General features: G+C 45.1%; 1 protein-coding gene across 3 annotated transcripts; it reads right to left on the bottom strand.

The window, feature by feature from the left end:
- Positions 1–31,866: 31,866 nt before the first annotated feature.
- On the bottom strand, positions 31,867–71,693 carry tgfb2 (transforming growth factor, beta 2). Of its 3 annotated transcripts, XM_084702148.1 has the most exons (9): positions 70,493–71,693; positions 49,369–49,532; positions 41,582–41,714; positions 39,600–39,710; positions 38,473–38,641; positions 38,003–38,156; positions 35,904–36,005; positions 32,403–32,471; positions 31,867–32,342 (listed from the first exon to the last, which is right to left on the bottom strand). In XM_084702148.1, the coding sequence occupies exons 1-8, from the start codon at positions 70,836–70,838 to the stop codon at positions 32,418–32,420; spliced, it is 1,233 nt and encodes a 410-aa protein (XP_084558274.1). In that variant the 5' UTR covers positions 70,839–71,693; the 3' UTR covers positions 31,867–32,342; positions 32,403–32,417. The 3 variants fall into 3 exon arrangements, with proteins under 3 accessions (XP_084558274.1, XP_084558273.1, XP_084558272.1); XM_084702147.1 differs by having other exon boundaries at positions 31,867–32,471; positions 70,493–71,691; XM_084702146.1 differs by having other exon boundaries at positions 31,867–36,005.
- Positions 71,694–72,089: the final 396 nt, after the last annotated feature.

Here is a 72,089-nt window from a genome sequence, read left to right as displayed (position 1 = left end):
TCCCTCTAACTCTAACCTCCCTCTAACCCTAACCTCCCTCTAACCATAACCTCCCTCTAACTCTAACCTCCATCTAACTCTAACCTCCCTCTAACCCTAACCTCCCTCTAACTCTAACCTCCCTCTAACTCTAACGTCCCTCTAACTCTAACCTCCCTCTAACTCTAACCTATCTCTAACCCTAACCTCCCTCTAACCCTAACGTCCCTCTAACTCTAACCTCCCTCTAACCCTAACGTCCCTCTAACTCTAACCTCCCTCTAACTCTAACCTCCCTCTAACCCTAACCTCCCTCTAACCCTAACGTCCCTCTAACTCTAACCTCCCTCTAACTCTAACCTCCCTCTAACCATAACCTCCCTCTAACCCTAACCTCCCTCTAACCCTAACGTCCCTCTAACTCTAACCTCCCTCTAACTCTAACCTCCCTCTAACCCTAACCTCCCTCTAACCCTAACGTCCCTCTAACTCTAACCTCCATCTAACTCTAACCTCCCTCTAACCATAACCTCCCTCTAACCCTAACCTCCCTCTAACCCTAACGTCCCTCTAACTCTAACCTCCCTCTAACTCTAACCTCCCTCTAACTCTAACGTCATTCCTTGGGGGACCTGCTGTGGTCCAGGCCTTCCCTTCCTCTCACCTCACTTTGAAATCAGAGATGGGAAGAAAATATTAAGCTATTTGTTATTCCTTCCCCCTCCTTTCCTTTCCTTCTCTCACTAACCCCAGAATGTGGATTGTCTGGGTGTTTCACATGCAATCCTTTATTAACAAGGTAGTGTCTCTGCTTTCCTTTATGCTTTCAATGACCTGACACTGGCTGAAATCATTATTTAATACAAGGCAATTTGTCAGCTCTGGGGTAGGGGTGAGTGGAGGTGAGGGGTGGGAGGGGAGGAGTGAAGGGAGGGGTGAGGGGTAAGTGGAGAGGGGTAGGGGTGAGGGGTAATTGGAGAGGAAGGAGAGGGTTAGGGACGGCAGGAAGTAGGCCTACAGAACACAGGGAGTAGGCCAACAGAACACAGGAACTAGGTCTAAGGTGAAATCTCACAAGTTCAGTCAGGACACTCAAGTATTTAATAATTTACTGCAAAAGAATGAGTCCTCCCCTCTCTCCCTATCTCCCCCTCAAAGATGGGTGAGAGGTGTAGTCAATGCTGTGCTAGGACAGTCAGGGTCAGGACTCAGGATTGCTCTGTTGCTTGCAGCACCTTCTGCTTTGTAACTAAATGAGAGCGTTCCTCTCCAAGTGTTACATTTTTCAAAAACATTTAGAAGCTGGAATTGGTGTTAAGTGAAACACGTTTCTGTGCATACATATCCCCAGGTTATTTAATGATTTCTGTGTAAAAGAGTGAAGTAATAATTTGCAACTTGCGAGTTACAAAGCTGCTAAATATTCCACAAGCAAGTAAAGTTCAGTTTGGTGCCATGGCAACCCTCTGTGCCATGGCAATCAAGAATAACCCTACTAACTTCATCTGGGCCTGGTTTCTGAGTAGAATCATATAGGTGACAGGTGATGGACAGGTCAGGGCTTTACCATGATAACATCAGCAGCAGGCCAGGGTGTTACCATGGGTACATCACAACAGGTCAGGGTGTTACCATGGTAAAATCAGCGGCAGGTCAGGGTGTTGCCATGGAAACGTCAGTGGCATGTTCGAGTGTTATCATGGTAATGTATACAGTGTTCCAGGGTGTTACCATGCACTGTAAAAAAAAAAAAATGTATTTCTGAATTACAGGAAATAGAGATAGATAGACAATGGCAAATTGTAAATGTATAATTTTACATAAGAATTACAGACAAATGTTGTTCATTAAATTATCACTAAAATGTGTATATTTTATATTAATAATATTTTCTCGAAAATGTTCTGTTAAAACACACAAGTTCACTTTATCAAAACTAGCTATTTTAACAGTTATTTTGCAGATATTTACTTATTTTTTTTATTTTTTAATTTGACCTTTATTTAACCAGGAAGTCCCATTGAGATTAAATCTATTTTTTGAGGGAGACCTGGCCAAGACAGGCAGCAGCATAAAAAACACAGAGTTACAGACAGAAAAACACAGAACAAGACAAGTTAAAAGAAACTAAAAGCTAAGAGCTAAGAAACAGTGATGTAGAGTTAATTTAAGAAACATTTACATATTAGGGAACTTGCCTCTATTTCTTTCATTCAAGATTTAAAAGTAGTCAGTGATATTAGTTCCCTGAGCTTTAAAACATTCTGCAACATATTCCATGATGAGGGGGCAGAGTACCCAAAAGTCCTTTTTCCCATTTCCGTTCTGGCATTTGGAACAGTGAGCATAAAAAAGTCCAGAGATCGCAAAGAATATTGTCCAACACTTCTCTGGTTGATGCAAACACACAGGGAGCAGACCAAGGATTGCCTTATAAATAAGGGTGTACCAATGAGAGAGCCTACGGGTGGCCAAAGCAGGCCATCCTCGTCTCGTCTCGTCATCTTCCGCTTGTCCGGGGATCGGGTCGCGGGGGCAACGACTTAAGCAGGGAGGCCCAGGCTTCCCTCTCCCCGGCCACTTCCACCACCTCTTCCTGGGGGACCCCGAGGCGTTCCCAGGCCAGCCGAGTGACATAGTCCCTCCAGCGTGTCCTGGGTCTTCCCCGGGGCCTCTTCCCAGTGGGACGTGCCCGGAACACCTCACCAGGGAGGCGTCCAGGAGGCATCCTAATCAGATGCCCGAGCCACCTCAGCTGGCTCCTCTCGACGCGGAGGAGCAGCGGTTCTACTCTGAGCCCCTCCCGGATGACCGAGCTTCTCACCCTATCTCTAAGGGAGAGCCCGGACACCCTGCGGAGAAAGCTCATTTCGGCCGCTTGTATTCGCGATCTCGTTCTTTCGGTCACTACCCATAGTTCGTGACCATAGGTGAGGGTAGGAACGTAGATCGACTGGTAAATAGAGAGCTTCGCCTTTCGACTCAGCTCCTTCTTCACCACAACGGACCGATGCAGAGCCCGCATCACTGCGGACGCCGCACCGATCCGCCTGTCGACCTCGCGCTCCATTCTTCCCTCACTCGTGAACAAGACCCCGAGATACTTGAACTCCTCCACTTGGTTCAGGATCTCCTCCCCGACCCGGAGATGGCACTCCACCCTTTTCCGGTCGAGCAGGCCATCCTACCCGAGAGTATAACTCACAATGGTGAGTCAGAGCCTTACAGTTTGTAATGAACCGCAGAGAAGCATGGTAAGCTGCGTCCACCCTACAAAGACAGTTAGCAGTTTCTTCCCACGGACAAATAACTTAATAACATAATTTTTGGTTTAGACATAGGAACCTTGAATTGTGAACTGAGCTTGGGTAGTTGACGTCATGCAATCCCAGCATGCACCAGTCAATAAGACTACCAATGCCTGCAAAATACTTTTTGGGGCTATCTCGTTGTTTATGATGATTGACCATTGCACTTTTAGTAAAGCTCTCTCTTGGAAGTCGCTTTTAATAAACGCGTCTGCTAAATAAGTAAATGTAAAGACGCCAGAGTAGGATGGAGGAAAGTTGATCAGATAGTTGTGTAGCGGCCTGTTACCCAGAATGCCTCGCGGCAAGCTGAAAAGCTACAAAGTTAAAGGTTTAATGGGGTGATTGACTTGGTTTTTGGGGTATTTCATACTGTTCCTTAAGGTCTCCGAATAGGGTATGTAACATTGGTTGGGCTGAAAATGGCCCGAGTGCTGTTCTATACCCCCTGATAGATCCTCTGAAATGTTCCCGGGAAAAAATACTAGTTTTTCAACTTCTATGGTATGCTCATTAATGTTTAGATGAGCTGCACGCTAATTGGTTGGTTTTCAAACGAGTAAAGCTGCGGAGCAAAAACACAACAGGCCAACAGCACTCAATGAAACACTGAAGGTGGAGAATTGAAATAAAAAAGTGCAAATAAATCTTTTGTGTCTACACAACACTGGTTTCAACAGATTGACTAGATATAATTTGAAATGATAACGTTAGTTGTTTCCACTTCTGTTGTCGAAGCAAACTGGATTGACTTAGGTGGGTAGAACGTTAGAGCTTAGCAACGAAACTATTGTGATTCAACTGAGCTTCAGTTAGCTAGCTCTAAAAACATTTTTTTACCGTAATTTAATGGGTGTAATCTGGCGTCCTAGGTGCCAGATTGTTACTGTTTTTAATACAGTTTTTTTTTACAGTGTGGGAACACTGTAATGATTCATCACAACAAAATAAATAAATAGCTTTATTTGACAATATACCAGTAAATCGGCATTAATATTAAGTCGTTAATTTTTTTTCCACTAAAATGGTGACCAAATCATTTGGGTTATAATATTCTAGATATTATAATGATTGATGATGTTGCTCTCTGACAGACGAACAACCCATGCTGTAAGGGTTAGTGTAAGGGTTAGGTGTGGTGTTAGTGTAAGGGTTTGGGTTAGTGTAAGGGTTTTTGGGATAGTGTAAGGGTTTGGGTTAGTGTAAGGGTTTTTGGGATAGTGTAAGGGTTTGGGTTACTGTAAGGGTTTTTGGGATAGTGTAAGGGTTTGGGTTACTGTAAGGGTTTTTGGGATAGTGTAAGGGTTTGGGTTACTGTAAGGGTTTTTGGGATAGTGTAAGGGTTTGGGTTACTGTAAGGTTTTTTGGGATAGTGTAAGGGTTTGGGTTACTGTAAGGGTTTTTGGGATAGTGTCAGGGTTTGGGTTACTGTAAGGGTTTTTGGGATAGTGTAAGGGTTTGGGTTACTGTAAGGGTTTTTGGGATAGTGTAAGGGTTTGGGTTAGTGCTCATAGAGAAGCATGCTTTGGCAGAGAGAGACAGAAACATGGTGGTTATGAATAATTTTCTGTGAACACAGGGCTGACTGGAACTTGCTCCACTCTTTTCCATGTGGGACAGCATGGAACAGACATTCCAGAGGTGGAACATGTGCTACGTGAAGCAGCAGACACACAGTCGTACCAGTCGTATAGAACATGATCCTGTGGCGGGGGAAGGGGGGCTGTAGGGGAGGTGGAGGGGGGGCCTGGAATGGGGGCCTGGAAGGAGGGCTGTAGGGGAGGTGGAGGGGGGGCCTGGAAGGAGTCTGTGTTCCCACCCCTGGGCCTCATGTGTCTGTGTTCCCACCCCTGGGCCTCATGTGTCTGTGTTCCCACCCCTGGGCCTCATGTGTCTGTGTTCCCATCCCTGGGCCCCATGTGTCTGTGTTCCCACCCCTGAGCCCCATGTGTTCCCGCCCCTGGGCCTCATGTGTCTGTGTTCCCGCCCCTGGGCCTCATGTGTCTGTGTTCCCGCCCCTGGGCCCCATGTGTCTGTGTTACTGCCCATGAGCCTCATGTGTCTGTGTTCCCGCCCCTGGGCCTCATGTGTCTGTGTTACTGCCCATGAGCCCCATGTGTCTGTGTTCCCACCCCTGGGCCTCATGTGTCTGTGTTCCCGCCCATGAGGCCCATGTGTTCCCACCCCTGGGCCGCATGTGTCTGTGTTCCCGCCCCTGGGCCTCATGTGTCTGTGTTCCCGCCCATGAGCCCTGCCCCTGGGCCTCATGTGTCTGTGTTCCCGCCCCTGGGCCTCATGTGTCTGTGTTCCCGCCCATGAGCCCTGCCCCTGGGCCTCATGTGTCTGTGTTCCCACCCCCCTGACTGGACCATTGAAGCTCTTTCCAGCTGATTGAACATTCAAGCGTTAAGTGTGTGAGTTTTAGTGTGTGTTTCTGTCTGTGTGTGTATGTATGGTGTGTGTGTAGCTTTTGTGTGTGTGTATGTATGGTGTGTGTGTGTGTATCTTGTTTGTGTGCTCCATGTATTTGCGCAGCAGGAATCCGGTGTGGAAGCAGATCTTTCCACAGACATGCCATATCATTATGAGGCTATTATACGTTGCCTTAGTGACCCTGGGTCCAGGTCAGGCCAGGCTCCTGGGTCCTAGTCAGGTCAGGTTCCATGTTCCCCTTTTTAGGTTAAAGGTTCTGTTCCATGGTCCACACATTTCAAGTTGAATGTTTTAGTTTCTGGAACTGCTAAAGCAGCTGGTGATGGCAGTGCTTCATGGTTCTGCAACAACGTAGAACTCAGAACACAGACTCAGAACTATGACACACTAACAGCTGACACTAACACTTCAGAACTTAGAGCAAGGCTTCCAAACTTAGAGCAAGGCTTTAGAACTTATAGGTGGGGGGGGTCACCCCTCTGATTCTCAGTGGTTGTCATACACATACACACACAGATACACCCTGGGAAGAGTAGAGGAGAGGTATTTGTGTGTAAGGTTTAGAGTTCCTGCTATGGATCGTTGAGGCTGGTTGTTGTTACAGTGGAGAGACTGATTCACACATACACACAGTATTGTGTTGTTCTTACGTTTGTATGCAATCCTTAACTCCATCTGGGAGTTGGTTGTGAAATCTCTCTGGCACCTCACACTCTCCCAAGCCCTCTGTACCCCCGAGAGCCCGTAAGCACACACTCTCTCACACACTCTCTCTCACACACACAAACAGATTCACACACATGTACACACCCACACTCACTATTCTGCAAAAACCCCTTACTCTGGCACACAATAACAGGAACATTAACTTCCTCAGAGGAGAGAAAGAGAGAACCTGATGAGTCTGCAGTTTCAGAACAAAAAACACACTAACCCTAACACAACACCAACTGCAGTTTTATACAGAAACATCTTTATGGCTTCAGAGTTGAAGTTGACTTCTGTTCAATATACATTATTATAGGTGGGTAGTAAGTATAGGTGGGTAGTTAGTGTAGATGACAGATACAAAGGAAGCTTTGTTGTGACATACTGTGTTGTGTTTTAGACAGGTCAGCTTCTGTCCAGTATATTAATGACGTGTTGATTCTCCTAGTAACCCTTCGTGTAGACTACTCTTCTGTGAGTAGCTGTAGTTACACTGTACATGAGAACACCCTGGGATTATTATCCATGTCAAAATGTATGTCTGTTTCCCACATCAGGTTTAGACAGCTTTATTCAACATTTGTAAAACTTTAATGAACGTGTTTTGGAGAGAATTAGACTCCAAGAACATTTAAACCTAATGTCTTATGTTCAGAGACTGGACGCTGTTTAATCAAAGTCTTGTTAACAACCTGGAAAATGAAGGTAAAGTTACATTTCTGTGATCTGACGTCAATGTCACTTACAGCAGAACTTCTGGTTCTGAACCTTCAGACTCATTTCTCTGTGAGCCCAACAAGAATCTCCTAACTGAGGCTACCAACAATAATAAACATGTTATTTTCAAATACATTTAATTTGCAGTTATTGAAAAGTTCCTTTCACACTAATGATTAATTTAATGATTTCTAGCTAACCAGAGCTGAGGCAGCAGGCTGGGACGAATTCCTAAATGATTTCTTACTTTTTTAACTCTTAGGTAGTTTTCTTTTCTCAGTGATCACCTTAAGCGTTCTCAAGTCTGATCTAGACAGAGAGGAACTCGGGTGAGTGTGTGGAAGTGTGTGTGTGTACTGTAAAGTGTGCAGAATAAACATGCTTGACTGTAGACATCAATGGAAGCCACTGTGGCACCTCAGTGCTGTTTGAGGTATTTTTAAAATGTATGTATGTTTGTGTGGGTGTGTGAGTGGGGCCTGTTCTTGTACAGAGAAACAGACATGTGTTTGAGTGTGTGTGTGTGTGTGTGTGTGTGTACTGTATGTGTGTGTACTTGCATGGCAAATATTTAGATACAGAAACGTTTGTGCAGTATGGGGGGGGGGGCAGACCTTCCATCAGACTACCATGTTTTACTAATGAGGGTTGAGACCCCTTAGAGACCCCCCCCCCTTCCCCTCTCCCCCTTGGTCCCCCTCCTCCCCCCTGTTCAACCCCCTCCCCCCAGAAGCCCCCCACCCCCAGAGTGTGTATGAATGTGTGTGTTAGGGTTATCCTAACCCTATGAATGTGTGTTTGTATCTGAGAGTGAACAGTCCGGCTCTGTGGCCCAGCTCTGAGGTGATGTCATGTGAGTGTGTTGGGGGATGGAATGGTGAGGGGTAGATATCAAGGTAGATATCAGGGGAAGATATAAAATCAAATACAAATGTATTTGTAGAGCCTTTTTTACAAGCAATGTCACAGAGGGATTTACATACGCCCATAGAACTGCCCCTCAGCCAACTTAAACCCTCAAGGAAGACAAGGAAAAACTCCCAGAAAAACTCACTGGAGGAGAAAAAATGGAAGAAACCTTGGGAGGAGCAATTCAGTGAGGGATCCCCTCCTCCAGAGACGGCTGGTGAAAGAGAGGAGCAGAACACAGGCTTAACATAGTCATACAGCAGGAAAGTGTCAATGGGTGTTGAAACACCAAAATCCAGTGTTCAACTTGGATCAGAGTTGGTAAATGTCAGTTTAAGCAAAAGTGGCCACAGGGCTGGGAACTGTGATCGGCGCAGCATCACAGGCAGTGCAGCATCACAGGCAGTGCAGCATCACAGGCAGTGCAGCATCACAGGCAGTGCAGCATCACAGGCAGTGCAGCATCACAGGCAGTGCAGCATCACAGGCAGTGCAGCATCACAGGCAGTGCAGCATCACAGGCAGTGCAGCATCACAGGCAGTGCAGCATCACAGGCAGGGGGATGAGGAAAGGGACCGGGAACTTGCTGTTGTCTGTCAGGGAGACTTGTGTCCACTTGGCGACTAGATCCAGCGTTGGCAGACCGACAACCAGGCAGGTGCTGACAGCTCAAACCCCCCACACCACAGGGGATGTGTGGAGGGGGGACAGAGAGAGGAGAGCAGGGTGTAGAGAATGCCAGGAGCAACTAACAGTTACATAGTAATATTAGGACAAGGTCCCCACTGGTCAAGTGTGGATTGGTACAGCAATTTAGCAGAGCAAAAAGGGCTATTTGATGCAGCCCTAGACACTAAGATAGCGCCAGCCCCCCTCGGTTGGAACATGAAATCTGTTCCAGGGAAGAGAAACTAAAATAGGAATGAAAAGCCCCCGTCATCTCCAACCATCAACAGAAACAAGAACAGGAACAGTAACAATATACAGGAACTCTATACAGTAACAATATACAGTAACAACATACAGTATCAATATACAGTATCAATATACAGTAACAACATACAGTAACAATATACAGTGACAATATACAGTAACTATACGGTAACAATATACAGTAACAATATACAGTAACAATATACAAGAACTCTATACAGTAACAATATACAGGAACTCTATACAGTAACAATATACAGTCACAGGTTTATTTACTTTATTTGTAAAATCAAATCGGGCCTCCAGGGACATAGAGAAGCTTTATTTGTAATTTAGTGATATATGATCCCTATACAGATGTAACAGGCGTGGCCACGCTCTGTCAGAGGCATACGGGCCAATGTTTGCCACTCGCGCCAACACGCCACCGCTGACCTGCCCAGTGCGACCAATAGTAGTAGTAGTAGCAGTAGTAGGGGTAGTAGTCATCTTTATTGTCATTCACTTTCACTTTACAGTAAAAAAAGAACAGCATTTCCTTTTCAATAAGCATTTCGTTTCAACTCAGGATAGTGCAGTGATGCACTTACATAAATAAGTGGGTATATACACTATCTATAAAACGTATGTCTAAAATATATATTACATATATTACAGCCAGTTTATATATATTGAGCTATGTATAAAAAAGCTATTAAAATATTTGTATAAAAATGCTAACTAATTAGACATTTCAGTGAAGCAGTCCTGTAAAGGTGTGAGGGGGGATGGGGAATTATTATTTTAAGTTCAGCAGTCGCATGGCTTGTGGAATAAAGCTACAGCAGAACCTGGATGTTCTGCATCAAAAGCTGCGGAACCTCTTTCCAGAGTTCAGCAGTGACAACAGCCCATGGTGCGGGTGGTAGGTGCCCTTATTGATGTTGTGAGCCCTGGTCAGACAGCGCTCCTTTGCCGTATCCTGTATGGGAGGAAGTGAGGACCCGGTGATTTTCTCCACTGTCCTCACCACCCTCTGCAGGGACTTCCAGTCAGAGGCACAGCAAGCTCCATACCAAACAGAGATGCAGTTGGTTAATATGCTCTCTATAGTGCTTCTATAGAAGATGGTTAGAATTGGAGGGGAGGAGTGCTCTCTTCATCCGTTGCAGAGCGCTGCTGAGCTCGCTTTACAAGAGCTCTGATGTGATTGGACCAGGTCAGATGTCTGTTATTTGCTACCAGCAACGCCAACAAAAAGTGGAGTAGATATCAGGGAAGACATCAAGGGTATATGTTACGACCCCTGTTATTGTATACTGTTCTGTGTTCTGTTCGTTGTTTCTTTTAGTCCCCTCCCCGCTACCTCCTCCTCACAGGCGCGTTCTGATTGGCCAGTCCCGTACCCCGCTCCTGACCAATCAGCCTCCACGCAGCCAATCGGGAGACCGCTTAAGAAGCCGCGCAGTTTGACTGGGATGGAGAGAGCTGCCAGACCCTATGTCAGTGTTCTGTTTGATGTCTTCACTATGTGCTGTTTTTGACTTTGGTTTGTTTGTTTGTGTTTGTTCTCCCTTGTTTTGTTTGTACAATAGCATTAGTTTAGTTTCAGTCTACACTCAGTGTAGCTTTTCTTTTGGCCCCCTGGCAGGGAACAAGGGGACAGGCAAGCTACCCATGGGTTCACATCTCCCCTCACGTAGGTAGTTACCTGTTGGAGAAACATTAGGTAAGGAGCGGGTGCCACCCCTTGTACTTTTGTTTAGTTAGCTTGTGGATAGGCAGACAGGGTGGTTTTACTTTGTTCTTTTATTTGGCAACGCTCTCCATCCCCTTGTACCCTTGTCCCAGCCACTTTTGAATATCTATTTATCCCTGTGTCCCGGTCTCACCTCGCCACCAGGCTCCTGTCTGGTCATTGACATAGTCACTGATCTGCAATTTTGCACTAATACTGTACACCACTTAGGTTTGAATAGGTTATAGGGTTGGAATAGGTTTTATGTGCATTTGGGGTTAGTATGGTGTATTATTTATTGTTATCTGTAATTTAGGAAGTTTTAGTATTAGGGTTAGTATAGTCGATTATTTATTGCTATCTGTATATTTATGAAGTTTCACTTATTTACGCTCAGCACAGATGTAAATTATGTTTTGTGTACTTATATTTTATGTCAGGTGCTTCCATTGTCTTAAGAATTTCAGTGCCCAGTCTGTCCTTGTGTTGTTCTGTGTACATGACAATAAAAAACTTGAACTTCCCAGATACTTATTGGGGTTGCAGCGTTGCATCCTCTCCCCGCCCTAGGCAGCTTACATCTGGGGAGGGTTTGTAACAGTATATATCAGGGTAGATGTCAGGGGTAGATATCAGGGTAGGTATCAGGGTAGGTATGAGGGGTAGATATCAGGGGTACATATCGTGTAGATAACAGGGTAGATAGGGTTAGATCCTTGCCAGCGTGTGACGTTTAATTCACTTAGCAGATGCTTTTAAAGGTACGAACTCCCTCCCTCCCATCACAGTCAGACCCCCCACCCCTCTCCTTACCATCCCTCCCTCTCATCACAGTCAGACCCCCCACCCCTCTCCTTACCATCCCTCCCTCCCATCAGTCAGACCCCCCACCCCTCTCCTTACCATCCCTCCCTCCCATCACAGTCAGACCCCCCACCCCTCTCCTTACCATCCCTCCCTCCCATCAGTCAGACCCCCCACCCCTCTCCTTACCATCCCTCCCTCCCATCACAGTCAGACCCCCCACCCCTCTCCTTACCATCCCTCCCTCCCATCACAGTCAGACCCCCCACCCCTCTCCTTACCATCCCTCCCTCCCATCACAGTCAGACCCCCCACCCCTCTCCTTACCATCCCTCCCTCCCATCACAGTCAGACCCCCCACCCCTCTCCTTACCATCCCTCCCTCCCATCACAGTCAGACCCCCCACCCCTCTCCTTACCATCCCTCCCTCCCATCACAGTCAGACCCCCCACCCCTCTCCTTACCATCCCTCCCTCCCATCACAGTCAGACCCCCCACCCCTCTCCTTACCATCCCTCCCTCCCATCACAGTCAGACCCCCCACCCCTCTCCTTACCATCCCTCCCTCCCATCACAGTCAGACCCCCCACCCCTCTCCTTACCATCCCTCCCTCCCATCACAGTCAGACCCCCCACCCCTCTCCTTACCATCCCTCCCTCCCATCACAGTCAGACCCCCCACCCCTCTCCTTACCATCCCTCCCTCCCATCACAGTCAGACCCCCCACCCCTCTCCTTACCATCCCTCCCTCCCTCTCTCCCATCACTGTCAGACACCCCTCCAGCCCTCTCTCTCAAAGACTACCTCCCCTTCCCTCCCTGCCTCCCTCCACTGTTAGTCAGATGCAGTTTCTCGTGTGATGTCTTGCTGCTCCATCAGATAAGTCCTCTATCATGTCCCAGCATGTTTAGCTCCTACCTGCCCTCCCTCCACTGCTCTCTTACCCCACCCAGCGCTGTCTTACCTAGTGCTCTCTTACCCCACCTAGCGCTGTCTTACCCCACCCAGCACTCTCTTCAGGGCTTGAAAATGCGACAGTTTTGGTTGCACATGCTCACAAAATTTGATCTGTGCAACCTCAAAATATATTTGAGAAAATTAGTGCAAGTGCAAATAATCGTTAAGGTGCAACCTGTTTCAATTTCTTTACAAAACGCTCCCTAATTAGCCTCCTGCACAGTACCGTACATTACACAGTGCTGTGAGCCGATACAGTGACCGGTCTACCATTCTATCCAACATTACAGTTAAATTAGAATCTTTAATGCAGATTTTAGATCAAATGAGCCTTCAATCACTTAACGTCACTGCGCTCCATTGTCACATGACATGGAGCTGAAAAGACAATATGAACATTATCAGTGGGAGCTACAACACGTTTGCTGGTGCTCCTAACGTTTAAAGTTGGGAGCACCAGTGCTACTAAGTAAAAAAGTTAAATTCAAGCCCTGCTCTTACCCTACCCAGCGCTACCACCCCCCCATCCATCTCTCCATGCCTGCTAGTGATGTGTTGTTCGTGAACGATTCGTTCATTTTAGAACGAATCCTACAAGGACTCGGGAGTAACGAGTCCTCTCAAAGAGTGATTTGTTCATTTTCTCATGGCCGCGCATCAGGACTGTTGCATAGGCTCGTCCAAGTAAACAGAAATGATTTGTTCATTTCCCGACTCAGTCTTTCTACGAGTCTTTGGATCATTTTTCACGTGACCCGCATTGTATTTTGTAGTAGAGGAAACAGTTTCCTCGTTCTGTTTCGCATGGCCGCTGTTTTAGTAAGACGTGAATGATATTTGCTCAAGTCATCATACTGACTGGTTTTGTTATTTTCACTTTACATTTACAGTTTAGTGCAGTGTAATTGTTTGCCGTGATAATTAATTGCTAGTTTGATAATAAATGACCAAATCATACAAACTGTCATGATACATTTTTTTTATGCAGGAATTTATTTTGAAATAGTATCTGCTGGTGCACATGTCATGCACTAACCTACACAGGAATATGATAGTGTTTGCAGTGGATGGATAGCCCCCCCGCCCCTCATTGAAATGAACGAATGACTCGAAAAAAGATTTGTTCATTTTACTGAACGAGATTCAAAGAACCGAATCAGTAAAATGATCCGAACTTCCCATCACTAATGCCTGAGCTGTTGCTAACACACAAATCCCCAAAACACAATCCTATTAAATCTGTTTTTCTTCATCTCGCCTACGGAGCCCCTAAAGGGACATGAGAAAACATTCTGGTGCGCACAAGATACTTTCTGGTGCGCACGAGAAAGTTTCTGGTGCGCACGAGAAAGTTTCTGGTGCGCACGAGAAAGTTTCTGGTGCGCACGAGAAAGTTTCTGGTGCGCACGAGATACTTTCTGGTGCGCACAAAAAGTTTCTGGTGCGCACAAGATACTTTCTGGTGCGCACAAGATCCTTTCTGGTGCGCACAAGAAAGTATCTTCTCAGACACTGTTATTTGTAGGCGAGGTGGAGGCTCGAAAACCACATTATCTGGTGGCCGGTGGATCACCAATAAAAACTGTGCGAGTTGCAGCATATTGCTGCTGCCATCAACTGTGCCAGGCATACCCGAGTCGAGATACAATTTGAAAACAAAAGCGTTTTGTTATGAAAAATATTAAAGTTTGAAATGATAACGAGGATGTAAAGTGTAGCGATTGCGCTGGGGCTTATAACTGTATTTCCAGTTTTTGACATGATAATATATGCACATTATTAAATACATATATTTAGTTATACACTGTGTTCTGCAGTTATCTAAAGGTAGGATATATGATGTTATCCTGTATTCCATGCAGTCAGGGCATCTCCTCCTCCTGCACCCATGGTGGACCATGTGATGTTGAGACAGCCACGTTTATAAATGAGACCCCTGGTCAAGACGAGTGTATCCCTTGCGCCAAAACAGACAACACAACTTCAAAATGTGTTTCTAGATAATATAGTGGTATCAGTATCCGAAGACCCAGTCAAAATGAAAGAATCGTTTTTGTTTTTGCTAGCTACCAGTATTGAGCCTATGCAGGTCACATGTAAAATTATGCTATTCGTTCAAAAGTAATAATTACAGGTATTTTTATTTTCACTTGTTTTGTACTTTACTTAAAGTTCAGTGCAGCGTAATTGTTTTCCGTGATAAATAAATACTAGTGTGATAATAAATGACCATTTCAAATCATACAAACTGTCATGATACATTATTTTAATGCAGGAATTTCTTTTAAAATAGTATCTGCTGGTTTACATCATGGCCACGGGAACTAGGGTTGCTGAGGGTGCTGCAGCACCCCCTGACAGCAAAATAACTTACATAATATGACTTGAAAATCCACCACCGCGGAACATCCCCGCACTAGCGGACTGGCCATGGGGAGCATCGGGAGAAGAATAACGATGGAAAACCAGGCTAAGAAACGAAAGGGTGGGGCTGAAAAATTAGGAGACAAAAATACATCACCTTCATTAGACAAGGTTTTACCAATTGAAAAACGTCTACCCCCCCCCCCCCCCCGCCTCCCCGTTGAAATGAACGAAAGACTCGAAAAAAGATTTGTTCATGTTGCTGAACGATATTCAATGAACCGAATCAGTAAAATAATCCGAACTTCCCATCACTATTAAATAGCAAGCGTCGCAAAACTCACCAAGCCCAGCTTTAATGCACAGGCTCACCCAGACTGAAACCCAGGGGTACAGACGCTCAAGGGGGCCTCTCATTGGCCAATATTTATTTACATATAATGTTCACTGTGTTTTTTTGTTTGCTAGTTTATCACTTGACTTAAATAAAATGTTGCTGTGAATTGGTCAGAATGATGTGAAGTGGCAGGCATCACGCAATTGATTCTGCACTGTGATGTGTGTGACTCATTTCTAGCTTTTGACTCATTCGGTTCCACAAAGCCAGCTTAATGTAGTTCAAACTCAGTTACTATGTCAACTTATGCTTTGAAACTAGCCTGGTCCGGGGCAGGCTAACTGTCAGGCTTAGCCCGTGTTGTTGCTTAACCAGACATTCCTGTAACACTGACCCAATGGGAAAACAATGATTTACCACGGACGATTTACCACGCACGTCTCCCTCAGTTCAATATTGTTGTGTTTGTTCTAATTTGGATGGAGAAGAATGCAAGACCAAGTTCTTTGTAGTTTATTGATAACAAATTATGCAATCAAACAATGAATACAACACACCAAGGTGTCTCAGTCTTGATCAATGACACCAGTCTCGTTTCACAGAGTAAAGTAAACAAAGGCCCCCGTGAGAATAGTCTTGACAGAAATCAGAGAGTTCTGCCCAGTCCAGTACAGGAGGTGTTTGGTCATTGGTCACAAGACAGTGGGGAGGGGAAGTGCTCATCCTATTAGGTCTTAAGAGGAGTTTGTGGGCAGTTCAATTGTCTGATGATCTCCAGGAGGGTAGCAGGGGGGGGGGGCAGACCAGCCCATTCAGGGAGGCGGACAAGACCCAAAGGTCTGATGATGTCCAGATGCAAAGGGATACATTCTCCCCAGTCTGATGAATCTTCGTATCTCCTGGTGTTGACTCTCACTCTCAAGAGTTGGCCCATTGTACTCTCTCCTTGTCCCATAGTGTGGCCATCCTGCCTCCCACATTGGTACCTCTCACCGGCTTTGATGTCAAACAGCTCTCTGCAGCCAATCACATCACCCTGTGCACCCCTCCCTGCCAGTAGGCTGACTGGACTGTATTCCTCTCCTCACTAAAAGATACACTCCTGAGCAAGGCCTATTTCTCACTTTCACAGACACAGTCACATATTGATGCATAATCATACAATTACAATATAAGTTCATCATTATTATATCTGGATTATTGATTATATTTGGAATTCATGTTCAACATTGTCATAACAGGTTTTGTATATCTGAGGTATTGATTATCTTTTTATTCAACAGTGACATAGTGACGTGAGGGAGTCAGGTGAACGGTTTGGGAATCGGGCTAGCAATCAGAAGGTTGTTGGATCGATTCCCCGCCGTGCCAAAAAATGATGTGTCCTTGGGAAAGGAACTTCACCCTACTTGCCTCGGGGGGGAATGTCCCTGTACTTACTGTAAGTCGCTCTAGATAAGAGCGTCTGCTAAATGTAAATGTAGAACATGAAATGATAGCATTGAATTGGTATCAGAAAGGGTGTTTCATCGCCATGAAAGTTTGCACAGACAAGGCAGAAAGGTGCATACATTCAAGATATAGGAGTAAATCTTAAAGGTCCCATGACATGAAAACTTCACTTTAGGAGGTTATTTGAGAGATCTTATTGAGAGACTTGTTGGTTTGTTGTAACGATCTTAAAATTATTGTACTCGCTGTGAAATGTATTATTGTTGCTTACTTTTTCCACAGGTACACTCTTACACTTTTGAGGTTCTTGCTGTTTAATTGTAACTTGTCTAACTACATGCTCTTATTGTTCTTCCCTTTGGGACTTATTTGGTTTATGCTACATGTTTGGCTACCCACAATGTTTGGGGCTATCTTGTTGTTATGATCAGTGATCTATGCACTTTTGTAAAAATCTTTATTGGAAGTCGCTTTTTAAAAGCGTCTGTTAAATGAATACATGTAAATGTATTTAATATGAGTTCCCCTAGCCTGCCTTTGGTCGCCCAGTGGTTAGAAATTTCGACAGGTGTAAACCAAGCCCTGGGTATTTATCTTCGCCTTTGAGGAAATGAGAGCTCAATCACTCGGTTTTGAAAACGTCACAATAGGGGTGTTACCGGTTCCGGTTGGGGATCGGAATGTAGTGGCCGCATTAGCTTTGCTCTCCCACTACTTTTTCAAAAAATAATAGCTTTAACTACCCCAAACATCTTCAAATACGAACCAACGAACAACTAACGTGGTATATATGTAAAACTGGCAAAATGTCCTCGAAACCAGTCAAACAATCCAAGAAAGACGACGCCAAAAAGGTAGAACCTCATCGCACGTGTGGTGGCTCCTGTGTTGCTAACATAGCTGAACTGCTAGAGGAGCACAGAGTGGCCATCTCATCAGAGTTCAAAATGGCCTTTTCATCTCTGGAAGAGAAACTGACTCAAACCCAAGCCAAAGTAGATGATCACGACCAGCGCATCTTCTCGGTGGAGTCAAACGCTAACCTGCTGGAAGAGCGTATGTGTTTGCTCGAGGAGAAGTACACCACGCTAGCTGATAGCAGCGCTAAGCTAGCAGCTAAAACAGCGGACTTGGAGGGTCGGAGCCGGAGGAATAATATCAGGATAATCGGGCTGCCAGAGTCGATCGAGGGGCCCCGGCCAACAACTTTCTTTTCAGACATGCTTGTGGAACTGCTCGGCAGCCAAATACTACCAACTCCCCCCGAACTTGACCGGGCGCACCGAGCCCTCATCGCCAAACCCCCCCCGGGGGGAAGCCGCGGGTTGTTATTGTCCGCTTCCACCGCTACCAAGTGCGGGAACTGGTCGTCCGAGAGGCCCGCAAACAGAGAGGAAAACTGCAGTACAGGGGGAAACCGGTACTGATTTTCGAGGATTATACACCAGAAGTCCTGGAGCAGCGAACCAGATATCGCGAAGTCATGGCTGAGCTGTACAACTTGGGTCTGAAGCCATCTTTACTCTTCCCGGCAAGGCTAACGATCGTGCTGAAAGACGGGGCCAGGAGAGGCTTCTCCTCCCCCGAAGAAGCTCGGGTGTTTGCCGCAGCCCACCACCAGCAGCCTGCGGCCCGATCGGGAGTGCCGTGAACCGAAGTATGCGAACTAAAGGGACAAACAACTCATCTGGTAACAACTTAGTTCTTTAACGACTTTTTAAATAATAGCCTTTACACAGCGGAATGAATCTTCTTGACTTTACTCATGCTGCGGGCTGTTTGTCAACAAACAGGTGAGCCGATCCCAGCTGTTATGTTCAGTTTGCTTACGTCCTCTCGGCAATACTGTTGGGCTGCGTTACTATTGGGGATAATGTTCTGCTCTTAGGAGCTATGACTGTGCTGTCACTCTTGTTATTAGTTATGACTGAGCTGTTACTCTACCGCTCCTGCCTCGTAAGTTTGCTTTACTGAGAAGGAATGTTTCACTATGTTCAGCTGTGAGGCTGAATATAGCCTACTGTAAATTGTCACTCACCTTCTCAAAGCCTGTTGCTGTTAAAGAGGATGGAGAATAATTAATCACACATATAGCTAATTATACTATGGACCAAGTTCTTTGGAATATTTCTTTGTTCTTTTATTCGTTTGACCTTAATAATGGGGTTACTGTTACACATTTTGGGAACAGAAGCTAAGCATTCGAGTGAAGGTTAGTAAAGGTCGAATAGTGTGCGCCAATGCAATTGGCGAAGAGGTATGATAACCAAAAGGTTAGGGAAGCTGTGGGGTTTGGGGAGGTGGGGATGGACATGGCTGGGGTAAGTAAACCAACTTCCTTTTTTGTGTATTTTGTTAGTTTAGTTTTATGTCCCATCGGTCTCATTGTGTCTTTCAATGTTGCATTTATTTACCTTTTCTTTTTCTCATTTGCTCTGGAACAATCCACAGACTGCAGTGCTGGTATGTCACACTTCATATCGATCTTTGTGCTATGGCCGACGTAGCCCAGTCACAAAAGGGTGGTGGACAGGTGGTAAGAATACTCTCATTAAATGTTGGTGGACTTAATGCCACAGTGAAGCGCGCTAGGATATTCTCACACATTCAAAACCATAAAGCTGACATAATGTTTCTCCAAGAGACACACTTACTTAACATTGATCATCAGAAATTGTCTAGACCTTGGATAGGACACATTTTTCATTCTAAATTTAACCTGAAAACGAGAGGTGTGGCCATACTTGTTAGGAAAAATGTGCATTTCACTCCAGACAAAATTATTGCAGACCCAAACGGTCGCTATGTGATTGTCCCCGGTACACTGTACCAGAAACCGGTTCTCCTCGTATCTGTCTATGCTCCTAATTGGGATGACTATAACTTCATGAAAAACTTATTGTCTTCTCTTCCTAACTTAAATTCCCATGTGCTAATTACGGGAGGTGATATGAACTGTGTCATTAACCCTCTACTGGATAGGTCTAGCTCCAGAACTTCAACACCATCTAAAATGTCTCAGACCCTTTCTGCCTTTATGGAACAATACGGCTATGTTGACCCCTACAGACTTCTACATCCCACTACTAAGCAGTACTCTTTTTTCTCACACGTACATCGTACTTTCTCACGCATAGATTACTTCCTCATTGACAAAACACTAATTCCCTCGGTAATATCCACACAATACTCACCTATAGTTGTATCTGACCACTCAGCTGTAACCCTGGACCTTCGTTTTGACCATAGGCCTAAGGATTATAGGACATGGCGTCTAGATCCCCTGTTGCTGGCTGATGGGAATTTCTGTAAACAAATCTCCGAAGCCATTGACCTCTTTTTGGAAACCAATAACACAGAAGGCATCTGCCCTATGCTATTATGGGAAACCCTAAAGGCATTTATTAGGGGTAAAATTATTTCATATACGTCCTATATTAATAAAAATCGTAGAGCGCGCCAAAAAGAACTGGAAGGATCCATTGCCACTTTAGACCATCGCTACTCAATTGATCAATCACCTGACCTTTACAAGGAAAGGTTGAAACTTAGGACTGAACTTGATCTTTTGACAACAAGAGAGGCTGAACAACTTTTGCTCCGCTCCAGAGGCATTCAGTATGAATTTGGAGATAAGGCGAGTCGGCTATTAGCCCACCAGCTGAAAACAAAAACTGCTTCCAACCAGATTACTCAGATCCGTACTAATACCGGCGCGCTTACATCGGACCCCGTAGAAATTAATAACGTTTTTAAAACATTCTATTCTCAGCTCTACACGTCGGAGTCCTCCAATAATGAAGCTCATATGTCTGAATTTTTCACAGCACTAGACGTACCCGCGATTTCAGAGGATAACAGACAGATGCTGGACAGCCCTTTGCAACTTAACGAGATTACCGAAGCAATAAAACTGATGAATAATAATAAATCACCCGGACCGGATGGTTTTCCAGTGGAATTTTTCAAAAAATTTATAGAAAAATTGGCTCCATTACTACTAGGGATGTTTACACAGTCGCTCCGACAGGGCTGCTTGCCACCCACCCTTACCCAGGCCTCAATTTCTCTTATATTAAAAAAGGACAAAGATCCCTTAAACTGTGCGTCTTTCCGTCCGATATCGTTACTGTCTGTTGATGTTAAGATACTTGCGAAGGCCATCTCACGTCGGTTGGAGACTGTTATGACCTCCATCGTGTCAGAAGACCAGACGGGGTTCATTAGACAACGACACTCATTCACCAACATTAGAAGGCTTCTCGGCATCATCCACACCCCACCCTCCCCTTCTGACCCAGAAGTGATCGTGTCCCTTGATGCCGAGAAGGCCTTCGACAGGGTGGAGTGGTCCTACTTGTTCACTGCGTTGCGGCGTTTTGGCTTTGGAGGCAATTTTACATCTTGGATTCGATTGCTTTACACCTCTCCTCAAGCATCCGTATGCACAAATACTACTCGTTCTAAGTCTTTTCCCCTTTCACGTGGAACGCGCCAGGGGTGCCCGCTTTCCCCTCTTCTCTTCGCCATCGCCATAGAGCCACTCTCGATAGCACTTAAAATGGAAAGAGGTTTTCTGGGCATCCAGCGATGGGGAACAGAACACAAAGTCTCCCTTTACGCGGATGACCTGCTCTTGTACGTCAGGAACCCGTGGTCTAGTATTCCTCGGATCATATCAATCCTTAACTCCTTCAGCACTTTTTCGGGATACAAATTAAATGTTCAAAAAAGTGAATGTTTTCCAATCAATCAGCCAGCCTTGGACATCCCAGCATCGTCTATCCCGTTCCAGTTTTCCAGCTCAGAGTTTAAATACTTAGGTGTCGTCATTACACGATCTATGAGGTCCCTACGTGAACGAAACTTTGCAGCTCTCACGTCAAAAATTAAGTTGGACCTCCAAAGGTGGAGCCACTTACCCCTCTCACTAGCAGGGAGAGTACAAATAGTTAAGATGAACGTTTTACCTCGCTATCTATACCTCTTCCAATGCCTTCCCATCTTTTTACCTAGATCGTTTTTCAAATCTATTGACTCTGTTGTCTCTCAATTCATATGGGCGGGTAAACATCCTAGAATCTGCAAAGCTGCCATGCAGCGAAGTAGACCTTCAGGTGGACTTGGCTTACCAAACTTCCAATCTTATTACTGGGCGGCAAACGCGCACAAACTCTTACTCTGGTTTACATCCCCACAGAGCAGCTGGTGCCAATTGGAATCTGATTCATGTATATCTTCATCACCGCAGGCTCTGGCATGCGGCACCCTGCCCTTACCTTACGCACAGTACACGTCTAACCCCCTTGTCGTTGCCTCACTGAAAATCTGGGCTCAAATAAGGGGACATTTTAAGTGGTCTTCCCTTCCTCAATCAACACCCATCTGCAAAAACCATCTCTTTGCACCAGCCAGAATTGATCCGCGCTTTACGTTCCTGGGCAGAGGAGGTCTGCGTTCATTAAAAGATTTGTATGTGGGAGGGTCATTTGCAAGTTTCAATCAGCTACAAGCCATGTTTGGATTAACCAGCTCGGATTTCTTTAGATATTTCCAACTACGGGATTTTGCAAGAACTCATTCGCCTGCATTCCCACTTATCCCAACTGTAACTGGTATGGACCACGTTCTCTTAGCTAACACCACCCCTAAAGGTCATGTCTCCTATCTATATGACCTACTGTTGCCAGCCAATGAATTAACAATTGAAAAAATCAAATCGAACTGGGAAGACGAACTACAAGTGACCCTTTCTGATCAGTTTTGGAGTAAAGCCCTTACAAATATAAAACTTTCCTCTTCATGTATGCGGCTTAGCCTCATTCAATTTAAAGTGCTCCACAGAATTCATTATAGCAAGTCCAAGCTCTCTAAAATCTACCCAGATACGGTTGAAGACAAATGTAATAGATGCTCGCTCTCACCGTGTGACCTTACACATATGTTTTGGACATGCCCTAAGTTATTTACTTTCTGGGATTCATTCTTTAAGGTTATCTCTGAAATAGCGCAGATCCATATCCCACCATCTCCTCATGTAGCTATTTTTGGAAGACTTCCGGAGGGAAATGTTGCAACGAATACTCAATCCAATGTAATTGCTTTCTCCTCTCTGATCGCTCGAAGGAGTATTTTGCTCTTATGGAAATCCCGCCTCCCCCCATCATCTAAATCTTGGCTTCGTGACATCATGTCCTTTTTAAAATTGGAAAAAATTAAATTTGCTTTGAGAGGCTGCTCGGATAAATTCCATTGTCACTGGCAACCGTTGATTAGCTATTTTGACCGTCTGCCTGCGAGTGAAATTGCACAGTAGAACCCAAAACATACTTTTTTACACTACTTTGCATTACATTATTATCTGTGCGCTGCTGCCTGTCCGCCACCCTGCCCTCTCCTGTAGGAGTAACATATTTTGAACGCTGTGGTGTAAAACATGGTTTAAAAAAAAATAAATAAAAAAAAATAATCCAGCTGTGAAATACTGCAACAACTCTATTATTTACTTAATGCAATATTGAGATACTGTAATACTATACTCAATCTATGTATCTTTTTTGTTTAAGGTTTTGTTTTATATCATTTATTTACTTGCTTAATTATCTTGTCCTTGTCTGTTTGCTCTTGTCTGTCTGTCTGTCTTTGTTTTTTTTTTTTTTTTTTTTTTCCATTTTATTTTATTTTATTTTATTTATTTTTTATGCTGAGGAAGCTGGGAAAGAGGGTGGGTATTGGAGGGGTTAAGAAATCATAATTTGGAAAAAACTGAAAATGCCTCTAACGGTAACTGTTTATGAATGTATACCATACTGCCTCATTTTCTTTAATAAAATGTTTAAACAAAAAAATAGGGGTGTTACCTTCCCTTTCTCTGCTTTTCCCGCCCAGAGAATCTGAGCTACGACTGTGCGAGTGCCATATCGGTTTTTCCTAGAGAGACATCATGGCTTGCAAACGAACGAAGCATAACAGTTGCTGAGTGTTTAGATGTACAAATGAAAACAAAAGTATTTTTACCAGGGCTGTCCCCGACTAATGTTTTCTTTGGTCGACAAAAATAAATCAAGGGACATTTAGAATTGATAAAATGTGCAATTAATTGATTCGATTAATCACAATTAAATATTTTAATCATTTGACAGCACTAATATTTTCCCCATTATTTTATGAGGTTCTACCATTGGTACAATACGTGTTGGTCATAGTATACATTGTGATTGTAGGTGCCTTTTTTTACATAGAAAACTCTCCTGCTCTGGCCTTGAAGACCAGCTGCTAGGTTCTGGGCATAGGGCCATAACTTTGCCTCCTGATAGCTGGGCCTTGTAGTTTTCTATGAAAGAAGCTTATACACTTCTCTATACATCTTCTCTCGCACTCAGTCCCTAATCCAGATCTTTACATTTTGGGCTTTATATCTTTTATGTTTAGTGACAATAATAGTCAACAGCTTTGAACTGGTTTTCAGTAATAACGCATATGCAAAAAAGGTGATTAAAAGGTTAATTGTCAATCATATAAATCTATAATCATTACCCGTCCTCATAATTACGTCAGTGTGATGTTTATTCCACAACTGTGTGCGATGTCCGCCTTTCCCCTCATTAAGATGACTGAGGGCCTCGTGTACGTACATGTACGTACAACCCGTAGATTGCGCATGCTGTGATACTTCAGTTTATGTCGTATGTACGAAATCCGCAGGTCATCAGGTAACGGCGCCTTTCTCCGCCCACTATACCGTAGATTGCGAGCATGCAAACGTCCAATTGAATGGGCCTCCCTCTCTCTTTCTATCATGGATCAGCCACCAATGTCAAAACAGCAATGACTGTTTGAAATGATCCTGATGCCAATATTTGTAATGCAGTGAGGAGTTTAACAACTGCTAGAATGGAATGTGAAAGCTGAGTCGGAGATTCAATGTAATCTTTGATTTCTTCCAGTAACTGTAATATTGCATGGATGCTTAATCTGTAACGCGTAATGATTTCGTGTTCACTCAACTCAGTGTGATCGTTATGGCAAAAATCCTGTGGCCTATGTGTTTGTCTTGCTCGGGTTACGGCTGCCATTTTACCAGGAAGCATATGCGCATCCTGGTTTACGCTGCTTTTAAAAGCGGAGAATTTTCACTGCAAAATGGAAGTATGCTTTCATGGGAGGTTTCTGTACATACCTCGCTATGCTTTTACGCGCAAATTGCAAAACAAATATGCCTGAAGTGGATGCAAAAGCGTTAGTACATGAGGCCCTCAGTGTGCACCTCTGCAAGGATCTCCAGGATGATCAGATAAGGATGGGGAAATTCGAGGCATGTTACAGCAACAGGCATGTTACAGCAACAGGGCTACGAGCCATTGCGATACATCCACTGTAAACATTGCCGCATGGTGCCGCCTCTCTCCTCCTCATGAGCATTTAAAGCTACAGACACAGAAACAGTGAGTCCCGAGGAAAGCTCATTGTGGGACTGCTCATAGTGGCTGTAATTCTTCACCAAGGCTGAATTTCGGAAAAAGAGACTTAAGATACAGTATTAGGGGACCACTAAGACCTATATAAATGCATTCAAAAACAGCATGTCATGGGACCTTTTAATAAGTGGTGTAATTTTAAACAAGTCAAACTATACTATACAAAAGTCTAATGAACTAATACTAACTAAAACTAAGGGGACAGGTATGTAGAATAAAATAAATATAAAGTACAAAATAGCTATAATGATGTAGAATAAAATCGACCTGACGAGTCGGGTACCAAAATAGGAAATGCAATACCACCAACATCCACCGGGGCCGTGGCCTCAAGCCGAGGATCGAGGGGTGGGGGTCTGTGTTGAACACATCTTGTATCTCCTGTCTAACCCTGTAGTTTCCTCTTCATTACTGCTGGGATATGTAGTCCGACTTTGACAGAAAATGCTACACTTTGACAGGAAGTGTAGCATGGACGCATTTCATATGCTTGGAGGGAAGTTATTTGACTGAGCTGGAAAGATTGGTCTGTGGCTAGGCTTTTCATGTTCGCTTAGATTTCATGATCTTCAACATGTCAAATTCATCATAGTTTAAAAAAGAAGAGAGAGAGAGAGAAGATAGTTAGATTTTCCATTCTGTCATTCTAGTAACCTCAGCTCCAGTGAACCTGGGTATGTTAGTGGTGTGACCCTAACCAGGTCATACGTACATTAGAGATGTTAGCTATCACAAATACATCAGCTAGGCGTAGCTAGCACAGAGGAGTTAGCTAGTTTTAGATAGCACAGAGAAATTAGCTGGGTTCAGCTATCTTAGGCAGGCTAGGGTTAGCTTAGCTAACAGCTCCTGGCTAACAGCCCAGACTCAGCCTTGGCCCCAACCTTCATAAGCCTCTTCTCCACCTCTGTTTCCCATCTCTCTCCATCCCTCTATCAATGAGCTCTCCATGTCCCCCCAGCCTCCCTTTTCCTTCCTTCCTTTCTTCCTCCTTTCTCTCTATCTCCCTCCCTCTCTCTCCCTCCCCCTCTCCCTCCCCTTCCTCCTTCTCTCTCTCTCCCTCCCCTTCCTCCTTCTCTCTCCCTCCCTCCCCTTCCTCCTTCTCTCTCCCTCCCCCTTCCTCCCTCTCTCTCCCTCCCCTTCCTCCCTCTCTTTCTCCCTCTCTCTCCCTCCCCTTCCTCCCTCTCTTTCTCCCTCTCTCTCCCTCCCCCTTCCTCCCTCTCTCTCCCTCCCCCTTCCTCCCTCTCTCCCTCCCCTTCCTCCCTCTCTTTCTCCCTCTCTCTCCCTCCCCCTTCCTCCCTTTCTCTCCCCCTTCTTCCCTCTCTCACCCACATCCCTCCTTCCCACTCTGTCTGGAGTGCGTTCCACGGTGCATGCCTGTAATGGTTGCTCCATGTGTTTTATTATGGCCTTATTAGAATTTATATCTAACAAGTGTTTCCCTGAAACATGATTCATGTGCTGCCTCACGCTGGCTCAGGGTCCTAATGCAGCAGGACCCTGAGAATCTCCTACCCGAGTTTGGGATCCCTTCCACACACACACTCTGTCTCTCTCTCACACACATACTTCCCAATTCTACGTAGCACACAAATGGAGGCAACAAGTCTTCCTTGATGTTGTGTGCTCCTCTGATGGTGGTTCCCAGAAGGAACAGTCACAGTTTCCAGCCTGGTCCACAACCAGGAGAGAGCTGGTCTCCTTTCCCTACTTTCCTCTCCTCATTCACTCTCCTATCTCTCCTCCTCTCCACTCTCTCTCCTCCTCTCCTCATTCTCTCTCCTTTCTCTCCTCATTCACTCTCCTATCTCTCCTCCTCTCCACTCTCTCTCCTCCTCTCCTCATTCTCTCTCCTCTCCTCATTCTCTCCTATAGTTTATAGTGTCTGCTGAAGTGAACATCGAGACCGCCGCATTGACTGCGAGTAATCAAGGCTGTTGCTTATATTGCGTTCAGCTAAAACTTAGTCTCAGGGGTAGAGCTGAAGGTACAGCTGTTAGATAACTAGTTTAAACTGGTCATAGAGTAGCTAGCCAGTGAGTCAGTTTCGGTGGCATCAACTCCCCACCTCCATCAGACACACAGACTGTCTCTCCACCTTCAGGAGAAGGCTCAAGACGCACTTGTTCCGGGAGTACAACGGTACTTAGGAATGGTTTGCTGAACCCAATGCTAGTTTCCTCAAGGATCACAATGACTCTTGCTTAGAGACTTGTTGCTCTTGTTGGTTAGTGGCAACTGATTTAAACTGTTGTATTCGCTGCAAAATATTCTATTTTAGTTCTTCTTATTTTTATTGTTGCTTGCTTTTCTACAGGTACACTTGCACTTGGCGATTCATGTTGTTTAATTGTAACTTGCTTAACTACATGCTCTTATGGTTCTTCCCTTTGGCACTTATTTTTTGGTTGTTCACAATGTGTGCTTCTTGTTTTGGCTACCCGCAATGCTTTGGGGCTTTAATCTTGTTGTTATTATCAGTGACCTATGCACTTTGTAAAGCTCTCTCTTGTAAGTCCCTTTGAATACATGTAAATGTAAATCTCTCCTCCTCTCCTCTCTCTACTCTCTTCTCCTCATTCTATCCTCCTCTCCCTCTCACACTCCTCCTGTCTCGCTCTCGGTCTCCCTCTCAGATGAAACATGGAGGGCTTTTGGAAATTTGTTCCCATGCTGGAAGGAGATGAATGGAGGGACACTATGAAAGAGAGATAGGAAGGGAGAGAGAACACTGAGACCATATCATATAACTCAAAGAGAAGGACCTATCTCTGCCCTCCATAATCCCAGCTTCACACACAGACTGGCTAATGTTACTCAGCTGTCAGACCAGCTCCAAACTGAGACAGGCACACTCCCCTCCGTCCCCCTCTCACCCTCCCACCTCCTCTCCCCCTCCCTTCTTCCACCCTCCCTTATCTTGCTTTAGTCAGAGCTAGCTTGCTAGCTAACTATTGCAAATTTGCCTCTGTTTTAGCCATGATGAGGCTCACTCCCCCACTGAAATGCATAGTAAACAAACCAGATATGTAACAAACTTACAAATTAATGTCTGACTGCACAGATCAACAAAGAGTCCAATGTAATGTTTATGTTGCATATAGCTCAATGGCACTGAAATCTATGAAAAAATCTTAAGTAGGCATGGGTCAATGTGTGATTTTGGTGGTAGGTGCTGTTCCACTATGGAAAGCCATATGTGCCAAACCCTGTAATTTAGTGTTTGCGTTAAGATGACATGTTTGGCCATGTTAAGATGAAGCTTATATCCAATATCCTACTCACATTTAAATACGAATAAAAATGGGTTTCTCCCCCAGAATTTTTATAAAGACGTAGATGCAATTTCCTGCATTCTGGTGCATTTACCACAACTATTACTACCATAGTTGTTATACATATACTGAGGGTCTGGACATTAAAATATTTTGAAAACTAAACTTCCCAAAACGCAATGGAACACCTTCAACTACCTGTCACCTTTCAGCACTCACCTCAGCAAGAGAGCTGTCTCCACTGCCCCTGCATGCTGCCCCTGCCTCTGACTCACTCTCAATCTCAACCACCTAGGCTATATCAAGAAACATGGAGATGCATTGAGCATTCTTTCATATTGATAATCAAATTTATTTGTATAGCCCTTTTTACACGCAAGCATGTCACAGAGGGCTTCACATACGCCCATAGAACTGCCCCTCAACCAACCTAAACCCTCAAGGAAGACAAGGAAAAACTCCCAGAAAAACTCCCAACGGGAGAAAATTGAAATAAGCTTAACGTAGCTTGTTCATATGAAGATTTCTGAGATGTAAATCATGTTATCAGTATATCAAATTCACAATTGGTATAGGTTTAGAAGCCTAATAATTATGCAGGCTACATAAAAAATTAGCATCTGCCTAAATTCTGCGAATTGCCAAAATTACAAGTTGACCAACCTTGTTTAATTTGGAAAACAATTCTGAAATAAAGGGTTTTTCTTTCTTCTTTTTTTTCAGTCATTAGAAAAACTAGCATGTTAGCTAAGGTCAACTCCAGATTAGCTCACGGTTGTTATGGCAATAAAGAAAAACACCAGCAATTTATTTTGCAGCTAATTCGAAAAAACATCCTTGTCATCTCTTTCTGAATGAAACAGACGCCTAGGTCTGAACACGGCCAAAAGCACAACATATTTCAGACCTGGATTAAGAAATCAACAAATGCTGTTCCACTTGTAATGGGTAAATAAAGTATGGTATAGAGGGTTTTCACGATGCGTCTTCAGACCGGAAGTCGCCATATTGGAGGCATTCCGCATCACAACAAAGCACAGGCACTGAAGTATATACAGAATGTCGTCAAGGAAAATGGTTAATTATTACCGTGTTTCAGGTTGTACCAATAGGACAGATCGAGAAAAATATTTGGAATATTCTCGACTTCCAAAAGTTATTAAAAACCAGGGAGAGGAATGCCAGAAATTATCAAAGGAAAGGAGGTACTTGTGGTTGGCAATGCTCAACCAAGATCTACGAGGGAAAAAACACGATTGAGAGTCAATTGGCTACACCTTGAGTATCGCAATAATATCTTACAGTTAAGATTAGGTTGGTTAAAGACGTTATTGCATTACTTACTTCAAGAGTGTATGGCTGCAGCCTGCAGCCTCCCGTCTCATGCCCTCCCGTCTCATGCTTCTACTTTTCAAAATAAAAGCTTGTCTGGTCCGCTATTTCTCCTTTCTACTTTGGTGTACGTGTTTTTTTTAAGCTAGACTACAAACTAAAAATCCATTCTAGCAGCCTGGGAGGCCCAGTTGAGTTTAGGCATCACAATGACGGTTGAGGTTAGGATCAGTTTAAGGCCAGGAGTCGTAGCAGAGGTCGAGGTTAAGGCACAACCACGATGGTTGGGGGACAATGATGGTCGGTATAGCACACCGTGCATTTTGTCATCTGCGGTGTGTTCTTTTTTTTAAAGACACTGATGTGTACCTTAAGGAAAATCACAAAAAGAAACCATCAAAGTCTGCAACCATAAATTGCTCTTGGTAACGTTAGCTAATATTCGCTAACAAATGTCAGCATAAAACGCTGATGCAGTCATCGCAGGTTTCATTAAATATACGTTAACATCAGGGAAAACATCCAGAAATCAGCAAACTATATGGATAAAAAAGTAAAATTTAAAAAAAATTAAATGTATTGCAACAAACGTGCTCACAAATTTACCTTTAACTTCATCCGTACAATAATTCACGATTTTGTATTTTTGACCCTCTTCATTTACTGTTGGACAGCCTGGGCATGAGACGGGAGGGCATGAGACGGGAGGCTGCAGCCATACCCATCTCACTTACTTTGGCCTTCACAACACAATTTGTTGATAACTTGGTCCTGGGACTCCCTCACCCATCCACACACCATTTGGTTGTAGGCCCTCAAACCTTTGTAGGATTTAAGGTCTTCCGCTGTGTATGGGCTCGGCGAGAAAACCAGGTAGTTGACTATATCGGGATATGCAACTTAAGGAATAATCACCGAGTCGTCACGGATCCAAGAAGAAGGAGCTAACTCGTAGGGATCTGCACCGCCAATAAATCGTAATTTTTCGAAATATCGCGCCTTTTCTTTTGATCCAAATCCTTCACTATATGCCTTCGCATCTTGGACGCGTTTTGATGACCTTTTCGGTTGTTTAGACATGGCTATCCACTTAAAGTATCCAAAGCGCACAATCCTCCATTGTACTCCGTTCAGTTTTTTACACTGAGTGCCTCCACAATGGCCGCGCATCCGGGTTCTGGTCGGTGCGCTTGAGTTTAATTGCTTTATTTATAATGCGATGAGTACGTTTGCTACTGTTTATTCATTTGTATGTTTATGAAGTCTTTACTTTTTAGCGGGAACTAATTGTGTATGTTCTCTCCTTTTTTCTTCATAACCCAAAGGTTTTCAACCTACTCACCTCCTAAATAAAAGTGGAAAAAGAGATTGAGTTGCTGTCGTCGCCCTAGGCCTTTGTCAAGTTAGGGGCAGTCACTGAAGTTACAAACAGACATGCATACATATACACACGGACATGCACACAGACAGACATGCACATAGACAGACAGACTTGCTTGCTCGCTCCAAAGGGATAGATTGTCCAAAGTTCCAGGGTTCCTATCTGTCTCTCTCACCCCTGCTTCTCTCTCTTTCCCTGCTTCTCTCCCTGCCTTTCTCTTTCCTTGTCTCTCTCCATGCCTTTCACTCTTTCACACACACACACACACACACACACACACACACACACACACACACACACACACAAACACAATCTCTCTCAGACACACAAAATCTCACTCTCTCTCCTGTTCCATTGCTCTGTGCTGATGTCACCCCTCTGAACCTCTCTCTCTGAACCTCTCTCTCTCTGATTTCATGTGATTGTGTGGCGCCAGCTGGATCCCCAAATCAGTCTGTTCCCCCTCCTCGTCTCTGCTTCCCCTCCTCGTCTCAGCTTCCCCTCCTCGTCTCTGCTTCCCCTCCTCGTCTCTGCTTCCCCTCCTCCTCTTCTTGTCTCTGCTTCCCCTTTACCCCCCTGCTCCTCTACTCTCTGCTACCTCCCCTCCTCCTGCTCTCCTCTCTGCTCCCCCTTCACCCCCTCCTGCTCTCCTCTCTGCTCCCCCTTCACCTCCCTCTTCTCCTAACCCTTTAACCCTAACCCTCTGTGAGAGGAGAGTGCAGGATGTGTTCCAGCATACAGCCACAATAACACAACAAAGTGAAAAAGTCATGAAACAGGTTTTCTTTGTAACTTAAATAATTTATTTTTTTTACCGCTAGAGCACCACAACAATATTGTGTCATGATACAAGTGGGTCAACAACAACATCAACAACAATAACATAAACAACAACAATAAGAACAACAAACAGAAAGCTGGATCATGATGTTGGCGCCTCATTCTTTTTCCTGTTAAACAGGAAGTACAGCGGTTCTGATGCCCAAAGGGGGAGGAGTCAGGGACACATCACAGGGGGAGGAGTTAGGAGCGGTGCTGATGCCCAAAGGGGGAGGAGTTAGGAGTGGTGCTGATGCCCAAAGGGGGAGGAGTCAGGGGCACATCACAGGGGGAGGAGTTAGGAGCGGTGCTGATGCCCAAAGGGGGAGGAGTTAGGAGCGGTGCTGGCGCCCAAAGGGGGAGGAGTTAGAAGAGGTGCTGATGCACAAAGGGGGAGGAGTCAGGGACACATCACAGGGGGAGGAGTCAGGGACACAACACAGGGGGAGGAATCTGGAGCGGTGCTGATGCCCAAAGGAGGAGGAGTCAGGGACACATCACAGGGGGAGGAGTCAGGGACACATCACAACTTCAGCACTCCTCATTTCATATGTGGGGATGGGGGACTAAGAAAAAAGGTTTTAAAAAAAGAAGGAAAAAAAGGAAATTTAAAATAACTATCATCAGTGCAAATTACTCACCCTAACCCTTTCTCATATCCAACTATCTTAATTGCTACAGAGGACAAAAACATAACTGACACCTTTACACTTTGAAAGAGGTGTGGGTGAAAAGTTGACCAGTTGGAAGCAAACACAACTATGGTGTTCCAGACCATGACAGTTGATCCAGACTTGGAACCTCTAAACACACAGATGGAAACACATGTTGTTCTTCATGTTCACCTACTGGAACTCTTACTCTCCTGTAACATATCTCTACTAAACCTCTGTGCCTACAGTTGCAATCTAAATTATTCAACCCCCATTGCACATTAGGTTTATTGGCAAAATATAAAATTTCTCAGCTGTTTGCAATAAACAAATGACACAAGAATTGTTTAACCCTTGTGTTCTCTTCGGGTCATTCTGACTCATCAGTCATTGTGACCCACCGTCGTTTGCAACAACTTTACCGCATACAAAAACAAAATGAAGCATTTTCTTTTAACCGTTGGGCTGTCTCAGACCCCCCACATTGCGAAGGTTAAAATAAAATTATTTTGATTTGCTTTTGTATTGGGTAAAATTGGGTAAACACAACGATAGTTCGTTATGAATCTTTTGGTCATGTGACCCGAAGGCAGCACAAGGGTTAAGTAGTTTAATGAAACTAATTTACAAGGGTTTATCCAAATTCAACACAAAAATGCTACTTTTAATGACAATGAATTTGCGGCAGTCTCAAAATTATTCAACCCCTTGAAGACAAGCGTCTTCAGTACTTAGTAGAGCACCCTTTTGCTGTTATGACCTGCTCCAAACGTGATGCATAGCCAGACACCAGCTTCTGACAGCGTTCCTGAGGAATCTTACCCATTCCTCATGGGCAATGGCCTCCAGTTTAGTAATATTCTTTGGTGTGCGTTTTGCAACCGCCTTCTTCAAATCCCACCAGAGATTTTCGATGGGGTTCAAGTCTGGCGACTGTGACGGCCACTCCAGAATTTTCCATTTCTTTTTCTGAAACCATGCCTTGGTGGATTTTGAGGTATGCTTGGGATCATTGTCCTGTTGGAAGGTCCAATGACGCCCAAGCTTCAGCTTCTTAACAGATAACGTTTCCTCCTAAGATTTCCTGATACTTCACTGAATCCATCGTGCCCCCCACACGCTGCAGGCTTCCAGTGCCAGATGCAGCAAAGCAGCCCCAGAGCATCACTGAGCCACCGCCATGCTTCACTGTAGGCAGGGTGTTCTTTTCAGCATATGCTTCATTCTTCTTCCTCCAGACATACCGCTGATCCATAGGCCCGAAGAGTTCCAGTTTTGTCTCATCGCTTCACAGAACAGAATTCCAAAACTTTGGTGGCTTATTGATATGGTTTTTAGCATATTGGAGCCGACTTTTCTTGTGCTTTTGGGTCAGTAGTGATGTGCATCTTGGAGTCTGGGCATGGAACCCTTCAGTGTTTAGTATGCGCTTACTGTGCAAACTGAAACCTCAGTGCCTGCTGCCACTAAGTCTTGCTGCAGGTGTTTTGCAGTTACCCGAGGGTTTTTGACCACTTGCCTCCGCAGGAATCTGGTGGCAGCTGCTGAAAGCTTCTTCTTTCTGCCATGTCCAGGTAGTGTAGCCACTGTTCCTTCAACTTTGAAATTGTGAGCTATGCTTCCAACTGTATCTCTAGGGACATTCAGGGCTTTTGATATCTATTGTATCCTTTTCCTTGTTTGTGCAAGGCAATGATCTCTTCTCTGAACTTTTTGGACAATTCTTTTGACTTAACCATATTTCTAACATGCAATCAAACATCACCCTCAAAACCCTAGCCAGTCCAGGTATTTGTGTTCTATCTCAAGCACACCTGAACTAATGAAGCCCTTGACTAGTTGCACCAGGTGTGCTTGATACAGGGATTTGAATGATTTCAAAGGGTGCTCTACTAAGTGCTGAAGATGCTTGTCATGAAAGGGTTGAATCATTTTGAGACTGGAGTAGTGATTAAAAGTAGCATTCTGTGTTTAATTTGGATGACAACCATGGTAATATTAGTTTTATTGAACTATTTTAACTGTTCTTGTCTACTTTGTTTATTGCAAACATCAGAAATTTGTTTACAATTTGCTTATAAGCCTAACACGCAATGGGGGTTGAATAATTTTGATTGCAACTGTATTGAGAGCATGTAATGACATCTGGACTTGTCTTTCTGGACTTCCTAGAATGACATCACTTCCTGTACCTACTGTAAGTGTGTGGAGAATGAAGTTGACTGGTCATCACTGGGTTATGCCTGGTTAACACTGCTAGGTTTTCAGAAGCTATCAGAACAGTGCATGAGGGAACATTAGTTTGTTACAGATCTTCTATAACAGAACCTGTAGGTTTATGGTTCAACTTTTCTGCTCTTGTTTAAAAAAGAGAGAGTTAGAAAACAGAGGGTTCGGGCCTGTGAGGGCTGTTGAGACAGTAGGTTAAGTAGCTACGCATATGTGTGGCTTGAGTTCTTCTTTTCTGCCCTTGGGAAAAGTCTTGATCGGAAGGGATCTTGTGACTGTTCTAGAACCAACTGCTGTTCTAGAACTGTTCATTCATACACTTCCATAACCCTAACCCTCTAGAACTGTTCATTCATACACTTCCATAACCCTAACCCTTCCTAACTCCATGCAGGTGAGCATCAGTGGCACACTGACCACAAAACTAAATATCTTAAATAGCAACTAACCCCAAACTAACCCCTAACCCAATACAGTTATTAAACAAACAATACAGTTACTGAACAACCCAATACAGTTACTGATCAAACAATACAGTTACTGAACAACCCAATACAGTTACTGAACAAACAAAATACAGTTACTGAACAAACAAAAATACAGTTACTAAACAACCAAAACAGAAAAGAACCATAGTTTGATAGGATGAGAAATCAGGCTTGAGGGCTGATTAGAATGTGGAACATGTGGTAGGTCTTACTTTCAGGGACTTGTTTCACATATAAACACTCATCATGTATAAAAAAACTCATCATATATTTCCAGTGTTTGACATGCTCTGGTTCAGCTGTGGGGAGATGGTGATGGGCCTTCCAAACTCAGAAACATGACTGTACTAAAGCCTCAACTGTGGGGCTTTATCTGTGTGTGTGTGGTGTATTTAGAATGTGAGGTGTGTAGAGTGTGAGGTGTGTGTGTAGTGAGAGGTGTGTGTGTAGAGTGTGGTGTGTGTAGAGTGTGTAAGGTGAGTGTGGTGTGTGGTTAGTGTGGGGTATGTGTTTGTGTGTGGTGCGTGTGTGTTGCATACGTGTGTGTGGTGCGTATGTGTGTGTATGTGTCCTAGCTACACTTGCAGGACTTGACAATCATGTTGGACAGCTGCTCGATCTTGGGCACCTTTCCCACGTAGTAGAGGATGGTGAGGGGCTCCAGGTCCTGAGACACACAGCAGGGGGAGGCCGACGCCTCGGGGTTGATTGTGTTGTACAGACCCAGCACCTGGACACGCACACGCATTGTCAAACACACGTACACGCACACGCATTGTCAAACACACGTACACGCATACGCATTGTCAAACACACGTACACGCACACGCATTGTCAAACACACGTAAACACACATACACGCATGGTCAAACACACGTGTACACGCACACACATTGTCAAACACACGTACACGCACACGCATTGTCAAACACACGTACACGCACACGCATTGTCAAACACACGTACACGCATATGCATTGTCAAACACACGTAAACACACACATACACGCATTGTCAAACACACGTACACACACACACACGCATTGTCAAACACACGTACACTCACACGCATTGTCAAACACACGTACACACACACACACGCATTGTCAAACACACGTAAACACACGTACACGCACACGCATTGTCAAACACATATACACGCACACGCATTGTCAAACACACGTGTACACGCACACACATTGTCAAACACATATACACGCACACGCATTGTCAAACACACGTACACGCACACGCATTGTCAAACACACGTACACGCATATGCATTGTCAAACACACGTACACGCACACGCATTGTCAAACACACGTAAACACACATTCACGCATTGTCAAACACACGTATACACGCACACGCATTGTCAAACACACGTACACGCACACGCATTGTCAAACACACGTACACGCACACGCATTGTCAAACACACGTAAACACACACACGCATTGTCAAACACACGTAAACACACATACACACATTGTCAAACACACGTAAACAAACACACGCATTGTCAAACACACGTACACTCACACGCATTGTCAAACACACGTACACACACACACACGCATTGTCAAACACACGTAAACACACGTACACGCACACGCATTGTCAAACACACGTAAACACACATACACGCACACGCATTGTCAAACACACGTGTACACGCACACACATTGTCAAACATATATACACGCACATGCATTGTCAAACACACGTACACGCACACGCATTGTCAAACACACGTACACGCATATGCATTGTCAAACACACGTACACGCACACGCATTGTCAAACACACGTAAACACACATTCACGCATTGTCAAACACACGTGTACACGCACACGCATTGTCAAACACACGTACACACACACACACGCATTGTCAAACACACGTACACGCACACGCATTGTCAAACACACGTAAACACACACACGCATTGTCAAACACACGTAAACACACATACACACATTGTCAAACACATGTAAACACACACACGCATTGTCAAACACACGCACACTCACACGCATTGTCAAACACACGTACACACACACACACGCATTGTCAAACACACGTACACTCACACGCATTGTCAAACACACGTACACACACGCATTGTCAAACACACGTAAACACACATACACGCATTGTCAAACACACGTAAACACACACATACACGCATTGTTAAACACACGTAAACACACACGCACACGCATTGTCAAACACACGTAAACACACACGCACACGCATTGTCAAACACACGTACACACACATACACGCATTGTCAAACACACGTGAACACACACACGCATTGTCAAACACACGTAAACACGCACGCACACGCATTGTCAAACACACGTAAACACACATACACGCATTGTCAAACACACGTACACACACATACACGCATTGTCAAACACACGTACACACACATACACACATTATCAAACACACATAAACACACATACACGCATTGTCAAACACACGTAAACACACACACACGCATTGTCAAACACACGTACACACACATACACGCATTGTCAAACACACGCACACACATATACATGAACAAACACGCACACACACATGCATTAACAAACACACGTACACACACACAGTGTCAGACAAAGGGCTACTATGTGGGTCTGCTGCAGACGTGTGACCTCTGTTCCCTTGTCTCTTCTGGGGACCCTTCATCCTCTGCCAGCCTCTCACCTTGGAGTGCTGGGTGTCGGCGCTCCAGAGATAGGGACAGGCCCCTGCGCAGAAGTTAGCGTTGTAGCCTTTAGGCTCATGGATCCAGCGCCAGCCCAGGTCCTTCTTGAAGTCGATGTAGAGAGATCGCAGGCAGCAGTTATCCTGCACGTTTCTGTAGAGGTGGAGGGAGAGAGGAATGAGGGAGGGAGGGTGAGACAGGAGGGATGAGGGGGGAGGGATAAGAGAAAGGAATGAGCGAGAGGAGATTGGGGAAAGAGGGTGGAGAGAAAGGAGAGAGGGGAAACAGGGTGGAGAGAAAGGAGAGAGGGGAAACAGGGTGGAGAGAAAGGAGAAGAATGAGAAAGATGGATAAGATACAGGGGTCAAGCTCAGGGGACATGCCCATGGGTCAAGCTCAGGGGTCAGGGGAACATGCTCAGGGGTCAGTGGTCAAGCTCAGGGGTCAGGGGGACAAGTTCAGGGGTCACCTGGAGCAGAAGGCAGCATCCAGTGCCCTCTTGGAGCGGTGGCTCTTGTGCTGAGACTCCAGCCGGTAGGATGGCAGAAGCATCATCAGGAGGTGGGGAGCCTGGGCGCTATGACGACGCTTCTTAAACACCTTCAGATCCCCGCTGTGGAGGGAGCTGTCGTCGATACCTGGGGACAGACAACAGGCCGTGAGGAGCTTGGACACAGTCTGTACCTGGGGTTGTTGGACCTCTTCATAGACCATTCATAGACCAAAATGATGCAGAGAAGTTAATTCATGCTTTTATATCCAGCCGGCTGGACTACTGTAACGCACTTTTCGCTGGTCTTCCCCAAAAAAACACTGAAAGACTACAGCTCATTCAAAATTCTGCAGCTAGATTATTAACCAAAACTAAAAGGAGAGAACACATTAGTCCTGTCCTAGCTACTTTACACTGGCTCCCTGTTACCTTCAGAATTGACTTTAAGGTCCTATTGCTCACATACAAAGCTCTACACGGACAAGGACCCAGCTACATTGCTAACTCTCTTATAAACAACACACCAGCTAGAACACTGCGATCATCAAATGCAGGCCTATTAGAGGTCGCCGGAAGCAGCCATAAGAAGATTGGTGATGCTGCCTTTGCCAATTACGCCCCAAAACTATGGAATAAATTACCCATAAATATCAGAGAAGCAAATATGCTAGACATTTTTAAAAGACAGCTCAAAACCTACCTTTTTACCAAAGCATTGAACTGATTTTTATCTCAGAAGGGCCTTACAACTGGTGGTAGTTATATTATTGTTTTAACAGATTTGCTTTGCATTCCCACAAAGATTGCGGCTTGTGTTCGACTTGCATTATTGCTTATGTGTTACATTTTATCCATTTTTGTTGAGTTATTGTATTTTGTTATTCTGTAGTTTCTATTATTATTATAATTTTACTCCGCAGATAGAATGCGGCTTGTCTGGTTTGTTATATGTTTCAGATCTATTACTTTTATCACTTGCATTATTGTTTTTGTTGATTTTATGTAAAGCACCTTGAGCTGCAATTCCTGTATGAAATGTGCTATATAAATAAAGTCTTACTTACTTACTTACTTATTCTGGTTACCTGGGCTGAGAGGCTCACCTGCAAAGCGGGCCTCCAGCTCTTCGCTCTTGTTGGGGATAATATAGTTGTTGGATGGGACGAAGGTGCAGCAGGGGCAGTGCAGGCTGATCTTGAACCCGCTGTTTTTGTCTGGAGGGGCAAGAGACAGTCAGGCTGCTAGCAGATCCGAGAACAGTGGATCAAGGACTCACAGCGGAGGTGCGGGTGTGGAGTTCAGGGACATAAATTTGATATCAACTGTGGTGGCATCAGCAGTGTTTTACGCTGTGGTCTGCTGGGGGTGTGGTCTGCTGGGGGTGTGGTCTACTGGGGGTGTGGTCTGCTGGGGGTGTGGTCTATTGGGGGTGTGGTCTACTGGGGGTGTGGTCTGCTGGGGGTGTGGTCTGCTGGGGGTGTGGTCTGCTGGAGGAGGATGCTGGCCAAGCTGACGTCCATCATGGACAACCTCTCTTACCATAACCCTAACCCTCCATGACACTGGGAGCACTGAACGAGCGGCTCCTTCAGCAGCAGGCTGCGGCTTCTGCTAGTCCAGTTCTGTAGGTCCTTCATCCCGTCTGCCATCAGACTATTTAACCAACATGTGCAATGCTGTGTACACTGTCATTGATCACTGTAAACTGCACTACTGTTAAACACAGTTTTTACTGTATATTTCTGTACATCATTTGCATTGTTTTATATTTATATTTGCTGATTTCTTAATTTCTTATACTTTTTGCAGAAATGTGGGCCGTGAAAGACAGCTCATCATTCATGGTTCTTTGATCTATTTAAATCAGATGCTGTAACTGTGAAATTTCCCCAGTGTGGGATGAATATAGTCAAACAATCAGCTTTGGTAGGGACATCAATAGTTAATGCGAGAGCGCAAGCACATATTTTGTGCAATCATTTGAGCACAAATAATGTTTTTTTGTTTCATCATGTAATACAATACATTAGACTCATGTTGTTATTATGTTTGAGGCGAAATAAGATGATCGGTAGACCTGTTATTTAGAGACTTTTTTTAGTTTCTGAATGTTTTCTTAGCCTACCTCAGTTCTGACCCGCGTGCCGATACCTGGACTCCTGTGTGCGCTGCAGGGGCACAGAAGAGCGTGCAGACATGGAATTCTGCACTTACTTTACAAGCGTTGATTAGGATACTGCGTTTCTTATTCCAGGATTATCAATCTATATGAATGCACTGACCCTAACCCATATAAAGAAGATTGTTGAAACTCAAACTCCAAAATCATACTGGGGCACAGCAGAATTATACTGGCCAGTAAAAGGGGTCTAGCGATGCCCCTGGCCCTGCCTCTTACCTCTGTGAAGCAGCCAATCACTGATGGCCCCTGGCCCTGCCTCTTACCTCTGTGAAGTAGGGCTGCAACTAACGATTATTTTAATAATCGATTAATCTGTCATTTCTTTTTTTGATTCATCGATGAATCGGATACAAAATAAAATAAAGCATTAATTTTCAACCCATTATTCAAAAACACAACCGACAGTGCAAATTCACAGTGCAAAAAATCTACAGAATGTGCACAAACAGGCACACGATTTTGAAAAAGTTATTAATATTAGCATGGATTTAATGCTATTTTCCACGCAGAGGAATTTATTTGAGTTTTGTTTAAAACTATTGAAAATTGAAAGGTTGCGGAAGTAGGCCAGACTTTATTAGAATAATCTGGTGTATATTCCAGAAATTTTTTGACACCATTTTCATGGTGTTTCCGCCATGTGTTTCTGGACAACGTTCCTCAACAACATCTCTCCGATGGCCTTTCCTCTACCTCCGCTCCGCGCTCAACTAAACTTTTTTTTAATACTTAAACGTCTCCGCAACATATTGAGTGGTGTAAAAATCGCGCGACACAACAAATCGATAATGAAATTCGTTGCCAACGCTTTTAATAATTGATTTTAATCTATTTAATTGATTTGTTGTTGCCGCCGTACTGTGAAGCAACCATTGACTGATGGCCCCTGGCCCTGCATCTTACCTCTGTGAAGCAGCCAATCACTGACGGCCTCGGTGACATCAAAGGAGAGCCACTCCCCGTGGGTGCGCGTGCGAACAACCCTGCTGTCTATGTAGCGCTGCGTGGGCGACGTCAGGTCCTTGTGCCCCAGGATCTGTGGAGACGTACCAAGACACACCAATTACAGATGGTCGTATAACGAGGGCTTGGAGCAAAAAGGGGAATATGTGAAAGATACGGAAAAATTTGTTTTATATCATTTTAAGGGTCATGATGACCTCTATCAAAATGGTAAAAGAATACGGTCACTATAATTTTCAAGAAGGCTGAAAACATAAAGGCGTAAGTGAAAACATCAATTGAGTTTAGAGCAAAATATTCAATTACATAATTACAATCAATCAAATCAAGTTTGTTTTTTCTCTCCTGTAAAATTCAGAAAATGTCACGTATGCCCTTTTGCAACCAGCCCTTGTAGAACAGACCAATCACAGTTGAGCCTGGGAGTAGAAACTACCAATCACCAGCCCGTCAGGATGAGAACAGATTGTAATGTAACATTAATTTAGCAGATGCTTTTAGCCAAGCAGTTTACAGAGGGGGATTTGAACCTTTAACCTCTTGATCTGCACTCAGATGCTCTAACCACTGAGCAATACCGTTGTGTCTCCTCAGTGGGTAGGGATGAGAATTTATAGGATTTAATTCATTAACACCGTTACGATAAAACATTTCTCAAAACTAGACTTTCTATCAAAACGTGAAGTGATCAATAATGGGAGACAAATGCCGAAGCTAAAATGTATGCTTCAAACGACGGGACAGAAGATAACTTGATCGACTACACACAATAAAGGCAAATTGCTTCACACATGACATTCCCATAATTTCATTCCGCTGTGTTCAAATGCTTCTTCATATTTGTTGTATTTCCTCCCTTCGACAAAATATACTTTTTAAACGCGTTACAAGTGGCATTGTTGTCATTTTGTCATGTGATATACAACCAAACTTTAGAACGCTTCTGCCTAGTTGCCATGTTTGCTGCAGTCTGAGAACTGTTAAAGAATTTGGCTGACGATTCCAATGAATCGGTTCACTGGGATCTCGATTCCCATCCCTACTCTGGGTTCAATTTCCGAGGTCTGGAACCCCCCCCCCGCCTCGGGCCTCACCTTCTCACTGATCGATTAGTCAGGCCTGGGAGGAGCAGAGCAGGAGACAGACGGAGGGAGGAGGTGTGGAGGGAGTCTGGAGGGCTGTTATTCCTCTATCCTGTGTTTATGTTGGCTTGAAGCTCCCTAATGTGTAAAACATTGCTGCTGAGGCTGGATTAGAGGCTGGAGCTGGATTAGAGGTTGGAGCTGAGACTGGAGGTGAGGGTAAAGCTGGAGCTAGGACTAGAGCCATAATCACCAAGACCCCCTCCTCACCCAGCACCCCTCTCTGAAAGCCCTTATAAATGAGGTGTGAATATCTGCAGTTATACCATGGTCTGGGTGAATACTCTAATTTGATTGGCTACAGGGGTGTACATTAAAAGGTGATATACGGACACCTACTACGTAATTGCAGCAAAACTGTCTGTTCAACGTTCTAAATTATTGCGCTGGCTACATAGTATATGAGCCTGTACAAAGTGTCTGAAATAAGTAACCATAACAACAGAGACGCAGTCAAAGCCTCCATTTACAATTTTAAAAGACTTTAACAAGCTAACTTGTATTTACAACAATTAGTGACTTCAACATTTATTTTAACTATTTGAAAAAAATTACTTAACTAACTGTTAAACTAACTAACTAAAATGACTTAACTAACTGTGTCAGTGTCACGCAACTGCTCATCTCACATTCCTTTGCTACCTCACTAGTCAATGTACTTCAGACAGGCTGCGGCCAACACAACGTAACAGCAACTCTACACATGGACGATTATTTTCTTCTTAAAGATCGTAATATTATTTGGGGACAATGACATGGCTCGATAATTGGCAAGTCTTGTTGTTAAACATACTGTTAAATTATAATTACCTTTTGGAGAATGTCAACTTTGATGCGATCATCTCACATCCATTTGCTATTCAACTCGCTCCACAGGCTGCGGCCATATGTAACCTAGTAGTACTAATCTATGGCCAATAGTTACTTTGTTCGTGAAAATCTTGACATTGATTTTGGGACAGTGACATGGCTGGTTAGATAGCTAATCTCCTTGTCAAACATACTGAAAAATGATGTGTACTGTTTGTCAACCGTACACAATGTTATAGCCTTTTGTACTAAGTTGACCCCGGTTTCCAGGGACAGCCCCATTATGGTGGCTTGTCCCCGGCTAGAGCTGTCCCCGGTTTTCACTGTGACCAACAACAGACCCAGAACACAAACTAACAGTTTTTCACAATTGTTAACACACAAAAAGCAAAAATTTGGCACAATTTTCACAACCTTCACTTCATGTACCAATCACTCAACCCAATTTGGCACTACTTCATACTCCCTTATCTGCATTAGACTCTGACTTTCCTTGTTTACACACTGATGTCAATTACACATCACCTTGTTGTCAAAGCACGACACACAATGTTCAGTTGTTGCACACCCTTCTCAAGTAAAATCTCAAAGCATCAACCTACAACACACAACTATTCAAATCTTCAAACACTCAGGTCTGGTGAGCAATTTGCGATCAGGACTGCAGCATAAAAAGGGCCTTGAGCCTCTGTTTTGTTTGGTGAAAAATGGTGAACATATCGACAACCAAAGGAGAGGGGTAAGAGTGAGAGGAGGAGGACAAGATGGTAAACACAGGCGGCAAACAGTAAACACAACTACAACACAGTTGTCATCTATAAAACACAATGACTAAAATTGTTCACACTTGTTTCTAGGTGGTTTGGGAGCTTTGTTTGTTTGCTCGCCATGATGTCTCTCCATATCGCACCCGCCCTTGCACGGTGGAAGCTCAGTTTCTCATAGGCGGGCCAGATGATCTGGGCGGGCAAAGCAGAGAGAGGGGAGGTAACCTTGCTCCTATCTACGTCACAAGGAGGAGATTTTCAAACAAAGCAATTGAGCCTTCATTTTGTCAAAGGCAGAGAAGAACACCCAGTGCTTGGTTTACACCTATCAAAAAATTCTAGCCACTTGGGGACCAAAGGCAGGCTAGGGGAACTCATTTTAATGTTAAATAACCTCCTAAAGTTTTCATGTCATGTGACCTTTAATAGGACACCGGGAGAGTGAGGAAGCCGTTCTGTCCACAGCGCACTTTTGTTTTAATTGTGGCAACCTTTTGATAATTTGTTACATTGTTATTCTTTAATAAAACCATCACAGTAGTAGTTCATGTGTCCCCTGTGGTTCTGTCTCAACCCCTGAGCCGGGTTCGTGACATGGGGGATCGTCCTGAAACATCTTCGTTGACTACGGTTATGGGTTTGTTGGTTTTGCTTTGGGGGGGCATATGCATTGAGATTCGGGTTTTTGCTGGTTTTCTTTTGTTGTTTGTTTGTTTTGTTTGTGCTGCGGAGTTTTGTGCTGGGGAGGTTTGTGCTGCTGTTGTTGGACGTCGCTCCGTTGGGGTGAGTTGGTGTTCGGCAGGGAGAGGGTGCGATTTTGTTCCCCTGGTAGGTGTAGTGGCGTGGTACTTGCGGGGCGCACGGGGTTTGTTAATTTTGGTTGTTATTTTTGGGGGTAACTGTGGTTGGAGCAGTTGTCTTGGGGGCACTTCCGTGGTTTGGGGGGGGATTCTTCAGCGTGCTGGTTGCCCTGTTTCCACTCCAGCAGGCTACAGTGCGTAATTACCCACCACAACACCACCTGAAGACTAGGGTTGAGCTAGCTGTTGGGGATCCTCTCCTGTTGGACCGACACGTCTGGTAGAGCACCGATTGTGACGCTGTAGTTGACGGCTGTGGAGGACTTCATTGGGGCTCCATCGGAAGAGCTGTTGGCAGCGTTGAAGGAACAGCTGTTGCGGCTCGCTGTCCACTATAACATCGAGGTCAGTGACAAGCGGCTGAAGGATTCGGTGCGGTCGATCTTAGCAGCAAGCTTGGGGAATGCAGGGATACTGCCTCCGTCTGATTCGACGGGTTTGGCTGTACCCGTGACAGCAAGTACGTCGGCTGGGTCCGGAGGGCCGTTGACGTTTGACCAGCAGAAGGAGCTGTTACAGCTGCAGCTCGAGCTGGCCAGGGAACGTAGGTTCTCGGGTGGGGGAAATGAGGGTGCCTTAGAGGGTGTTGTGGGTAGTCTATGGGCCGGGAGGAGTTTGACATCGTAGGTCGTCCGGGATCTGAACCCTGGACCTCTCGCAGGGTGAGTGCCCTGTCTTGTGGGGTAGGGGCAAGGGGTCATCATCAGACACTTAGTTGGTCGTTGCTTGCCCGTAAGTTCGCTGGTCGTTGCTTGCCCATTCGTTGGTCGTTGGTTGCCTTAGGTCCGTTGGTCGTTGATAGCCCGTTGGATCGTTACTGGCCCATTTGGTTCGTTGGTCGTGGGTTCGTGGTCGTTGGGAGGCTGGGCGGCGGGTGGCTGTGGGTGTGCTGGCTGCTTTTGCTGTTTTTGCCTGTGTTCCCCCCCCTCTTTCTTTGTTCTATTCCAGGCTTTGTGGGCTGCTGATGTGGATGGGGCCTGGTTTGGGTTTCGGTGACACCCTGTGTTCCCGTCTTCTGGGGGGGCGTGTGACGGCCTCCTCAGCCGTTAAGTGGCTACACCTGGGCCCGGTGGTTTCCTCCCCTTTAAAAGGACGCCGGGAGAGTGAGAAGGAGTCCGTTCTGTCTGCAGCGCGCTTTTGTTTTAGTTGTGGCAACCTTTTGATCTTTTGTTACATTGTTATTCTTTAATAAAACCATCACAGTAGTAGTCCTCGCACATGTGTCCCCTTTGGTTCCGTTTCAACCCCTGAGTAGTAGTGATGTGTCTTTCGTGAATGATTTGTTCATTTTGAACGAATCCTTATAAGGACTCGGGAGTAACGAGTCCTCTCAATGAGTGATTCGTTCATTTCCCGACTCGGTCTTTCTACGAGTCTTTGGATAATTTTTCACGTGACCTGCATAGGGTCTGTATCTCGAGGAAACTAACGATTCGTTCATTTCCCGACTCTGTCTTTTTTTACGAGTCTTTGGATCATTTTTCACATGACCTGCATAGGCTCTGTAGCTAGAGGAAAAGAACAATTTGTTCATTTCCCGACTCGGTCTTTCTACGAGTCTTTGGATCCTTTTTACACATGACCCGCATTGTATTTTTTAGTAGAGGAAACAGTTTCCTCATTCTTTTTCGCGTGGCCGCTGTTTTAGTAAGACGTGAATGATATTCGCTCAAGTCATCATACTGACTGGTTTTGTTATTTTCACTTTACATTTACACTTACAGTTTAGTGCAGTGTAATTGTTTGACGTGAAAATTAAATGCTAGTGTGATAATACATGACCAGATCATACAAACTCATGATACATTATTTTAATGCAGGAATTTCTTTTGAAATAGTATCTGCTGGTGCACATGTCATGCACTAACCTACATGAGAATATCATACGTGTTTGCAGTGGACGTATAGCCCCCCCTTTTATGATTTATTATGACATTATATTACTAGTAAACAATTCATGGGTACAATTGTCCTTATATACCTGTAGTTTAAACCAGCGTAGCTCACTGTAATGCTGTACGCAACACGGTTTAGAAAAATTCTACTGCTGTTTAGGAATCCAAACGGCGACAGTAAAATCACAGCACTCCCCTTGCAAAAATCCAAATTCCCAGATGAGTTTCAATTGGTGAATGAACCTGTCACTCAAATTAGAGCCAACCCCTGTGTGAATACCATCCCGTATGTGGCACAGAAGTTTTCGCATTTTAAGAGTTCTGTAATTGGCTGAGAGTACTTTGAGCCATTGCCTATTAACCTGAACTTCAATGCCACAGCCTCAATTTGATGTCATTGTGTTCATGAAGGTCTCCTCTACAGGACTGTGAAAACCGCAAACATTTCCCAGCCAGGAGATTTTTTATAATCGAGCTTATGTCCTAGGAGTGCCCCTGTTTTAGAGCTACATTTTGTGTGCTAACAAACTCCCCATCGCTCTATCCAGCTAGTTAGCTTGCCACAAGCATTCCTCTCCCTGCTTCACTAACAAAATATGGACAGATGTGCCTTGTTTTCGCTCATTTAATCGCATCGACCTCAAAATACGTTAACATATAGTGGAAACGTACATCTACAAATCTGTGGTCTCAAATATACATAAAGATAAACATTTTTTTCATTTAATTCCAGCGCGTTCAAACAGTCCCCTCAGTAAAGGTTGGCAAGCAAGTTACAGCAGCAGCCTGGCCCTGTGACGGATGGGGGGAGGGGCGCAAAGGCACACTTAATAGTGGTATTTTGTTCCAACTAATTTTTTAGACAACTCATTCATTTGTTGCAGATAAACATCTAAAACATGCAAGCTAGTAGGCCCGAAAACTAGGATTGAGCCAATGTCTGTGTGAATACCGTCCCGAATGTGGCACTGGCGTTTTAACAGTTTAAGACGTCTGTTATTAGCCAAGTGGTCTTTACACCCTTGGCTACTAACCTGAACTTTAATGCCACAACCTTAACTTGATGTCAATCTGTTCAGGAAAATGTCCTCTACAGGACTGAAACTGCTAACATTTTCCAGTTGGGACTTTTGAGATATTTGAGTTTAAGTCCGATGAGTGCCTGCACCCATTCACTGCAACAAAATAGCTTCATGGAACTCGACTCGGAATCTGAGCTTCAGGGACACTTGACAAAAAAATACAACATTTGGCGTGTCAAGCATTTTAGAATTGTTAATATGATGTGTTCCCATCGTATTTAAGACAAAATACTTTACAAGCAAGAGGTTTGTTAATGTAACTGTATACATATCTCACTCATACTGGCTAATCAGCTAACATGTTAAAGTAGTTTACATCCAAAGTCGCTGTCGTAAAACTAGCCTCTTAACGGAAGTAGCTTCAAGGTAAAATTAAAAACATTTAAAAACGTTAATATTGTTGATATTATTGTGCACACGTATTTTAGAATCGTAAATATGTCATTAATTTCCATAATTTACCCAGGAATAACTAATAAAAATGTATTTCAGGAAAAACGCTCAAACGGGTTTGTCCTCACTACCCTGAGCTGGGTTTGTGACAATATATATATGAGTATGTGTGTATATATGAGAGTGTGTTTATAGATTTGAGTGTGTGTGCATATATGAGTGGGTGTCTGTATATACAAGTGTGTGAGTGTATATATGGGTGTGTGTATACATATTTACATTTAGTCATTTAGCAGACCCTTATCCAGATAGTAAGTACAAGGACATTCCCCCGAGGCAAGTAGGGTGGAGTGCCTTGCCCAAGGACACGTCATGCACTGACTGTGTGTGTGTGTATATTACATTACATTTACAATTAGTCATTTAGCAGACGCTCTTATCCAGAGTGACTTACAGTAAGTACAGGGACATTCCCCCCCGAGGCAACCAGGTGGAAGTGCCTTGCCCAAGGATACAATGTAATTTTGCCAGCCAGAATCAAACCAGCAACCTTCTGATTAACAGCCCGATTCCCTAACCGCTCAGTCATCTGACCCCTATATGAGTGTGCATGTGTATTTAGGAGTGTGTGTGTATTAGTGTGTGTGTGTGTGTGTATATGAGTGTTTGTGTATTAATCTGTGTGTATATATGAGTGTGTGTGTATGAGTGTATATATGAATGTCTGTGTATGAGTGTATATATGGGTGTGTGTATATATGAGTGTGCGTCAGCCCACCTGGTACAACTCGATGCGTTGCTCCGCCACCCGGGCCTTGGAGTTCTGCAGGCGGAACAGTCTGAGCTCTGCCTTCACCAGGCTGGACGCGTTCTGCTCCAGCGACGACACGTCAAACGACAAACGTCTGAAGTAGGGGTTGTAGTTGGTGGGAGAAATGACGTCTGGGACACACACACATAAACCATCGTTTTACTCTCCTACTGAGGACCCTCACATTCATTATCACAAACATAAATCAAAGTGTTTTATCAGTCACATGCACTGTTTAGCGTAGCGTCATCAGTACAGTGACATCATCAGGACAGTGATCTGGCAAGCAACATCAACACAGTAGCAACAACAAATTAAAATCTAAAATGAATTAATGCTGCTTTCTGTGTGTCCTGTCAGGTCGTAACTGGAAAGGGACTTTTGTTTTTAGGAAATTACAACCTTTATTCTGAAACAGGAAGTTGTCCTCATGCCAGGAAATAGGAAGTGCAGAGTCACTTAAGCACAGGTAGTGTGTGTGAGTGTTGGTAAAGCACATAGTGACTTAGCCTGACGTTGTCATACTCATAATTCTAGTCAGAATATGAGTCTGAGAACTCTCCGTTGGGCTTTGACTACGGGGCGTGTTTCAAACGAGCCTGGAAAACAAATGCCTCTTCGCTCAATTGGATAGACCTACAAACCAATAGAGGGTTTTCACGGACGTCACATTCTGGGCAGTAACCCGGATGCGCGGCCATCTTGGAGGCACTCGATGTAAACAACTCAACGGAGTACAACGAAAATAACGTAAATTCTACACTCTTTGGTACAACTGTAGCCATGTCTAAATGACCGAAAGGGTCACCAAAACGTGTCCAAGATCCAAAGGCATACAGGGAAGGCCTTGGACCGCAAGAAAACCGTCGATATGTTGGGAAAATTTGATTTATTGGCGGTGCAGATCCCTACCAGTTAGCTCCCTCTTCTTGGATCTGTGACGACCCTGTGATTCTGCCTTCAGTCGAACATCCAGATATTGTGAACTACCTGGTTTTCTCGCCGAGCCCATATACAGCGGAAGACCTTAAAGCTTACAAAGGTTTGGAGGCCTACAACCAGATGGTGTGTGGATGGGTGAGGGAGATGCAGTACCAAGTTATCAACGACCGTTGTGTTGTGAAGGCCAAAGTAAGTAATGCAATAGCGTCTTAAATCAACCTAACCATAACTGTATGATATCATTGCAATACTCAAGGTGTAGCCAAGTGACACTCAATTGTGTTTTTCTTTTCATTTCAAAGACCCCCAGTTTGCTATGTACACTGTACACTATCTGAGTTAGTTTCATAAGATAAGCCTACATGTTATTATCTTGGACACGTTTTGGTGACCTTTTCGGTCATTTAGACATGGCTACAGTTGTACCAAAGAGTGTAGAATTTACGTTATTTTCGCTGCACTCCGTTGAGTTGTTTACATTGAGTGCCTCCAAGATGGCCGCGCATCCGGGTTACTGCCCAGAATGTGACGTCCGTGAAAACCCTCTATCAGAGCAATGTAATATGTTGTTTGTTCAAAACGAATTCAATTTAAGCGCTCTTTTGTGACGTGGGTGATTACGTTACTGTTGATAATCTGTCCATCATTGTATAAAGCCCGCCCTGGCAATTTCATTGGTACGCCCAGATTCTGGTTTTCTGTAGTTGTTCCTCAATACGAGACCCTCCAGACCCAACTTCCCGACCAAAATTTTTTGTGGGCGGGGAGAAGTTGGGCTGGCAGCCAGGCTAATAGTGACTGCTAATGGATGGTGAATTTTCCAGGGATGCTACTGGTAAGACAATGGTTGATGATGTTATCTGTTGATGTGTTTAATGGTAATCTATTGTAAAAGTGTGCTTAAGTGTTTTTAGTTAGTAATTTATATCTGACTGTTGGGTGTTTGTGTTACATTACATTTACATTTATTCATTTAGCAGACGCTTTTATCCAAAGCGACTTCCAAGAGACAGCTTTACAAAGTGCATAGGTCACTGATAATAACAACAACAATATAGCCCCAAAGCATTGCGGGTAGCCAAAACAAGACGCACACATTGTGAACAACCAAAAAATAAGTGCCAACGTGAAGAACCATAAGAACATGTAGTTAAGCAAGTTAAAATTAAACAACATGAATCACTAAGTGCCAGTGTACCTGTAGAAAAGCAAGCAACAGTAAAAGAAAAAAGAAAAAATATAGCTGCAAGCAGCAATGAAGGGGCCAAGCAGCATTCGATATGGAAATTTAGTAGCTAAAGAAGCAAAGCAAAACTTTTCATAAAAAACATTGATGTCATTTTGAGACAAAATGCACTGGCTAGATGTAGCAGCGTTATATCTGCAAAGCACAATAAATCTGAGTATAAATGTCCTGCGAATGAAACATTATCGTTACTATTATGATTATACTGCTAGACAGCTGCTGTGGTATACCTTCGCTAAGTATCCAGCGTTACAACATGCTTGACAACTGTGGCTGGATTTGATTCTACGACCTTGAGTTTTATAGGAGCACGTCTTATACCAGTGGGCTATTCTCACTGCTGGCAAATGCTGTGTTCGGTTACTTTATTTAAAAAAAGGAATGTTTACAACGGATGTATCGCAATGGCTCGTAGTCCCCGTTGCTGTAAGATGCCTCGTATTTAGCCATTCTCATCTGATCACCCTGGTTTGCAGAGGTGCACACTCAGTCATTTCAATGTGGAGAAAGGTGGATATCGCGAGCCATAACACCAACAGCAGAACGGTTATCCAAATAACAAAGAAGTGTACAACACTCGCGTTACAGCGTTTGTATTCACACACACACTTGATGCCATCTACCTTTACATTAGCGACAGTAACTCAGCTGGCTCGTAGCCCCGTTGCTGTAAGATGCTTCGAATTTGCCCATTCTCATCTGATCACCCTGGTTTGCAGAGGTGCGCACACATAATAATTTCAATGAGGGAAAGGCGGATATCATGCACGCCATAACACCAACAGCATAACGGTTATCCAAATAATAAAGAAGTGTACAACACGGGCGTTACAGCGTTTGTATTCACACACACACTTGATGCCATCTATCTTTACATTAGCAATAGTAACTCAGCTGTTAACTGCAGAGCTAATGTTACAGCCACATTCTAAGGGTAGCAAGCTAGGTAACCATATACAGTAAAGCAACAAAATGATGTTAACGTTAGTTAACTAACTTGTTTGTAGCTTGACCAAGGAGAGTTAGTAATGATCCAGAATTTAATTTCAGCAAGGCCAGCTTTGTGTTGGCTCAAGTTGATGAAACAGTCATGGCTGAAATGTTTGGCGCAGACATACAAAACTTTGGGAAGTTGTGTCGGCGCATTTCCAGCGAAAATAACATTGAGATATTGGTTGTGCAGAGGCTCGGATGAAGGAACTAAAAAAAGATTTGTGCTTGAATTTGTACATCCAAGCACTGAGCAACTGTTGTGCTTCGTTTGTTTGTTTGCCATTTCTCTCCAGGAAAAACCGATATCGCACTTGCCCTTGCACGGTGGTAGCTCAGTTTCTCATGGGCGGGCCAGATGATCTGGGCGGGCAAAGCAGAGAGAGGGGAGGTAACCTTTCTCGTATCTACGTCACTTGGAGGAGATTTTCAAACAGAGCAATTGAGCCTTCATTTTGTCAAAGGCGGAGAAGAACACCCAGGGCTTTGTTTAGACCTATCGAAAACTCTAGCCACTGGGGGACCAAAGGCAGGCTAGGGGAACTCATATTGATGTTAAATAACCTCATAAAATGAAGTTTTCATGTCATGTCTCCTTTAACTGACATGCTCGTGATAACATTATCAAAGTTTCGTGCTTGGGTTGGTTGTAGGGGTCCGTATTTAAATTACATTTTACAACTGATATTTCTGTATATTTTATATTAAAATGCATAGTCTACTTATTATTTATAAAGATTACATAGATTTAAAAGCATACTTTTTCTGCTCATTTACAACTCAAAATACTAAGAGTGAAGAGTAGAATGAAATAGTTGTCTTCTCATTTCCCCTGCAAGGGGAATGGTGATCAGCAACCTCATAGTTGAATTACAACGAATACATTTGGCAAACCGGTGTAAACATTTACCTAATCTCTATGACTTAAACGTCATTGTAGGTTTTTCCCTTCTCATGATATTTTCAGGCATTTAGCCTACTCTTATTGCATTCATTCATCAATAAAGAACCCCCTTTTAAATGTATTTTAACAACGACGTTACCAGCAGTAGCTAGCTATCTCAGATGGAATCACAATTCAAATAGTATCATCTGCTAACTGAAAATATGCCCCCAAAAATGTAAATAAGCTTGACATTTATTGAGGGGAAAATCACTCATTCATAAATATGTCAGTGGTAGTGATCATTGTCAGTAACAAGGCAAAATGCGATATAGCCCTGCTGTGTGGAGAAGCTGCCCCGGTAAATTGTAGGCTACAACTATACTGCTACTAAGTAGACCAGTGGTTCTTAACCCTGTTCTCAGGGAACCCTTGTCCTGCATGTTTTAGATGTTTCTTGGCTCCAACACACGTGATTTAAATGCATGCTCGTTACCAGAGCTAGATAACCACCCATTTATTTGAATCAGGTGTGTTGGAGCAGGGAAACATCTAAAACATGCAGGACAGGGGTTCCCTGAGGACAGGGTTAAGAACCACTGAACTAGACTGTCCTGGTAGCAATTGCGTTGGTTGAATTCAATTTAACGTTACTTCCGTTGTACGGTCTAGGCTGAAATTGATATTTTTCATAAACAGATTGAAGTTCAGGCTGTGGCAATGAAGTTCAGGTTAGCAGTCACTAGTCAGATAGTTTCATATTTTGAAAGACTTTTGATTTAAGTAAGGGTAGTGCCGAAACGTGCCGCCGTTTGACTTCCTACTAGTACTGTAAACAGCTGTGGAGATGTTTTTGTTAGCTACAGGACTAGGCTACAGCGTTACAGTGAGCTACACTGGTTTGAAACCGCAGGTAATGATAATTTCACCAGCAAATCGTTAACTTGTAATATAATGTTAAAATAAATCAACGAAAATGTATTTGTGAGGAATGTTTATTTTAACGATTGAAAACAGATGCATCATAGACCGCTGTAATATGTGTTGCCCGGGCAACAGAGGCTAATGTAATGATGCTAATGCTTCAGTGAAATAGTAGACTACTGTTTCCGAAAGTAGATGTAACTACTTCCTTATGTCAGCTTATATTGTACATTACACTTCACAATTGTGTTTCATATCACAAAGTAAAATGAGTAAATAGTTATCACCCTGGCCTCTTTGCTTGTGGTGTTTCTGCAGCTCCCTTGTAGTAAAGCAGTTAGCCTAGCTATCTCCCAGAAGTTAACGAGCTGCTAAACTAATGTTCTGTTAGAGGTAGTCACACGATATTTCGTGACGTCAGGAGCGTCAGTGACTGTGGCTAGCAAGTTAGCCACCGTTAGCTTCACTTTTGCCACAAAAACGTATTAAAACCTAAACCGTGCAACGGAACATAAATCCCATTAGAACCAACGTAATCGCGACCAAGACAAACCGTCTGACATTGACGTTGTCTATGTAGTCCAAATATTGACTGAGCCTTAGGGGCGCGAAAATAAACAATAATAATAAATAATATATATGTGAGATAACAATGGTTTGTGCTTGCCAAAGGCAAGCACACCCCAATAAAACTAGCAGCTTTGCTTTTGCTTGCCCCCTAATAAGATAACTAAAATAGAATATTTTGCAGCGACTTCAACAGTTTAAGTCAGTTACCACTAACCAACAAGTCTCTAAGCAAGAGTCATTGTTATCCTTGAGGAAACTAGCATTGGGTTCAGCAAACCATTCTTAAGCATCGTTGTACTCCCGGAACAAGTGCGTTCTTGAGCCTTTTCTTGAAGGTGGAGAGACAGTCTGTGTCTCTGATGGAGGTGTGGAGTTGATTCCACCACTGGGGGGCCAGGCAGGAGAAGAGCTTGTGTTCGGACCGGGCGGTCTTGAGCGGTGGGACCACCAGGCGGTTGTCTGAAGAAGACCGTAGGTGGCGGGTGGGGGTGTAAGGCTGCAGGAGAGACTTGATGTAGTCGGGTGCAGTTCCGTTCACTGCTCGGAAGGTCAGTACCAGGGTCTTGAATCTGATGCGGGCCTTGATTGGTAGCCAGTGGAGGGCGATGAGGAGCGGGGTAACGTGGAAGCGTCTGGGTAGATTGTTGCGCATGCTGGGAGACCGGCGAGCAGCGAGTTGCAGTAGTCCAACTTGGAGAGGACAAGTCCTTGGACAAGCAGCTGGGTGGAGTGCTCAGACAGGTATCTCCTGATCTTCCGGATGTTGTAGAGGGTGAATCTACACGACCGAGAGACCTCAGCAATGTGGGCTATGAGGGAGAGCTCGTCATCCATGTTAACCCCAAGGTTTCTGGCAGAGGATGAAGGGGTCACTGTAGCAGATCCCAGGGTGATTGAGAGGTCGTGGGAGATGGAGGGTTTGATGATGAGAAATTCTGTTCTGGCGAGGTTCAGCTGGAGGTGGTGCTTGGTCATCCAGGCGGATATGTCTGCGAGGCAGGCCTCAATCCTAGCTAAGATCCCCGGATCGGTCGAGTGGAACGACAGGTACAGCTAGCTGCTTGTCGTCAGCGTAGCAGTGGTAGGAGAAGCCATGGGAGGTGATGAATGGTCCAAGTGAGGTTGTGTACAGAGAGAAGAGGAGGGGTCCAAGGACGGAGAGCTGTGGGACACCAGTGGAGAGCTGGCAAGGGTCTGACAGTTTGCCTCCCCAGGAGACCTGGTAGGATCTTCCAGACAGGTAGGATGAGATCCACTGGAGTGATGCCCGTCTCAAAGTCTGTAGAACAGGATCTGGTGGTTAACCGTATCAAACGCTGTAGAAAGGTCCAGCAGAATGATGACGGATGACCTGGAAGCCGCTCTGGCAGACTGGAGGGCAGTGGCTGTGGAGTGGCCGGTCTTAAAGCCCGATTCTGTGTGTGGCTAGCCAGATAGCGCTCTTTGTGCTGGTTGCCAGCTTGCCAGCTAGCATTGTTTCACAAAGCCAGCACAGTAGTTAAGTAACACTCACACATTACCCCAAACCATGTGTGTGTGTTTGTGTCTGTTAGACAGGAGCTTCCTCCACACAGCCGTAGTGACGTGTCTGACGAGCGCGCGGTGAGCTTGACAGGCCCGGCTCCCTCAGAAGCAGAGGAAGCCGTGCTGGGAGCCATGTGTGTGGTGGTGAGTGTTTGACAGCAGCACACACACACACACTGACGCACACACACCCTGCTGGGTGGGGAGGGGGTCCCTGTGCCCTAAATTGATAGCTGTAACGTTAGGCAGAAGCCCAGGATTAGCATGCCGCCGTGGCTTGTTTAAAGAGAAAGTACAACCACAACAGCCGTCAAGATATATGGTGAAGAGAGAGGAAGAGGGAGGAAGAAGACAGAAAGAAATAGAGATGCAGAAGAGAAAGAGGGACAGGGGAGACCTTGAGACAGAGAAAAATGAGAGAAAGAAGGTAATAGGTTGGAGAGAGGAAGAGTGAGCAGAGAGAGAAGGAAAGGGAGAGAGAGAGAGACCTTGTAAGAACCCAACCATACAGTAGGACCAGCTGAGACCAGCTTGTCTTTACTGATCATGCACATGATTTCCTGTCGATGAGTCATGTTTCCCAGCAGGATCAGTGGAGCTTGCTCTGAACTCTTCTTCATGGGAAGCGACACTGTGTCTGATTTCACCTTTGACCTTATTTGTGTAGCGCATACTTTAGCCGCTCACATTCACCCATGAAATACCTTCCAATGCCCTCTCTCAGAACTGCCCTTCTCTCCATCTATCAGTCTCTCTCACTCTTTCTTTCTCCCTCTCTCTCACTCTCCCTCTCTCTTCCTCACTCTCAGCCTCTCTCCCTCTCTCTTCCTGTCTCTCAGCCTCTCTCCTTCTCTCTTCCTGTCTCTCAGCCTCTCTCCCTCTCTCTCTGCCTCACTCTCAGCCTCTCTCCCTCTCTCTCAGCCTCACTCTCAGCCTCTCTCCCTCTCTCTCAGCCTCTCTCCCTCTCTCTCAGCCTCACTCTCAGCCTCTCTCCCTCTCTCTCAGCCTCACTCTCAGCCTCTTTTCCTCGCCCGCTGTTTCTGGTGGGTACCAGTGGTGTGGCCGAGCCAACACCAATTTGGTTCAGAGTGACCAGAAGGGCAGATGAGCCGAGACCAACTAATCTCTCCCTGTTAGTCTCTCCTTGTTAATCTCTCTCCGTTTGTCTCCCTCCAGTTTACTTGTGCATCAACAGAGTAGGTTGCACTTCAGTGTGTGTGTGTGGGGTGTGATTGTGGAGGGTGGGTGTGTGTGTGGGGGTATGTGGTGTTTACACACGCCTCTGAAACACATCGTGTCATGAATGGACCTGCTGTACTCAAACACAACACTGGACACATTGAACTGCAGCTGGGCTACCTCTCTTGCACACACACACGCACCCCCACACACACACACTGTAAAGATGTTGATGTGGTGTTGGGAAGTCTGGGGAACATCAGCCTGCCTGCCCGCCCACCCGCCCGCCTGCCTGGTGAAGTGCCTTGCCAAGGGACACAACGTCATTTGTCACGGCCAGGAATCAAACCAGCAACCTTCTGATTGGTAGCCCGACTCCCTAATCGCTCAGCCATCTGACCCCCCCCTTAACTCCTCGTCTGTCTGTCTGCCTAACTTCCCGTCTGTTTATCTACCAACTTAACTCCTTGTCTGTCTGTCTGTCTGCCTACATAACTTCCTGTCTATTTGTCTGTCTGCCTACATAACTTCCTGTCTATTTGTCTGTCTGTTTGTTTTTCTGTCTACCTACCTAACTTCCTGCTGAACCCCATCTCCTCTGGCCTGAGAAGATGAGTGTGTGTGTGTGTGTGTGTTTACTGCCAGGCCTTCATTCATGTAAGCCCTCCCTGCCTGAATTGGTCTCACTCCCAACACAGCTGTGTTGAACATGAGATAACACTCCTTTCCCATGAGTAAACAGTTAGCATGCTAGTTCCTGTTAGCGTGCTAGTTCCTGCTAGCATGCTAGTTCCTGCTAGAGCGCTAGTTCCTGCTAGCGCGCTGTATTTACACACTGGGCGTTAAAAAGTATCTTCTCAGCAAGGCTTAAAAACCAGGGTCACAACCTTTCGAGTGTTTGTCATCCTTTAGTCTACACAGCTGACCTCCCCTGACCCCACACAACAACTTCCTGTGACTCATCCTTACTTCTTGTGCTGTGACCTGTGAGTGTATCAGCATTCTTTCCTTTGCAGACCTTCACACCTCAGCTTCTCAATTACAGTACGTGATTGAGGAGGTAGGAGAGTACCGAACTCTCTCTCCTTCCCTCAGCCAAATAATCTCTCCTTCACGTGTTTCCAATGACACAGTTCAGGAGCGGTTAGCCTCACCCTATGTCTGAGATCTGTCCAGTGAGGCACCTGCAGTGGGCAAAGATCTGAGCTTGCAGAGAGGAACAAACTATTTAACGTTGAACTGTTTGGTTTGGGCAGTGTGTGGTGGTTTAGGCAGGGTTCACTTCTACAGATGTCCAGCTTCTGCCAGCTAAGTGATTTTGTAGCAGTTCTAGAAAGAAAATATTCCAACTCCCATTTCCACATCTCAATCAGGGTCTTTCAGTACTGAAACTGATTTTTCCTGTTCTCTCTCCACCAATACTCAGACCATGAATCACTCTTCTCCCTAGACAACAAAGGTAGAAGCTAGGAGGTAGAGGGTAGGAGATAGAGGGTAGAGGATAGGAGGTAGGGGGTAGGAGGTAGAGGGTAGGGGTAGGGGTAGGGGGTAGGAGATAGAGGGTAGGAGGTAGTGGGTAAGAGGTAAGATGAAGGAGATAGAGAGGAGGAGATAGAGAGGAGGAGATAGAGAGTAGGAGGTAGAGGGTAGGAGGTAAGGGTTAGAGGGTGGGAGGTAGGATGAAGGAGGTAGAGATTAGGAGGTATAGGGTAGGAGGTAGAAGTTAGGGGGGTGAGGAAAGGAAGTAGTAGAAAAGAGGTAGGAGTTAGGAGGTAGAGGGTTGGGGTGAGGGTAAGAGGTAAGATGAGGGAGGTAGAGAGATCCAGAGGATTGTGTTGAACTGGGAAAACCTCCAGGTCTAAATGAAACACTTTGAAATGAAATTATTAGAACCATCTTTCCTGGTTGTTATGAAATCAAAAGAGCACCTGTAATTGTTTTTGCAGGGTTGGCAGGGCACATACATATGCTCTCACACACACAGGCACGAATACACACTGAAACAGCAACAGATACACACACACACACATGTGCACCTACACACTCATAGTCTCACACATACACAATCACAAGCACAGACACACAAACCACAAACTCACACGCACACACACACAGACACACACACATACAATATGTAATATTAAAGCATTTCAGTTACTCCGGAGACCTTTACAGCATAACATGTGGCTTTTATAAAATATGACATTAAGTGGTATATATTTTATGAGGAGATATTTTTTGTCTTTAATGTTGGACTGGACTAGCAACCAATGAATTATGAGGAAAATATCCAAATGTTTATTCAAATTCCCGAAAAGTCTAAATGTATTACTTTGAAAAATTACCGGATGCAACTGTTCGCTACCTCAGTCACTTTCACCATTTGAAAATGGAAACTGAGACCAAACGCTCTGACTGCAAGCTTCCGTTCAGACAGGAGAGAAAAGCATGTGACCTACTTTGGAATATTTCTCACTTCTGTAAGACATGCTCTCAGATTCCCCCTGGGCTAGACCTGGGAAGGCACAGCCTGTTCCCCCTCTGAGAGGACGATACAGAGACAGAAAGAGGAGGGGAGGGTGCCTTGCAGGATGGACTGGGAAGGAGAGCAGGGAGAAAGATAGAGGGTAGAGAGAGTGAAAGGGAGTTTGAGATGGTAAATGCTAGAGGAGAGATTCTCTCCTGTCTGGGTGCCTGTGGATGTCACCTGCCAATAGCAAATTGAAAACAACTCCACACATAATCCAGGGACTAAAAATAGCCAGTGCTTTGTAGAGCCTCCACCCAGGCCTGCCAGGCCTCAGCCCTCTTCCTAGCAACAGACACACACACGTACACACACACACACACATGTACACATAACTGCACATACACACACATTACTGCACACACACTCATAACTTTACACACACACACAAGTACACACAAACAAATAACTACATGCACACACACATAACTGCACACACACACAACTGCATACACCTTACTGTACACACACATGTACACACACACACACAACTGCATACACCTTACTGTACACACACATGTACACACACACACACACAACTGCATACACCTTACTGTACAAACACATGTACACACACACACATAACTGCAGACATAACTGGATTAGACATAACTGCACACAGACACATAACTGCACACACACACACACACATTTCTCCACACGCGCACACACACACACATCTGTACTCAAATACATATGTACTGCACACACACACATTTCTGCACACACACAAGCATCTGCACACACGCACACACACCACACTGCCACCACCACTCCCCAACACACTGCCACCACCCCAGCACACTGCCACCACCCCAACACACTGCCACCACCCCAGCACACTGCCACCACCCCAACACACTGCCACCACCCCAACACACTGCCACCACACCCCAACACACTGCCACCACCCCAACACACTGCCACCACCTCAGCACACTGCCACCACCCCAACACACTGCCACCACCCCAGCACACTGCCACCACCCCAACACACTGCCACCACACCAACACACTGCCACCACACCAACACACTGCCACCACACCGACACACTGCCACCACCCCAACACACTGCCACCACACCAGCACACTGCCACCACACCAGCACACTGCCACCACACCGACACACTGCCACCACCCCGACACACTGCCACCACCCCGACACACTGCCACCACACCCCAGCACACTGCCACCACCCCAACACACTGCCACCACCCCAACACACTGCCACCACCCCAACACACTGCCACCACACCCCAACACACTGCCACCACACCCCAACACACTGCCACCACACCAACACACTGCCACCACACCCCAGCACACTGCCACCACTCCCCAACACACTGCCACCACCCCAACACACTGCCACCACCCCAACACACTGCCACCACCCCAACACACTGCCACCACACCAACACACTGCCACCACACCCCAGCACACTGCCACCACTCCCCAACACACTGCCACCACACCAACACACTGCCACCACCCCAGCACACTGCCACCACCCCAGCACACTGCCACCACCCCAACACACTGCCACCACACCAACACACTGCCACCACACCAGCACACTGCCACCACACCAGCACACTGCCACCACCCCAACACACTGCCACCACACCCCAGCACACTGCCACCACACCAACACACTGCCACCACCCCAACACACTGCCACCACCCCAACACACTGCCACCACACCAGCACACTGCCACCACCCCAGCACACTGCCACCACCCCAACACACTGCCACCACACCAACACACTGCCACCACCCCAACACACTGCCACCACCCCAGCACACTGCCACCACCCCAACACACTGCCACCACACCCCAGCACACTGCCACCACAACAACACACTGCCACCACCCCAGCACACTGCCACCACACCCCAGCACACTGCCACCACCCCAACACACTGCCACCACCCCAGCACACTGCCACCACCCCAGCACACTGCCACCACCCCAGCACACTGCCACCACACCTCAGCACACTGCCACAACACCTTGAGAGGGAGTCAGGAGAGAGCAGCAGTGAGTCAGAAGAGAGCAGCAGTGAGTCAGGAGAGAGCAGCAGTGAGTCAGAAGAGAGCAGCAGTGAGTCAGGAGAGAGCAGCAGTGAGTCAGGTCAGAAGAGAGCAGCAGTGAGTCAGGAGAGAGCAGCTGTGAGTCAGGAGAGAGCAGCAGTGAGTCAGGAGAGAGCAGCTGTGAGTCAGGAGAGAGCAGCAGTGAGTCAGGAGAGAGCAGCAGTGAGAGGGAGGAGAGAGCAGCAGTGAGGGAGGAGAGAGTAGCAGTGAGTCAGGAGAGAGCAGCAGTGAGTCAGGAGAGAGCAGCAGTGAGTCAGGAGAGAGCAGCAGTGAGTCAGAAGAGAGCAGCAGTGAGTCAGGAGAGAGCAGCAGTGAGTCAGGAGAGAGCAGCAGTGAGTCAGGAGAGAGCAGCAGTGAGTCAGGAGAGAGCAGCAGTGAGTCAGGAGAGAGCAGCAGTGAGTCAGAAGAGAGCAGCAGTGAGTCAGGAGAGAGCAGCAGTGAGTCAGGAGAGAGCAGCAGTGAGTCAGGAGAGAGCAGCAGTGAGTCAGGAGAGAGCAGCTTTCCCAGTACAGCAGCATTGCTCCAGAGACCGTTGATGCTGTTGTGGCCTTGAACAACACTGGATGAACACTTGTTATTCTTTCACTGTCTCACTTTTTGTCTCCTTCCCTCCTTTTCTCTCTCTCTGTCTCTCTTTATTTCTCTTTCTCCTCCTCGCTGTCTCTTTCTCTCCCTCAGTTATGCAATGCTGCTTGGCAGCAGCTCCATGCTGCAGACTGGATTAATCTGTTAGCCAGTTAGTTAGTCCTCCAGCCAGTCAGCCAGCCAGCCAGTCAGCCAGCAAGATATTCCTCTAGTCAGTCAGTTTACTAGTCAGTCAACCAGCCAATAAGCCAGACAGACAGACAGACAGACAGACAGACAGACAGAAAACTCAATCCATGTTCCCTCCATCCCTGACACTAACCCTCCATCACAGAGGAGGAGAGTAGGAATGGAACATATGAAATAGGAAAGAGATAGTACACACACACCTGCACACACACAAACATACACTTGCACACACACACTCACCTGTACTCAAACACACTCACACCTGCACACACTTGTACTCACACACACTCACACCTGTGTGCACACACACACAGTGTGACCCCAGTCCAGAGCCTCTGGGTGTGGTGAAATGGACATCCCAATATCCCTGAACAAACACAAGCCGAGTTTACTTTCACATGCACACACATGCACTCACACACACACTCAACTCTATTATTTTCTTTTGTTGTTTATTTTATGCATATTTCATTTTATGTTTGTAATTTTGTAAAATATGTTTATATTATATGTACCTCCAGAACTGGACCTCCAGAACTGTACTTGGCTCCCCCCCACTGTTAGTCTCTGGGCCCTTTCTAACGACCTGAAACGCTAGTATCAAAACGCAAAGCGCAAGTAACTTTGTGGGCGGGACTTACCTGGCGCAAGTCTAAAATGGGTTGGTCTGAAGTAGCTACATTAATAATGGGTGTGGTTTGGGCGTAATGTGCAATAAACCAATCAGAGCGTCATCTCACATTCCCTGTAAGAGCAGGCGCGCTTGTTCCATGGTGGATTGCTATTTTAACGGCGGATTTGCCAGGCGCACGCCAGGAGTGGTTCACAGCCGAGGAGACAGACGTTATCATCAGGGCCGTAAAAGATAGAGAAGTGACATTGTATGGGAAAGGCAGAGCAGTTTTCTCATTGCACTAAGTTGCCCACTCTAATGCTCATTCAAATTCTTCTTCTTATTTTTATATTTATATATATTTTTTTTTATTGTTATATTTTTTAATTGTTTAGTTCTCAGAATTAGTTTAACCATTGTACTTTTTTACTTAATTTAAGACCCGTATATGTTTATTGTTAGCACCTTCCTGCCACAGTAAATTCCGTGTTTGTGTAACATACATGGCGAATAAACCAAATTCTGATTGGGATGGGAGAAGAAACCCACCCAAATTAGCTTCAGTGAAACAGGCGTGGGAGGAAATTGCCACAATTGTTACGAATCAAGTTCACATACATAAAGATTTCTCATGAAAATCGTATTAATCATTGACATGACAGAAATGTAACACAGCCATACAATAAATCCAAACAATGTAACGTAGCTTCGCAGAAAGAAGACCCTGGCCTCGCCAGCAGTGTGCACGGGCCAGGGGCGGTTTTAGGCACGGGCAGACCGGGCAGCCGCACGGGCAGACCGGGCAGCCGCCCGGGGCGGTATTTTTTCATGTCACGTGGGGGGCGCACGAGCATAAAAAAAAAAATCTGCGCGGTTTTCTCTTATCGATCATTTCAGTTAGTGGGGAATTGGCATATTGGCGCCCCCTTTAGTCAGCTGCAGGCACCCCTGCTTGCCCTGCAGCAGTTTCGTTTTCGTTTGTCGCAGCCAGGTTGTAGCGGTGCTCGTTCTGGGGGCGCTGTCGGGGGGCGGCCGACGGGGTAGGGGGCGGCACACGATTTCTTCCTCCCGGGGGGGCGGGGGGGGGCGGACAATGTGCGAGAACCACTACTGGCACGGGCCAAGCTTGCGCCATTAAAATAGCATCTGAATAACGCGCCATTGACTTTCGATAATGTTTTTCCTGGTCGGTGGCGGAATTGTTTTTCTGAAACTACAAAATAGCACCAGGGAACGTTGCGCCGGAACACGCCTCCTTTTTTCGCTGAACTGCCCCCAGGAGTGCAAAGTAATTCCTTAATTTACCGACGCGCTTCTGTGGAAGGAAAAGTCTGCTTTGCGTCGAGTGCAAATTAGGAATGATACTTGCGTCGTTGACAAAGTCAATTGCGCTGGATTCAAGATAGGGCCCTTCATGGTTTGGCTGTTTTCACAAGTCATTTCTGTCACACACAGACACACACACATATCTGCACACGTATCTGCACACATACGCACATGTACTCACACACACACAAACACACACCAACCAATCCACACGGCACACGACTTTGTTTATTTACACAAGCATAGAGGCGAGAGACCAGACACATCCATCACACACAAACACACACATGTATACACGCTGAACACATGCAGGCATTTCTGCTTGCTGACAAACCATATACACAAACGCACTACAAGGGGGGAGTTCCGCTCCATTAAGGTGGCTAATTCTAGTCCTAGCTAATCAAGGCAACTTATACCTCTGAACTAGACTGCTCCGTGTCAGGCTAACAGTCAAGCTGAATTTAGCTGTGTTGCAAAGAATTTCCAACAGGCAGAAACAGAATCTCAAAAGACAGTTCCGTTGAGTGTATTTTTGCGCTCGCAGTCGCAGGAGACTTTTTTCTAACAACATGACCCAGCATGAATGAATTTACGTGTTTACTTTATCTCCAAAGAACGTATTAATTTAAATAAACAAGTTAAGAAATAATGTTACTTTAACTGTTCTCAAAAGCCATTGGTTAATTGACAAAAGATAAGGACAAAAAGTGCATCTAGACAAGTTACAATAAATTATGATGTGTGTTGCTTTGGCAACCCTGTGGTGGATGAAGGTGCTCAGATTATACAAAGAGCGTTTATCCCACCAGCCCAAAGGGTCAGAGACAGAATTAATGCTTCCCTGACCAGTATCTGTTGAAGAGGTATAGGTTCAGCAGGCCCAGCAGTTTCTCTTATTATCTATATTAAAAAACGTGTTTGGAAACTCACCGTCCTTACTAGAAAGTAGTAGACTATAATAGTGGAAAGGGGAGTAGTAGACTATGCACAAAAGCAAACTCACTGTAGCCAAGCCTTGACCACTGTTCAGTCTGTCTGCATCTCTGCCTTTCTTTGCATGTGGGACATTCTTGTACAGGGTTGGTGACTCATAAAGGTTTAGCAAATGCATCAAATAGGAAATAAGGTACCTTCCTCCAAAGCTGTACCGGAATATTTTCATCAATTTTCCAGGTCATCTTGAAACACAAAGAATCAAGGAGACTTTGTATTCAATGACAAAGTATTTTCAATGTTTAAAGTAGCCTATATGTTGACAAGCCTCTGTATTACTTCATCCTCTCCTTCTGGCTTCCCCAATGTTATAGGTGCAATGTACTGTCCACATGGTGTATCCAGGCCCACTGGAAGACTAAGGAGGTGACTGCCTGGTGCACCCATGAGTGAAAAAGCGTATGCTATTGCATTGCTATATGCTAGTGCCCAGGATGCCCCTTCACGCAATAAATGATAGAAATAGATTACATGTCTTAATGAGTGCCCTTCTAGTGGAGAAAATGTGATGCAGTGCCATTTAAGGTGCCCTTACAATGGTTTAAACTTGATTGTTCCCGTGCCTTTCCTTCCAATGGAACAGGGTGCTGTTATAAAGTGCCCTTTCTGCTGTTTTCATTAGCGACGTTGATAGAACACCCCCCAGGATAATAAACTATGCTGATAAAGAACATTAACGACCCAGTTCTTCAGCACGAAGAACACAGCAAACACACACACAGATCCAGTCCAGTAAACACACACGTTAAATTGTCATTAAAGCAGTGATATTCCTAACGTGCATTTGTCTAGAGTTCAAGGTCTAACACTGTCTGCTTCCTATTATAAAAGTGGCACATCCTTCCGTCCTGCTGTAAGGCGATAGAGAATCCTCCTCAGGTCGGGCCAGACAACAGGGTCTTTCATGGGGCTCCGCTCCCTCACCACAGGAATGTGTCCACACAGCACACACACCTGACAGTTTATCACCAGACTTCAGCAAGATCAGCACAATTCCACTGTTCTGTTCCTGATTCATGTATTCTGTTCGAGGAATGATGTACTCATTTAGAAGAATGATGTATTCATTTAGCAGAATTGTGTATTTATATAGCAGCCGCTTTTATCCAACGTGACGTACAGGGGAGGATTTGAACCTGGGATCTGCAGGCTTCAAGCTGGGCTGCACACTCTGATGGGTGTAATGTCTGTGTTTGTGCATGCAAGAGTGTGTGTGTGTGTGTGTGTGTGCATATGTCTGCGTGGGTGTGGGTGTGCGTGTTGTCTGTCTGTTGTGTATGTATGCATGCACTGTAGACCCAAGAGCGAAAGCTGCCAGGCTGGGGAAGTGGGAGCTTAGTTTCACAATGGCAGCTTGCCCACATCTAGGAGAAGGTGTCACAGTCGGATCAATGTCCTTTCAAGGCCAGAACATTTAGATTAATCTTGGGCAACACTTTACATGAAGGTTACAATACCTACCATGTAGCTACATAACCATACCTGTAGTAAAACAATGTTATCTAAGAACTGCTCTGTAATTCCACATCATGACAGGTTAGTGGTTAAGCCAAGTTCGTCCCCTAGTGAAACTTGGTGTGGGGGAGGTTGAGCTTTCCAGGTATAAGTGGATGTTAACATTGAACTTGTTTTACATTTAGTCATTTAGCAGACGCTCTTATCCAGAGCGACTTACAGTAAGTACAGGGACATTCGCCCGAGGCAAGTAGGGTGAAGTGCCTTGCCCAAGGACACAGGCACGGCTGGGAATCGAACCAGAAACCTTCTGATTAATAGCCCATTCCCTAACCGCTCAGCCATCTGACTCCCTACTTGGTGACACAACCTTCAACTGCCTCCTTATACTGTTCACACTCCTCCAGCACAACACACCAACACACCAACACACCAACACTACAAATACACACACTACAAATACACACACACAGCTGTCAATCTTGTCAACATTCAGACTGAATTGGTCCTTCGCTAAAACACTCCCCAGCCTTGCTGCTGAATGATGCTGCACTTCACCCAGTAGGCTATAGTTTAAATTCCTCTTTATAGAAGTCACACACTCACTCTCTCTCACTCACTGGATACATATAATGTCCTAACATCAGCTGACTCAGTAGAGAGAAGACGCCAGGGTTCTCTAACCCCCCTCCCCCATCCCCACCTGGACTGAGGTCACTGTGTTCACAGGCTGAAAGGAGCCGCAGGGAGCTGAGGGTGTGTTCAGGGAGCTGAGGGTGTTTTCAGGGAGCTGAGGGTGTGTTCAGGGAGCTGAGGGTGTGTTCAGGGAGCTGAGGGTGTGTTCAGGGAGCTGATGGTGTGTTCAGGGAGCTGAGGTTGTGTCCAGGGAGCTGAGGGTGTGTTCAGGGAGCTGAGGGTGTGTTCAGGGTGCTGAGGGTGTGTTCAGGGAGCTGAGGGTGTGTTCAGGGTTATAAGGAGCTGAGGGTGTGTTCAGGGAGCTGAGGGTGTGTTCAGGGAGCTGAGGGTGTGTTCAGGGTTATAAGGAGCTGAGGGTGTGTTCAGGGAGCTGAGGGTGTGTTCAGGGTGCTGAGGGTGTGTTCAGGGTGCTGAGGGTGTGTTCAGGGAGCTGAGGGTGTGTCCAGGGAGCTGAGGGTGTGTTCAGGGAGCTGAGGGTGTGTTCAGGGAGCTGAGGGTGTGTTCAGGGAGCTGAGGGTGTGTTCAGGGAGCTGAGGGTGTGTTCAGGGAGCTGAGGGTGTGTTCAGGGAGCTGAGGGTGTGTCCAGGGAGCTGAGGGTGTGTTCAGGGTTATAAGGAGCTGAGGGTGTGTTCAGGGAGCTGAGGGTGTGTTCAGGGAGCTGAGGGTGTGTTCAGGGAGCTGAAGGTGTGTTCAGGGAGCAGCTTGTAAGCTGGGCTCAGAAACTGCAACAGCTGAGACCCAGAGAGGACGGAACATACTGTTTTAACTTTGACTGGGGAAGGGATGTGTGAGGGGGTGTATGTATGAGGGTGTGTGTGTATGTGTATAGTTGAACGGGTTGGGTAATTAATGTTTGTGTGCTTGTGTGTTTCCGTCTGTGAGCATTGTTACGTAACCGGCACTTTGACACTGAGTCACAGACACACAAACTGAGTCTCCAATTGCCGTCAAAGAAGAGTGGTACCACACATAGTCCCAGGCTAACTGGTGATTTCCCTCCCCCCACCTCCCCCTCCTCTCTCTTTTCACTTTCACCCTCTTTATCTCCCTCACTACTCCTCTCCCCGTCTCCAGGTCTCTGAGATGGCAGGAGTACTGCAACGTTAGAAGTTGAGATTAATACGGCGTTATTTCAAAATAATCAGTCCTTTTTCTTGAGATGTTGACACAGTATTATTTATATCCTGTGAATGCATTCCTGCCTGCACTTGGCTCCAGGACAGTGCTATTCATATTAAGGATATTTATACAATGGGCAGGGCCAAGCATAACATTTTATGCAAAACATACCTTAGGGCATATCAAATATACCTTGGGGAATATAAAATAAATATACCTAGGGCATATAAAATAAATATATCATATGGTATATACAATATACCTTATGGCATATAAAATATACATTAGGGCAAATCAAATATACTTTATAAATATAAAATAAATATACCTTTCAATCATGAGATTGACAGTCTGCATGTGTGTGTAAAAGTAATCAGTTTTCAGGCTTATTAGCTCTGTGAGTGGCTGTGGTAACGCAACCTTGTGTAATTGTGGAGTTTGAGTTGGACTGGGCTGCCACATAACTTTTTATCAAACTTTAAAGTTTATGGGTAAATGGTCATACACACAGACTCACACACTCATACTCCCTCTCTCACGCTCTCTCTCTCTCACACGCACACATACACACTCACACAATGTTGTAAAAGAGTAAAAACTGACGATCTGTGCCCTATTTTATAGTATTTTGTCTTCCTTTCTGTTGTTAGACGGTGCTGTGGGAGTATATTGCTGTCTTTGTCCGCATTCACTGACACAAGCAGGAACAGGCGGACTTATAAAATAACATTAATAAACTTAACTGCTGCATGTTTACCCACATACCAAAGACAAGGTAGCCTTTCTCAGGGAGCGCAAAGGGACCAAGGTTAGATCAGTGACCCATTGTAGTCTACGACGCCTGGGCTGCCTGCTAGTTATACAATAACAACTTCTCACAACGGCGCCGGGAGCCCGGCTGGAGGAAACCGTTCCACCTATCTCAAGAGAAGAAGTTCACATCAGGCTACTTTTGGGTTGATGTATGGCCTCTCTCTCAGAGGCTGTGGTTTCCCTAGCCTGGGCCAAGACAGGGAATTGTTTTTTTCCAAAATAATCAAACACACGTGATACACACAAAGAGACAACTGCAAATCATTTAGACATTCACTGCTACTGGGGTAAAATATGCCTTGTTATAGAGACACGTTTGGGGAAAAATGTGTTAAATCGTTATGCGTGAGCCCACATACACACGGACGCGCTCACGAAAACACACACACACTGACACACAGACACAGACACTTACTCTCAGAGGGATAGAAGGGCTGCATGTCGATTTTGTGCACCTCCTTCGCGTAGTACTCCTCCTCGCTCCGCTGGCGCTCGCACGTCGCTGCCCGTTCGTTGGCTTTTTCTTGCAACAGGTCCCGCGTGCTGTTATAGATGGCGACGATGTCCCGGGACACCTCCTCAGGCTCGGGAAAGTTCTCAGGGGGGCTCGTGAGCTTCAGCTTGCTCAAAATCTGCCCTCTGATCGCCTCTATCCGCTTCTTCATAAACTGGTCCATATCCAGCGTACTACATGTTGACAAACTGACGGCCACTGTGGCTACATCCAAGGTCAAGATTATACTTAAAATGTAGTAGTTCATCTTTATCAAATCAAATAGTACAGCAGCCTTCTAAATTGTTATTTTTAAATTTTAAAAATGAACGAAACGAGTTGTGGGAAGTAAAAAAAAAACGGAAAAAAACTATTACATTATTTGCCCTAAATGGAAAAAAGGAAGAAATATTTACACTTAATGTGCCTGCCGAAGCCTTATGTTATTCCAGATGTCGTTTCTAGTATCAGCAACCCTTAAATGTCACTTGAAAATCCATTAATGTACCTTGAAAGCGAAATGATCTGTATAATCCGTTATAAAGGCGCCGCAGGGGGAAGCAGTAATATGACATTCCCTATAACTTCATAATAAATGCCCCGACAACTAGTGCGTAAAGCTAATCAAACGCCCACTAAACCGCCCTCAAATTAAGCACAACAATTATTTGAAGAACAACAATATAAAACTAACGAGTTCGCTATATCCAGCTGAACAACACAGACGTAAAGCATGCCGTGGGTTTGCGCCCCGCATCAGAACGCTGTGCTTCCCAACTGTGGCCAGTTCCGCGCTCGACACAAGTCCGTCTTTGATTTCTCTGTGTGAAGGGAGATTTAAAATCCTGATGAACTGTGCATTGACTTCCCTGACGAAGAAGGTTAACCCGTCCTGGCACGAGAAGCGAGTCGATTTGGAAGAGAAAACGTAACTGTGTTTTAACATATGCGTTTCAGTCTATTGCAGGACAGTGAAAACAAGGTGTAAAAAAAGCGAAGTAAGTTGACTATTATCGAGAAGTTTCCCCAAAAATATAACGAGTTTACAGAGCTTCCCCGTGTCCTTTTTTCCCCTTACGGTTACGATATGCTCCTCTGCGTTACGCACGCCAGGGGACAGCATCAACGCACGGCCGCTTGTAGAATATTTATAAAAGTTAAGGTTAGGTAGGGTGTGGGTTATAAGAGACTAACTCAGCCCCGCTAGGGTTAGGTAGGGTGTGGGTCATAAGAAACTAACTCAGTGCTCCCCCTTCTACAATTTGAAGCTGTGGTCAATTTAGTCCCTTTCGGACCGGGGGACTCCTTCAACTCCAGGTTACGAGACGATTTATTGTAAATATGAATGTTCGGCATGCCCAACGGGACAGTGCCACCATGGGGTCCTAACGCCGGAAGGATCGTTTGACGTCTACACAGCCCTTTGAAGGAGTAGGCCTACTATGTGCGCCGAGTAGACAAAATATCTCACGCAAAATTTCTTGGCGCTGTTTCTAAGAGGACAAAATAAGATGCTTTA

Source organism: Hypomesus nipponensis, chromosome 2, assembly GCF_054491055.1.
Source record: "Hypomesus nipponensis isolate SF chromosome 2, ASM5449105v1, whole genome shotgun sequence".
Lineage (NCBI taxonomy): Eukaryota > Metazoa > Chordata > Actinopteri > Osmeriformes > Osmeridae > Hypomesus > Hypomesus nipponensis.
Note: the sequence above shows the minus strand (reverse complement) of the source record. Positions and strands in the feature narration are given on the sequence as shown.

Coding starts and splice junctions, on each gene's coding strand:
- tgfb2 (XM_084702146.1), bottom strand. CDS start 70,838: ATGAACTACTACATTTTAAGTATAATCTTGACCTTGGATGTAGCCACA. Junction 49,533..70,492: donor GCCCTTCTATCCCTCTGAGA/GTAAGTGTCTGT, acceptor TGTGTGTCCCAG/ACGTCATTTCTCCCACCAAC. Junction 41,715..49,368: donor AACGCATCGAGTTGTACCAG/GTGGGCTGACGC, acceptor ACGTCTCCACAG/ATCCTGGGGCACAAGGACCT.